This window comes from Spinacia oleracea, chromosome 4, assembly GCF_020520425.1.
Source record: "Spinacia oleracea cultivar Varoflay chromosome 4, BTI_SOV_V1, whole genome shotgun sequence".
In the NCBI taxonomy this organism is placed as follows: Eukaryota; Viridiplantae; Streptophyta; class Magnoliopsida; order Caryophyllales; family Amaranthaceae; genus Spinacia; species Spinacia oleracea.
This window is the reverse complement of record NC_079490.1, coordinates 52,664,094-52,736,182: the sequence shown is the minus strand read 5'-3', so window position 1 is coordinate 52,736,182 and position 72,089 is coordinate 52,664,094. Positions and strand designations below refer to the sequence as shown.

At 38.3% G+C, this 72,089-nt stretch overlaps 1 protein-coding gene across 4 annotated transcripts; it reads left to right on the top strand.

The window, feature by feature from the left end:
* Window positions 1-39,636: 39,636 nt before the first annotated feature.
* On the top strand, window positions 39,637-48,448 carry LOC110805688 (uncharacterized). Of its 4 annotated transcripts, none has more exons than XM_022011314.2 (5): window positions 39,637-39,806; window positions 47,507-47,578; window positions 47,672-47,748; window positions 47,837-48,094; window positions 48,204-48,448. In XM_022011314.2, the coding sequence occupies exons 2-5, from the start codon at window positions 47,507-47,509 to the stop codon at window positions 48,220-48,222; spliced, it is 426 nt and encodes a 141-aa protein (XP_021867006.2). In that variant the 5' UTR covers window positions 39,637-39,806; the 3' UTR covers window positions 48,223-48,448. The 4 variants fall into 4 exon arrangements, with proteins under 4 accessions (XP_021867006.2, XP_021867007.2, XP_021867005.2 ...); XM_022011315.2 differs by having other exon boundaries at window positions 39,639-39,806; window positions 47,468-47,578; window positions 48,210-48,448; XM_022011313.2 differs by having other exon boundaries at window positions 39,639-39,806; window positions 47,468-47,578.
* Window positions 48,449-72,089: the final 23,641 nt, after the last annotated feature.

Here is a 72,089-nt window from a genome sequence, read left to right as displayed (position 1 = left end):
CTCGCCACCATGAGTGCGGATCTGCAGAAAACGTTCATCAACTCAGATGCTTTCACAATCATCAGTGAGTTGAAGAACATGTTCCAAGATCTGGCTCGAGTCGAAAGATTCGAGACTCATAGGCAAATTCTTGAGACCAAACTTAAGAAAGGCGAGCCCGTAAGTCCACATGTTCTCAAAATGATTGGACTCATTGAGAATATGAGTCGGCTGGATCAGCAATTTTCTCAGGAAATGGCTATAGACACCATCCTCCATTCTCTTCATAGCGGGTATGATCAGTTCAAACTGAACTACAGTATGAATAGTCTGGACAAAACGCTCACTGAGCTTCACGGTATGCTAAAGACCGCTGAAAAGACGCTCAAAAGTGATAAGCAGGATGTGCTTATGGTGCGTGGGGGCAAGTTCAAGAAATCTGGAAAGAAGAGGAATGCTAAGAAAGGTGGCAACAAGGCCAGCCCAACTAAGCAAACTAGCGCCAAATCTGCAAAGAGGAAGGTCAGTCAACCCACTTCTGAATCCGAATGCTTCTACTGCAAGAAGAAGGGGCATTGGAAGAGAGATTGCTTGAAGCTAAAGGAAGATCAGAAGAACGGAACAGTCGTTCCATCTTCAGGTATTTTCGTTATAGACTGTATACTTGCTAATTCAACTTCTTGGGTATTAGATACAGGTTGTGGCTCACACTTATGTTCCAATCCACAGGGACTAAGAAGAAGTAGAAAGTTAAGCAAGGGTGAAGTCGACCTACGAGTGGGAAATGGAGCACGGATTGCTGCATTAGCTGTAGGAACTTACTATTTGTCGTTGCCCTCCGGGCTAGTTTTGGAACTGGAAGAATGTTTCCATGTTCCAAGTCTTACTAAAAACATCATTTCAGTTTCTTGCTTAGATGCTAAGGGATTTTCCTTTTTAATAAAAGACAATAGTTGTTCGTTTTATTTTAAAGATATGTTTTATGGATCTGCTAGATTAGTCAATGGACTTTATTTATTAGATCACGACAAACAAGTATATAACATAAATACCAAAAAGGCCAAAAAGAATGATTCAGATCTCACCTATCTGTGGCATTGTCGATTAGGCCATATAAACTTGAAACGCTTAGAAAGACTTCAAAAGGAAGGAATTCTAGAACCATTTGACTTAGAGGATTATGGTAAATGCGAATCATGTTTACTTGGCAAAATGACAAAGCAACCTTTCTCTAAAGTTGGAGAAAGAGCAAATGAACTATTGGGTTTAATCCATACAGATGTATGTGGACCAATGAGTACAAATGCTAGAGGTGGTTTCAGCTACTTTATCACTTTCACTGATGACTTCAGTAGGTATGGTTATGTCTACCTAATGAAGCATAAGTCTGAATCCTTTGACAAATTCAAGGAATTTCAGAGTGAAGTAGAGAATCAATTAGGCAAGAAGATTAAGGCACTGCGGTCTGATAGAGGCGGTGAATATCTGAGCTATGAATTTGATGACCATCTGAAAGAATGTGGAATTCTATCAGAGTTGACTCCTCCTGGAACACCACAATGGAACGGTGTGTCGGAACGGAGGAACAGAACCTTGCTAGACATGGTCAGGTCAATGATGGGTCAGGCCGAACTTCCATTAGAATTTTGGGGACATGCACTAAATACAGCTGCACTCACTATAAATAGAGCTCCGTCTAAAGCTGTCGAAAAGACTCCATACGAATTATGGTTTGGAAAGCCTCCAAATGTGTCTTTTCTTAAGATTTGGGGATGTGAAGTATACGTCAAACGATTAATTTCAGACAAACTTCATCCAAAATCTGACAAATGTATCCTTGTGGGCTATCCAAAGGAAACAAAGGGGTATTACTTCTACAATACATCTGAGAACAAAGTGTTTGTTGCTCGAGATGGTGTCTTTTTGGAGAAGGATCACATTTCCAAAATGACAAGTGAGAGAAAAGTAGACCTCGAAGAAATTCGAGTCGAACAACAAACTCTAGAGAATGCTCAAGATGACATTCAGGATGAAACTCAGAGATCTTTAGAAGAATCTGGTGAGAATCATGGTCAATCTAGAAATGTTACCCCGCGTAGATCGCAAAGATATAGATCTCAACCGGAAAGGTACTTAGGTATTTTGACGAACGAGAGCTATGACGTTCTATTACTTGAAAGTGATGAACCTGCGACTTACAAACAAGCTATGACGAGCCCTAGCTCCAAGCAATGGCAAGAAGCCATGCAATCTGAATTAGACTCCATGTCTGAAAACCAAGTATGGGATTTGGTCGATTTGCCATATGGCTACCAAGCCATTGGAAGCAAATGGGTTTTCAAACTGAAAAAGGACAAGGATGGGAAACTTGAAGTTTTCAAAGCTAGATTGGTTGCAAAAGGTTACAGGCAAGTCCACGGTGTGGATTACGATGAAACCTTTTCACCAGTTGCAATGCTAAAGTCTATTCGGATAATGTTAGCAATCGCTGCATATTACGATTACGAAATATGGCAGATGGATGTCAAAACTGCTTTCTTAAACGGCGTTTTAACAGAAACTGTGTTTATGACACAGCCTGAAGGTTTTGAGGATCCAAAGAATGCTAAAAAGGTATGCAAGCTAAAGAAGTCAATCTACGGATTGAAGCAGGCATCCAGGAGCTGGAATATACGTTTTGATGAAGCAGTCAGTGACTTTGGTTTCATCAAGAACGCAGACGAATCTTGTGTATACAAGAAGGTCAGTGGGAGCAAAATTGCTTTCCTAGTATTATATGTCGACGACATATTACTTATTGGAAATGACATTCCTATGTTGAACTCTGTCAAGATTTGGCTTGGGAAATGTTTTTCGATGAAGGATCTAGGAGAAGCACAGTACATATTGGGCATCAAGATTTACAGAGATAGATCTAAAAAGATGATTGGACTTAGTCAAAGCACTTATATCAATAAGGTTCTTGATAGGTTCAAGATGGCGGACTCCAAGCGAGGCTACCTACCCATGTCTCATGGAATGACTCTAAGCAAGACTCAGTGCCCAAAAACACTTGATGAGCGTAGACGAATGAATGGGATTCCATATGCATCATTGATTGGTTCAATAATGTATGCTATGATATGTACACGCCCGGATGTTGCGTACGCACTCAGTGCTACGAGCAGATACCAGTCAGACCCAGGAGAGGCGCATTGGACTGCTGCCAAGAACATTCTGAAGTACCTGAAAAGGCACAAAGATGACTTCCTGGTCTATGGTGGAGATGATGAATTAATTGTTAAAGGCTATACGGACGCAAGTTTCCAAACCGACAAAGATGATTTCAGATCACAGTCTGGGTTTGTCTTCTGCCTCAACGGAGGAGCAGTAAGCTGGAAAAGTGCTAAGCAAAGCACCATTGCGGATTCTACAACTGAAGCGGAGTACATTTCTGCACATGAAGCAGCAAAGGAAGCTATATGGCTAAGGAAGTTCATAGGTGAACTTGGTGTAGTCCCCTCCATTAAAGGACCAATAGCCCTGTATTGTGACAATAACGGAGCTATTGCACAGGCAAAGGATCCTAGACACCACCAGAGAGTCAAGCATGTACTTCGTAGATTTCACCTTCTACGAGAGTTCGTTGAAAGAAAAGAAGTCGAGATAAGCAAAATTGGAACTGATGACAACATATCAGATCCATTAACTAAACCTCTGCCGCAAGCGAAGCACAACTCGCACACTGCAGCTATGGGAATCAAGCATATTGGAGAATGGCTTTGATGTCTCTGTTTAATGTTTTAAAGTTTTAGAGTTTAAATCTTTGTAAAACATTATTGGTTAATCATTCACAATAAATGAAAAGAATTCATTTTTCCATTTAATTTGTGGTTTATTAAATGATGAGTCCCTTCAATTTGACGATATATTCAAGATAGACTGTCAGGACCAGTCCTGTGACTAAGAAATGTCTATCAAGTGAACTTGAATGTCAAAGGTTGAAAATGGTCCCTAGTCGGAGTTTTCTATAAAATTGGACGCATAGAAAACGTTAGACGATTAGAATGCAAGATGACTAGTAGTTCTGTTTCTTGAACTATGTGGACATGGCAATGTCATAATCATTTGCATAGATACTTACTTTGGGAAGACTAGTATCGGACAAGACCTATGAAACTTTACTGTAAGAGATGAAAATCTGTCATAAGTAAATTTCATTAAATTATTAGACACTAAATCCTCAATACCTGAGTGATTTGAGATTACTTGTTTGAGAACTGGTTGCTTTGACGTTGACCAACCGTCGCACCGTAAAAGGAGGCTATAAAGGCAACGCTCAGGTAATCACCTATCAAACGAAGTCTAATCTCAAGATCGCAAGATTGGGATTGTCCTCCCATAAATCGGGATGAGATGCTTAAAAGTTGTACAAGGCCACTCGGAGAGCTAGAAACTGTGAAATGCATGGCCGTGCTCGGATGAATCATAGGCTATGATTATCTGTTTATTTGATCAATTGAACTCTGAAACCGAGAAACACCTCTGGACATAATAAGGATGACAACTCTTACCTTATGTTCAAGAGCAAGCATCGAGCGACAAAGGAATTAGGAAATGCACACTTGTCCCTAAGGACAAGTGGGAGACTGAAGGAAATAATGCCCTTGGTCCAAGTATGCATTCTATGTTAAGTCTAATAAATGCGGTTCAGTATTAATTAACAAGTTAATAATTCAGTGAGATCAAGTGAGCTGAATGCCTAGCTAGAGGCCGCTTCAGTTCAAGTGGAATTAATGATATTAATCCACAGCTTACTCTTGACTGAACCCGTAGGGTCACACAAATAGTACGTAAACGGATCAAGTATTTTATCTATGGATATTCGGAATCGACGGATCTTGGTTTCAGTGGGAGCTGAGATCGTCACAGGCAAGAAATGAATACTCCGGAAACGATGATATTACCGGAAACGGAAATATGGATCGTATCGGAAATATAAATATTATCCAAGTCGTAGATGTTGCCGGAAACGGAAACATGGTACGTATCGGAAAATATTATCGGAAATGGAAATATTACCAGAATCGGAAATATTGCCGGAAACGGAAATATTGTCAGAATCGGAAATATTACCGGAATCGGAAAATAATTCCGGAAACGGAAATATTAAATATTTGTTCGAAACGGAAATTAATTCCGGAATCGGAAATGTTAAATATTGTTCGTATCGGAAATGAATTCCGGAATCGGAAATTTAATCGGAAGCGTATCGTACGAATAAGCATCGGACGAGGCCTGCCGGACGAGGGCCCAGCACGAAGCCAGGCCATCGCCCAGCAAGCCAAGCGCGCCGCACAAACAGCCACGCCAGGCCCAGCGCAAGGCCAGGCCCAGCAGGCCGTGGCAGCGCGCACAGCGCGCGCAGCGCGCGCGGGAGCTGCGTGGGCTTGCAGCTCGCGCAGGCCTCGCTGCGTGGGCTGCTGCTCGTGCGCACGCATGGGCGGCCCATCGTGGCTGCCGTGTGTGCGTGTGTAAGTGTTTGTGTTCGTGCACGTTTCCTAAAACGTGCAGAGTTCGGTTAATGATTAAATTCCTAATTCTATTTGATAAATTAATTAAATTAGAGTTCTTGTAGGATTCTAGGTTTAATTAATTTGTATCTGAATAGGATTCCAATTCCCTTTCCATAACCCTATAAATATGTGGCCTGGGTTCACAATTTATAACGAGTTTTCAAAGTATTCAAAGTGAGTTTTTGAGAGAAAAATTCAGCCACACATCTTGCTCAAAAGTGCCGAAAATTCTAGTACCTTAAGGGAGATTCTAGTTGGTCAATCTTAAGGCGGATCCGGACGTGCTGTGGACTATCTACGGAGGGACGACACTTGGAGTCCTAAAGACTTGTTCTTGCTCGGTTCGGGCGCAGCTAGGGAGGGCACGCAACAAAGAGTATGCATCTAAATTATGCTATATGATTATGTGTAAATAATATGTAATCCTGGGTTAATGGTTGTTTCCGTATGATTTATGTAATATCATATGTATCATAACCTAACATCAAGAACAAGAGTCGAGGTAATGGTTTCTTGGGTTATGGCAATGAGAGCATGGATGGGTTACATGAGCTGAATAGGGACCCCAGAGCGAAGGCGTCTAAGAACATAAGGATTGGAAAGGGTAGACATCGTAGAATTTTGGATTGGTTGACTCAATTCTTTTCCTTCGTTTATTTGGGTAGATTTCGCACTTTGGGAGGTACGGGCCAAGTATTTTATGGCTCGTTCTTTTCGCTCTCCCTTTTCTCTTTCTAGTTTTTCTTTTTGCTTGGGATTTCTCCCCAACATAAATCCTTCAAAATTTTTTATGTGGGCTAAAAGGTAGATGGTTGTGGTCTTTGAGTCACGAGGCGAGACTGAGTGAGCCTCGTTTGGTAGGCCTATAGTGGACCTTTAATTTTAGTATGCCTAGGGTGGACCTTTAGCTTTAGTAGGCCTAGGGTGGACCTTTAGCTTTAGTAGGCCTAGGGTGGACCTTTAAATTGTCTTACTTTGCAAGCGTAATTAGTCGTTTCTTAAAATGTGCAAATAGCGTAGATTCAAAATGTTATTTTTACCTTATTGAAATTTAACGAAAGGATTACATCGAAAATAATAATTTTTGTTTCTTTTCAGACTCCAGTTTCTGGGATTTAATGGGAAGTTATGATTTAGACTCGAACTTTCATTAATCTCTCTGATTATGACCCGTGTATGAATACAAGGAGGTGGCCTAGACTCAAAATAATGACATGGCGTAAGCCTATAATACTTGACCAAGCGACTCTCAGACTTAGGCTAATTGGACCATAACTTTCGTTGGTTGACACTTTAGATTTTAACCCTTGGGTGTTCATTTGTCATGCGCCATTTTGCTTAATGTTGGCAAGGTCGTTAATTGGGGAGATCGAATTTTTATTTTTGCAAGGCTAGAATCATTAGGGCGGCTTCTCTCTTAGTGTGTATTGCTTTTACCCCAATGGTAGCCTTATGGTATGCCGATTTGGGTATTTTCATGGTTGGTCATGTTGCATTCATGGAAAATCTTTTAGTCCGTACTTAGTAGTATTTCAAGGAGCGAGTGACTCGAGAGGACTATGATAGTCGTGACCCAATGTGATTATAAGCCTTGGGGCCATTAATTTCTCTTTGCCAATGGTATTAACACCTCAGGTTCACTTTGGGGGTTGTGCGACTATGGGGGAATGATTTCCAGAATGTGACCGTTTCCATTTTGCAAATACTATAATATATTATTTTTATTGGTGAGAGAGAGTATTGAGACCGTAGATTCTTAGCAAGGGATGACAATTACATATGGGTGCTTATTGATTTAAATGTTAGGAAGAGAGACTCAATATTGTTTAACCTTTTAACTTGCAGAACGACACCAAGCATTAGGACCGATTCTATGGATAAGACAACTAAGACTTAGGATTTAGATTGTACTTCGGCATAACCTAGTCTAGACTCGGATTTATTTATTTTTTACTTGAACATTTTTTTTTTGAAGACTTCATTCGAACATTATTTTTTGAATACTTTGCCCATGTGACATTCAAGGTCGTTTAATTAGCATGCTCAGTTTTGGTGCCGAGCATTATCGTCGTAGGAGGCCTAACAACGACACAAAGAGTTATTTATTTTTATTTTTTTTGTCGCTTTTAGAATCGAGTGCCTTTTCATACGCCCTTGCAGCAATTTTTACGGAAAGTTTTTTTTTTGCTACGTGTTTTTTTTTGCGCGGGCACCGAGGCTGCTGTGCCTGACCAAAAGGCCAGGCAGCAACTTCAGCGCCCAGCAGTGGGCGTGAGAAATTTCGGCGCCCAGCCAGGGGCGTTGAAAATGCGTCCCTGGCTGGTTCTCGTTTTTTGTTTGCGTATACTTTTGTTTTTGCGACATTAATTTTGCGTGCTTGCCTTATAACGTCCTTTACGCGTTGTGCAGCGTTTGTGGGACTCGTTACAGGCCATCCCGAATGTCGCCTTTTTTGTGGCGATCGTTCGGGTTTGCGGGACACGTATTTTGGTATAACTCTTTGGCCAATTAGTTTATGAATGTTTGGGCAATTTTTAAGATCGTTGGTTTTTCTAGGATAGTTTGTCACACACAATCACATATTTCGCTACACATAACTAACATTACATCATGAGGCAATAGTAATATGTCACGTAGTTTATGATAGGCTTCTATGGGTAGTTATTTGCGCGTGGCTTGGTACCGCTTCTATCGTAGATCCAACACATGCCCCGGTCGAGGTAGTGTCTTCAACAGACGAATTTCGCTCAAGAGGCCAACCCGCAAGTGCAAGCCAAGGGGGCATGCAGGCGAGAGGGACCTAATGAGCGAGCGATTGGGTTCGGGATAGGTGTACTACCTGCACAAGTACCGAGTGGGCAACATTCGCGGCGTATGCACCCCCCTATTGGCAAAAAAAGGTATCCTTAGTCCCAACTCCCGAGGGAGCCGAGATTCGTTATGCGGTTCTGCCAGTTCACATTAATATGCTGATTTTCAGGTCGTCCCAACTTGATGGGGAAATAAACGCGGGGTAGGATCGTTTCACCCTTCGGCTATTTTGATTACCTACAAGCACGAGTATTTCCTTCACTATCCCCAGTGGAGTCGCCACTGTGAGGGGGTCGAAAAAGCACGAGGCTAATGCGTGACCTCGTCCCTCGTGGGTGTGACGATTCTTTTATTCAATCAAGTGTAATTGGATTTCCTGTGAGTATACACCCATTTGACTAGTAATATAGGAGTCGCCATTCAGTTTTTAACGACAATGAGAAAAACTGACAAAACCCGGTTATCGTGACATAAAGGGAGTGCAATTATGTTTGACCACGACGGCCGTAGGTTCCCTTGTGATCCCTGGTGTGGGGATCTCTCAACATACACCCGCAAGGTAGAGATTGAGGGTTCGGGGGAGTGTAACTACCGAGAGGAGTACTTCGCTCGTCGATAACTCCAGAGGCAGGATATCCTTACTAGCTCAGCATAAATAATGGAAGGGACATGCGTTAACTATTAAACTAATCTGAGTTGATTTTAGCAATATGCAACATATAATACTAGATCGATCGCGATTATCTGATTTAGATTGCATTAAGGGACCTAGCATGATAATCCAATTTCCCAAAAATATTATATTTGTTAGGCGTGATAGAACAATCAGATTTAGTTAGTTTAACAGTTCATAAAAAGGGCGAGGAAAGCAATTAAATCATCGAGAAGGGGCACATTACGACGCACCCTTGAGAGGTGCGTCACGGTTCTCAGAAAACTAACCACTTTGACTTTGCTATTTCTCCTTTTTATTTAACGAATCTCAAATTATGGGACAGGATACGTTCTGTTCGATTTATGGATCGATTGCGACAGAACGCGTGAATAATTTCGCAGCGTGAGGCTTAGGCTAAGGGTTGGAGTCAATACTCAGAATATCAATTGTGTGTTGTGTGTCCTTTTCACGTCGAATTTAGGGCTGTATTTATAGGGAAGAGTTCGTGGAAAGATAGAATTGCAGAGTTCTAATCCATAAAGAATTAGGAAAAAACACGTACCCATGTATTTTCAGCGCCCAGGCCTGGGCGCCGAAGATTTCGGCGCCCAGAGCCAGGCGTTGAAAATAGGGTCTGGGCTGTTTTCTTAAGTCAGATTCGGATTCCTGAAATCCGTAGAGTTTGAGACTTAATCGAGTCTTTTAGTGCGTATTAACCTTGCGACGGGATGCGTCTGGGCCCGTCACGAACTCTAGGCTCGTTAGGATTTTAATTAATACGTAACTCTTATTTCCGAATCATATTAGGAATAGGATTCTCGAAGTTTTTTATCTCATTTAGGATTTATGTTGGAGTGCAACACCTAATTCTGACAGGTTCCTATCTTTTATGACTTGCCACTTTTAAAAGCTACCCTTTACGGCAGTTACTATTTTTAGCGGGTTTCCATAAATAGCAGGTTTCTATAAATAGCAGGTTTCGGGTGAATTGAAAAGGGAAATTGAGATTCGTTATTTTATAGGAGATGCGTTGTCAAGTGGAGATTTACGCTTTCATCATCGAACCTTTCCCTTTCGGGAATGGGGACAAAAGTAGGTGTCTACAGGGAGCGTCCTTCAAGATTCAAAAATAGACTAACTCCCAACACGAAAATTTGAGCAAAAGTGGGCAACAAGCCACTGTGAGCCACTGTCCTGGATGCAGGCAGCGGCGTTTGGCGCAGGTGGCTGCGCCTGGCGCCAGTGCTGGCATCCAGTACTTAAGCAGACTAGTGGCTTGCTGCTCGAAATCTGCTCTCATTTTCGAAAATTAAATTAGAAATTCCCCAGCAGAGTCGCCAGAATTGTAGGGGGATTTTTTTTGTTGTAAAGAGGCTTTTAATTGCTCTTTCCCTACAAGGGGCGGTTTTTAGAAACCTTTGTATTTTTGGATCTTGAAGGAGTCGCCACCAAACATTGTTTAGGGTCTCGTTTGGAAAGACCGCAAATGACTCTATTAGGATAAGGCTTTGAATCTTCGAAACGAATGGGTGAGATCCGGGCACGGGAAAGAGGTGCTTATTCCGCGAGCTTTAGAAATTATTCAAGTACGTGGCACGACATTTTCGAAAATACCCTAGTTTAGACTATGTGGGTTTGAATTTAGGACAAATAGAATTTCTACTTTGTATGGTGGTCACTTTGCTTTAAAGTTAATTTAAGGGAACCTAAGATCGGTTTGTCCAAGAAATTATCTTTGTTAAGCGTGATGTAACCTTGCATTTTGTTGTATTTAGCATGTGTGGTGATGAAAGCAATAAAGCAAATAAAGCAACATCACAATAGTAAATGAGTGCGGAATTAGTAAATACAAGACCCCCTAGAAATGGACTGGGGAGTAGGTCCACATTGCCTAGAAGGACTAGGCAAGTAAAATTGCATAATTGAAACGGAATTGAAATGCGTTATTGAAGTGCGGAATTGAAAGTACGGAATTGAAAGGTGCATAATTGAAATTGCAATATTCAAATTTGAACTTGGGACCATGAAATCCGAACGCCAAACGGCTACTTAAAAATAAGTGTGCTCGACACGAATTCAAAGCCAAAAATCTCAACTTGGGAGAAGTTGCTCATCCCAAAGTATCCTAGATTTTGCATATAAAACTTGAACTTGAGAGCTTGAAACTTGAAATATTGAACTTGAAATACTTGAACTTGAACTTCAAATATTGAACTTGAACTTCAAATATTGACATTAAGAGACTTGAATCTCAAAGATCGGGCCTTTTTAATGTTGAAAAGGTTAGATCTTTGATGTGCTCTTACTTTGAAAGGATCCTAGTTTAGGGAAGTAGTCATGAGCAACCCTAAACATTGTTATCTTGAAATTTGAAAACTTGAACGTGTATATTGAAAAAATGGAGTCTTGAATCTCAAAAGACTAAACCTTTAAAAGTTAGAAAGGCATCATCTTTGATTACTCCATACTTGAAAATGATTCTAGTTCAAAGAAGTGATTACAAACAACTTTGAACATCCTTGAATCTTGAAAGTTTGCATTTTTGTATTTTGAAAAGTTTGGATTTTGAAGAAATGTATGATTGTTGCAAGTGACATATTTAAGAGTAAAAATTCCAACTTACTAATCATTTTGAAATAGAAAATCAAGACAACATTGAATAGATTAAGGTTGGGATTCGGAATTACCTAGTTAGGTTTAGGCAAGCTTTCCGATTAGGACTCCCAATTGCTTAAAACTTGAAGATTGTATGGTGTTTTTTGAAGCATTTTGTATTGATTTTTGTATTGAATTTTGAGGTGCAATTTTTGTATTACGACGTTATGTATCGATTTTCGCCTCTCTAAACTGCTGAGAATTAGGGGTATTTATAGGGGGATTTGCTGCTAAACGCCAGCCATTGCCAGCGCAACACCCAGCTGGCAGCGCTGGGCGCTGGTGAAGTGGCAGGGATGCTGCCAAAACAAGGACGCGGGCTCCGTCCTTGCCTTGTCTTGTATTGATGTACCTTCATACTATTTGTACGAAATTTGGCGTGTAGTGTTTTCTTGGCGCTTAAGACTTGATTTTACGTCTAAAAACAAGCCGTTTCGTGTTTTTGAATTTCGGTTTTACGGGACGAGGCCCGGCTTGCTCGGTTTTGTGGGTCGGCGCCCGAATTTGACTTGCCTTATATGATTTTGAGTGGAAAAGGCCTTGTAAAACCAATGGGATAGCCCATTGGGTGAGATTATACTTGGATTTTGAAATTGGTTTTGGAATTTGTATTTTGTACCGAGTTCCGGAATGGGAACGGCCTCGGGGATTGGACTTTGGCTCTTGGATTTTGGACATTCTTTTAGCAATTGGAATTTTCGCAGGAGTTACTCCAACCAACTAACAAGGATAATGGTATCGTCATCATCCCAATGGGGAGACACAAATTAGGTGTCTACAGACAAGCTCGAACCAAAATCTGACAAATGTTTCTTCGTTGGGTATCCAAAAGAAACTAAGGGGTATTACTTCTACAACAAGTTAAAGAACAAGGTATTCGTTGCTCGTGACTGTGTCTTTTTGGAAAGAAATCACATTTCCAAAATGACAAGTGGGAGATTAATAGACCTCGAAGAGATTCGAGACGAACAACGAACCAAGAACTCTTTAGAAGCAGTTCAAGGTGAAGACCCTCCAAGGCCTTTAGAAGAGTCAGTGGGAGTAGTTCCTCAAGACGTTGTAGCCCCTCGTTGGTCACATAGAACTAATGTTCAGTCGGACAGATGGGCATGCGTCCTCTTGACTGAAAACTTAGAAGTTCTCATATTAGATAGTGATGAACCTATGACCTACAAGCAAGCTATGACGAGCCCTAGCTCCACTAAATGGTTAGAGGCCATGAAATCTGAGATAGACTCCATGTCTGAAAATCAAGTCTGGGATTTAGTAGATTTGTCGGATGGGTTTACACCTATAGGATGAAAATGGGTCTTCAAACTGAAGAAAGACAACGATGGAATTGTATACATATACAAGGCTAGATTGGTAGCAAATTTTACAGGCAAGTTCACGGTGTTGACTATGATGAAATCTTTTCTCCAGTTTCTATGTTTAAGTCTATTCAGATAATCCTTGCGATTTCCGTGTTTCATGATTATGAAATATGGCAAATGGATGTCAAAACTGCCTTCTTGAATGGTGTTCTTGAAGAGACTGTGTTTATGACGCAGCCGGAGGGTTTTGTCGATCAAAAAAATCAAGGAAAGGTATGCAAGCTTAAGAAATCCATTTATGGATTAAAGAAGGCATCAAGGAGCTGGAATATACGATTTGATGAAGCAGTCAATAAGTTTCGCTTCATCAAGAATCGGGACAAATATTGTGTATACAAGAAAGTCAGTGGGAGTAAAATTGCATTCCTAGTCTTGTATATAGACGACATACTACTCATTGGAAACGACATTCCTATGCTGGAGTCTGTAAAGACTTGGCTTGGAAAGTGTTTCTCAACGAAAGACTTAGGAGAGGCACGGTACATATTGGGCATCAAGATCTACAGGGATAGAACTAAGAGGATGATTGGACTAAGCTAGAGCGCTTACATTGACAAAGTGCTAGCTAGGTTCATTATGATGGGAGCCAAGAGAGGCCATCTACCCATGTCATATGGCACATATCTAATCAAGACTCAGTGTCCCAAGATAACTGATGAGCGTAGAAGGATGAGTGAAACTCCATACGCTTTAGCTATTGGATCAATCATGTATGCTATGATTTGTACAAGGCCGGATGTTTCGTTCGCACTCAGTGCAACGAGCAGGTACCAGCCAGGCCCAGGTGAGGCGCATTGAACTGCTGCCAAGAATATCCTAAAGTACCTGAAAAGGACAAAGGATAAATTTCTGGTCTATGGTGGTAATAATGAGTTGATTGCTAGAGGCTATACGGACGTATGCTTTCAAACCAACATAGATGATTTCACATCATAGTCAAGTTTTGTGTTCTGCCTCAATGGCAGAGCAGTAAGCTGGAAAAGTGCTAAGCAAAGCACTATTGTGGATTCTACAAATGAATCCGAGTACATTGCTGCCTCAGAAGTAGCAAAGGAAGCTGTTTGGATTCGGAAGTTCATCGAAGAACTTGGGGTTTTCCCCTCCATTAAAGGACCATCGGCCTTGTATTGAGACAATAGCGGAGCCATTGCATAGGCAAAGGAGCCTGGGAGCCACCAGAAGTCCAAGCACGTATTGCGGCGATTTCATATACTTCGAGAAATCGTTCAAAGGAAAAAAATCGAGATTTACAAGGTTGGTACTGACGACAACGTCGCGGATCCATTGACTAAACCGTTGCCACAAGCAAAGCACAACGCACATGTAGCAACCATGGGAATCAAGCATATTAGAGGATGGCTTTGATTTTCTAAGTTTTGTTTTAGAACATCTGTTAGATCTGTGTTTAAAACAATTGGTTTAACCATTTCATATTTATGAAATTTATTATTTCATATTCATTTAATTTTGGTTTAGTATTAAATGATAAGTCCATGTGATTCAAAACATTCAAATGGGATGTAAAGATGGATTCTTCGACAAAGAAACACCCATAAGTGAACTTGAATATTGAAGTCATAAAGGATCCCTAATCCAGGTCACTGAAAGGTGGACGACCAATGACTAATGAAGATTATATGAACTAGATTGACTGGATGTTAGAATCTTTTGCATAGATACTTATTGGATCTTGTATCGGATTGACCATGAAAACACTTTAAGAGATTAAAGTCATGTCATAAGTAGTTCTCATTAATGGTGATTAGAACCATTCCTCAGAACATGAGTGATTATGTCTGCTCGTTTGAGAATTAGTTCGCTTTGATACTAGCTAAACGTCGCACCGTAAAAGGAGGCTATAAAAGCAGTTATTGGGCGTACTATTAATCAAAGTGAGTGTTCAAACACTAGTGGAAAAAATACCTGTTGAGGGGGGCATTTTGGGCTTATTGAGGCGAACAAAGCCCGCTTCGACAGACGTGGCTTCAACAGCTCACATAACTGTTGAGGCGGGCTTTGTTCGCCTCAACAGGCCAAAAACTAAAGCGAAAAATAAGGACCTGTTGTGGGGGGCTTTACAAAAGCCCGCCTCAACAGACACCTTTGTTGAGGCTCACTTCTTAAATGCCCCCCTCAACAGACCTGTATTTTTGCGCCAATACCTGTACATTGGCGCCATAAATTCATATGTTGTAGAGGTGTACATTAAATGCCCCCTTCAACAACAATTTTTTTTTTCCAAATTATTTTAAAATATAAAATAGGTGGCAATAACCAAATCTATATATATACACCATTGAGCATTGAAACCTGTACACGCACCAATCAATACCAGAATAGCAAGGTATGAATCTGCTTATTTTTTATTAATAAATCATTAAATTAACTTCATTTATATTAACCCAATAGAGAAAAGCGTATAGTACGTCCGTAAAGTTTACAATTTTTAAACACCTAGCTAGCTAGTCCAACAAATTAAAACTAATATTAACAAATAAAGACAAAAGGCTAGAGAGCTAGTCTAACAAATTTCTCTAATCCGACCACTTAACTCCCTTTAGATCATGCATTACAAAACCTTAATTAATTAAGGCCGTGTTGACGTACTTTCTAATTCCAATCGACTCGATCCCTGCAAGATGGAAGGAAAATATATGAGCTATAGAGTACCAAGTTCACACTCACGATATTATCTTTACATTCCATTGAAGCATAAAAAGATATAGTTGCAGACTACAAAGATAATTAAGTTTTTAAAAATATGACCAATAACGACTCAATGAGCCTTAAATGTGCATAAATAGATTCGAATGAGTTTTAGAAAGTTAAAACTATGTATATTAGTCATGTAATAAGAATCAAATGAGTCTTTAGGTTCTTTAGTTCAAAGTTGGGAGCGGAAATGTCATTTTAGCTCTAAATATGACCTATAACGACCCAATGAGCCTTATATGTGCATACGTAGATTGGAATGAGTTTTAGAAAGTTAAAACTATGCATATTAATCATGTAATAAGAATCAAATGAGTCCTTAGGTTCTTTAGTTCAAAGTTGGGAGCGGAAATGTCATTTTAGCTCTAAACATGACCTATAACAACCTAATGAGCCTAAATGTGCATAAATAGATTCGAATGAGTTTTAGAAAGTTAAAACTATGCATATTAATCATGTTATAAGAATCAAATGAGTCCTTAGGTTCTGTAGTTCAAAGTTGAGAGCGAAAATGTCATTTTAGCTCTAAATATGACCTATAACGACCTAATGAGCCTTAAATGTGCATAAATAGATTTGAATGAGATTTAGAAAGTTAAAACTATATATAATAGTCATGTAATAAGATTCAAATGAGTCCTTAGGTTCTTTAGTTCAAAGTTGGGAGCGGAAATGTCATTTTAGCTCTAAACATTACCTATAACGACCTAATGAGCCTTAAATGTGCAAAAATAGATTCGAATGAGTTTTAGAAAGTTAAAACTATGCATATTAGTCATGTAATAAGATTCAAATGAGTCCTTAGGTTCTTTAGTTCAAAGTTGGGAGCGGAAATGTCATTTTAGCTCTAAACATGACCTATAACAACCTAATGAGCCTAAATGTGCATAAATAGATTCGAATGAGTTTTAGAAAGTTAAAACTATGCATATTAATCATGTTATAAGAATCAAATGAGTCCTTAGGTTCTTTAGTTCAAAGTTGGGAGCGAAAATGTCATTTTAGCTCTAAATATGACCTATAACGACCTAATGAGCCTTAAATGTGCATAAATAGATTCGAATGAGTTTTAGAAAGTTAAAACTATGTATATTAGTCATGTAATAAGATTCAAATGAGTCCTTAGGTTCTTTAGTTCAAAGTTGGGAGCGGAAATGTCATTTTAGCTCTAAACATTACCTATAACGACCTAATGAGCCTTAAATGTGCAAAAATAGATTCGAATGAGTTTTAGAAAGTTAAAACTATGCATATTAGTCATGTAATAAGATTCAAATGAGTCCTTAGGTTCTTTAGTTCAAAGTTGGGAGCGGAAATGTCATTTTAGCTCTAAACATGACCTATAACGACCCAATGAGCCTTAAATGTGCATACGTAGATTGGAATGAGTTTTAGAAAGTTAAAACTATATATATTAGTCATGTAATAAGATTCAAATGAGTCCTTAGGTTCTTTGGTTCAAAGTTGGGAGCGGAAATGTCATTTTAGCTCTAAACATGACCTATAACGACCTAATGAGCCTTAAATGTGCATAAATAGATTCGAATGAGTTTTAGAAAGTTAAAACTATGCATATTAGTCATGTAATAAGATTCAAATGAGTCCTTAGGTTCTTTAGTTCAAAGTTGGGAGCGGAAATGTCATTTTAGCTCTAAACATGACCTATAACGACCTAATGAGCCTTAAATGTGCATAAATAGATTCGAATGAGTTTTAGAAAGTTAAAACTATATATATTAGTCATGTAATAAGATTCAAATGAGTCCTTAGGTTCTTTAGTTCAAAGTTGGGAGCGGAAATGTCATTTTAGCTCTAAACATGACCTATAACGACCTAATGAGCCTTAAATGTGCATAAATTGATTCGAATGAGTTTTAGAAAGTTAAAACTATGCATATTAGTCATGTAATAAGATTCAAATGAGTCCTTAGGTTCTTTAGTTCAAAGTTGGGAGCGGAAATGTCATTTTAGCTCTAAACATGACCTATAACGACCCAATGAGCCTTAAATGTGCATAAATAGATTCGAATGAGTTTTAGAAAGTTAAAACTATGCATTTTAATCATGTAATAAGAATCAAATGAGTCCTTAGGTTCTTTAGTTTAAAGTTGGGAGCGGAAATGTCATTTTAGCTCTAAACATGACCTATAACGACCTAATGAGCCTTAAATGTGCATAAATAGATTCGAATCATCATACCATTGTTTGTTGAGCTTAAATGTGATCCTAGTTTCACCCATGCTGAATCCAAGCCAATCATTCAAGTGCTCACAGATTTCATAGGTGTAGAAACCAGATGAACCGCGCAACATTATAAACCTGAAAACAATTTAATCATTTATCATGAATCAGTTGGGATTTGGGAAACATCAGACATCAGTGTTGCAGCATACTACCTCTAGTTGTCTTAAATCAGAAAACATCAGACATCAACCTCTAGTTTTAGTTGTCAGAAATCAGAAAACAACAGACATCAACCTCTAGTTTTAGTGTGTGTGTGTGTGTGTGTGTGTGTGTGTGTGTGTGTGTGTGTGTGTGTGTGTGTGTGTGTATGTTGGTTTACACCACTGCAGTGCTGATCAAGCTATCAGCACCAGCAATTCAGCCAAGCAAGATCACAACATCAACTTCACTGAACCCTTGCTCAGTTCCAGCTCAGTTTCTAGAACCAAGCTCAACTGATTTCCCTTGAAATCAGGAGGTGTACAAAAAATACGATTGGTTTCAATACATCACTCTAGCTTGTATAAATACACTAAACACTGTAATTCAGATTAACATTCAATAATACAAAGATCATTTTCTTCAAATTCTCTCAGTTTTTCTCTCAACTGAATTCACCCTAGAGGGAGAATTCTGACATTATAATAAAGAAAGATGCCATCTTGAAGCCTGTTCAATAAAACTCAGAGCAATCACGAGACCTCAGCAAAACTCATATTTGAGCCTAGGCAGGAAGGAGATCAAACAGTTATGGCAAACAGTATTCTGGAATCGAACCAAATCACATACGAGTAAATATCCTGCAGTGTCAAATATACAACCTGGAGAAAAATGTACAAAATGTGCTGCAAAATGACACTGTTGTCACAACTTAAAAAACCCTATTCGCTGTTCAGGGTCACCCCACCCCTAGGAAGAAATGGCATAGTGTTTGCAACCCATATATTTGATTTGATACAATTAAGGTATCAATTCATAGTGTTTGCAACCCATTCAACCAATACCAAAACACCAGAATTTTATCACAAAATCACATGAATGAATATTCTTCTAATCTCAAATATATTAACTAATACTACATATACCTCTTAACTCTAAATAAGTTTCAAAAAAAATTAACTAATACACACAGAAAAAATATAATGCATATATATGTATATCACTATATATAATTATGTTAGTGTATGTGCAGATGTGCTCATTTGTTCAGTTGCTGCTTCTTTTCTTTCTTTAGTAACTTCAAGACCAAATCATTAGTTGGTGAACAACTCAGGAAAGCAAACTATATGCAGATGATGCGTGACTAGGGGAAAACGAAAATTAAGCATGTGACTAGCACACATGCTTACACTGAATTAAGAAATTACAAAATTAAAAAAACAGAATTAAGCAAATTAGACCATGGTGTGGATGGCAGAAGATGAAATGAATGGATGGATGGATCAGTAGGAAGGGCAGATGAAATTAGTAGGGAGCTTGCAATCACAATAGTTGACAAGAGCTGTAAGATCAAGTTTAACGTTGAGGTGGACAAGTCCTAACAAGACTACAACATTCTGCCTTTTTAGGAAAACCAATTCGAAGGTGAACTAGATCTAGCACATCTGCACACACATTCTTAAGGGTATCTAAGGGGCAAACGAACCCCGCAATCCAAGTGCCGAGCAAAAAAAAGAAGCAAAGCAGAAATAATAACATACAGAGCAGCAACAGAAGCAAACAGAGGAGAAACACACAGATGGAAGTGAAATTCTAAAGACCACCAGATTATTCACAGCAGCATATTAATATTCACAGCAGCAGCAAGACCACCAGATTAGTATTCAAAGCAATAAATAAGCAACAGATAAGTAGATCACAGCAGCAGCAGCAAGACCAGCATATTAGTATTCAGTAGCAAGACCAGTAGATCAGTATTCACAGCAGTATTCAAATGCAGCAGTAGCAAGACCAGCAGATTAGTATTCAAAGCAATAAATTAGCAAATCCAGCAGACTTGTAATTATGGAAAAATTAAAGAACTTTACCAAATCCATGAAGATATAAACGCTTCCATCTTTGTGTCTAAACAACCTAAGTAAATAAATACTCGGTTGTAAAAAACTTAGCCCATTGCTCACGAACCACATCTATTTCCTCATCGGTATAAGGCGCATTTCTTAGAGTGTAAGCCTGAAATAAGTAACATGATAAGTAATGCTACTTGTAAATTAAGAATTCTACTACGTAAAAGTACTAGTATTGTAGTTCAACTAACATATGGTAAAAGAACGAACATTATCTAACCGCTCATCAGAGTTATGGTGTAACGTGACTATTTCATGCATGAACTTCATAACGTAATAGCCACACTCGCGGGCGCCGACTTGTTGAGCACACTGATTTGGAGACAAATCATAAATTATATATCCAAGTAGTTACCCAAAAAAAAAAAGTAAAGCTAATTAGTAAGCATGATATACCTTTACATGGAAGCCTTTCAACCCCTGCGTAGTCGCTCTATTCGGACAAATCCCATCATTAAACTTGTACACTTGGTATGCCCTGGAAGTTGAGTAAAACTTCATGAATCTGATTCGGCACGAAAAGAAATAACTTAAAAAGAAATGAAAGTAACTTACAAACACAAGATTCCCCATGCACTATTTTCTCGGTTGGAACCTATCGCGGAGTCGAAAATATATGCACAACCTCTACGTAGGTCTAACACGTACAAAATCCAATGATTTCTGCATTATATATAAATGTTATTGCAACCTTACGCATGGAAATAACAATAACATAGCTATTTACCAAATATCGATCAATCTCTAACACTTACTCTTGATGGTATGGGATCAAAAACCACTTGGTAATGTTAGGATCACCCTTCTTCTCCTTTTCAATTTCAGCATTGAAAACTACTTTCAAATACATTGATGCAGCCTGAGGGTTGGCCTTGATTCTAGAGCATGACATTGCCTCAGGATAAACAAACCCAATCTGAGAGTTGTCAAATGCAAAGGTGTGCTCGTGGAATAAACACCTACAAAGTAAATGTATAATGCAAAAATTTCAAAAACTATTATAGTTGACCTATCTTTGATAGGATATGGTGTTGTTGTGTAACAAGGCCTCTCGGAGAGTAAGATATTGTGAAAATGCATGGCCGTGCTCAGAATGGTTAAGGCTTAACCTTCTGTCAAAAGTTTAACAGTTGAGCTCAGTAATCCGAGAAACACTTCTGGACCTAATAAGGATGCCTTGGATCTTACCTTATGTTCAGCAAGTAACACTAAGCGACAAAGGAATGTGAATGCACACTTGTCTGAATGACAAGTGGGAGACTGAAGGAAATATTTCCTTCACCCAAGGTGCATTTAGTCTAATACCAAGGTTCAGATTAATTGCGAACAATTAATTTAGTAAGATCAAGTGATCGGAACAGCTAGCTGGAGCAATGCTTCCGATCAGTGAGTTCTAATCTATATTAGGCTCACGGCTTAATCTTGACTGAACCTATAAGGTCACACCAATGACATGTAACAGATCACCGGATTAAATGAATAGCGGAGCCATTGCCAGGAAAAGGAGCCTAGGAGCCAACAGAAGTCCAAGCACGTACTACGGCGATTTCACATACTTCGAGAAATCGTTGAAAGAATTGAAATCGAGATTTGCAAGGTTGGAACTGACGACAATGTCGCGGATCCATTGACTAAATTGTTGCCACAAGTGAAGCACAACGCACATGTAGCAACCATAGGAATCAATCATGTTGGAGAATGGCTTTGATTTTCTATGTTTTGTTTTAGAACATATGTTAGATCTGTGTTTAAAATAATTGGTTTAACCATTTCATATTTATGAAATTTTTTATTTCATATTCATTTAATTTTGGTTTAGAATTAAATGAAAAGTCCAAGTGATTCAAAACATTCAAATGAGATACTATGTCAAGATAGATTCTTCGGCAAAGAAACACCCATAAGTGAACTTGAATATTGAAGTCACAAAGAATCCCTAATCCAGGTCATTGAAAGGTGGACGACCAATGACTAATGAAGATTAGATTGCAAGTAGATTTGTAGTTCGTTTTCTTGAACTAGATTGACTAGATGTCAAAATATTTTGCATAGATAATTATTGGATCTTGTATCGGATTGACCATGAGAACACTTTAAGAGATTAAACCATGTCATAAGAAGTTCTCATTAATGGTGATTAGAACCATTGCTCAGAACATGAGTAATTATGATTGCTCGTTTAAAGATTAGTTCGCTCTAAATCTAGCTAAACGTCGCACCGTAAAAGGAGGCTATAAAAGTAGTTATTGGGCGTACTATGAATCAAAGTGAGTGTTCATGTATTGCAAGAGTGGATTGTCCTCCTATCTTTGATAGGATATGGTGTTGTTGTGTAACAAGGCCTCTTGGAGAGTTATATATTGTGAAAATGCATGGTCGTGCTCAGAATGGTAAGGCTTAACCTTCTGTAAAAGTTTAACAGTTGAACTCAGTAATCCGAGAAACACTTCTGGACCTAATAAGGATTGCTTAGATCTTACCTTATGTTCAGCAAGTAACACTAAGCGACAAAGGAATGTGAATGCACACTTGTCTGAATGACAAGTGGGAGGCTAAAGGAAATTTTTCCTTCACCCAAGATGCATTAGTCTAATACCAATGTTCAGATTAATTACGAACAATTAATTCAGTGACATCAAGTGATCGGAACATCTAGCTGGAGCAATGCTTTTGATCAGTGAGTTCTAATCTATTTTAGACTCACGGCTTAATCTTGACTGAACCTATAAGGTCACACCATTGGCATGTAACAGATCATCGAATTAAATGAATCGGAATTCATTTAATAGCTTTTCGGGAATTAGTACGGAAAAATATAAATATACGATATGACGTTGGATCGGAATTGTATATCGTATCGCGAATATTTATAAGCTAGGCGATCGTATCGTACGACGGTGATTCGTCAAGTACTATACGATAAACAATAGCCGTAAGGCATTGGTCGTGGATACGAGCAAGACGAGGATGCCGGCCCATCGAGCCAAGCGCGCAAGGCCCAACGAGCCAGCAGCTCGCCAGAAGCGAGAGCAAGCTCGCAAGGCTACGACTGGGCGTGCACGGACAGCAGCGCTGGCAGCAAGCAAGCAGCGAGGCCCACGGCTGCATTGCCTTGTGTGCGCTGCTTCGTTGGTTTGTGCGTGCAGCTGGCCGGTCGAGGCCTTGTGCCTTGGCCGGTCATGTTATAACCTTAGGGTTATAACACACCACCTCTCCTAATTTTTTTCCAATACAACATAACTAATTCTACGTACTTCAGTTTTAACCTAAACATAGAAAAACCCTAACTCTCTCTTTGCCTTCGTTCAAACTGTTCTTCCCTAAAAGCTAAAATATGTTGAGTGACGTCTAAGCTACGAATCTCAAGACAGATCTGAACGTGTCGGTGAACCAAGTAGAGGAACGACATTTGGAGTTCTTGTTCGTGTTCGTGATTCGTTGAACTAGGGAAAACACGCTATGAATGTAAGTTTGCTTAATCTGTACTTTATACTGAAGGAAATAATGCCCTTGGTCCAAGTATGCATTTAATGTTAAGTCTAATAAATGCGGTTCAGTATTAATTAAAAAGTTAATAATTCAGTGAGATCAAGTGAGCTGAATGCCTAGCTAGAGGCCGCTTCAGTTCAAGTGGAATTAATGATATTAATCCACAGCTTACTCTTGACTGAACCCGTAGGGTCACACAAATAGTACGTAAACGGATCAAGTATTTAATGGCATTAAATACTCCATCTATGGATATTCGGAATCGACGGATCTTGGTTTCAGTGGGAGCTGAGATCGTCATAAGCAAGAAATAAATACTCCGGAAACGATGATATTGCCGGAAATGGAAATATGGATCGTATCGGAAATATAAATATTATCCAAGTCATAGATGTTGCCGGAAACGGAAACATGGTACGTATCGGAAAATATTATTGGAAATGGAAATATTGCCGGAATCGGAAATATTGCCGGAAACGGAAATATTGTCAGAATTGGAAATATTATCGAAATCGGAAAATAATTCCGGAAACGGAAATATTAAATATTTGTTCGAAACGGAAATTAATTCCGAAATCGGAAATATTAAATATTGTTCGTATCGGAAATAAATTCCGGAATCGAGAATTTAATCGGAAGCGTATTGTACGAATTAGCATCGGACGCGGCCTGCCAGACGAAGGCCCAGCACGAAGCCAGGCCATCGCCCAGCAAGCAAACACACAACAAACACACGCCAAGCTCGACCAGGCCCAGCGCAAGGCCAGGCCCAGCCAAGCCTTGGCGCGCGCGCATAATGGGCTGCAGGGCTGTGCGACGTGCGTGGGCCGCGAGGCTTGCGCGTGGGCGTGCGGCTCGTCCGTGCGTGAGTGTTTGTGAATCCTAAAGCTATCGGGATTCTACATATGATTAAATCCTAAACCTAAAAGGATAAATTAATTGATTTAGAGTTCTACTAGGATTCTAAGTTAATTAATTCGTATCCTAGTAGGATTACAAGACCTTTTCCATAACTCTATAAATAGGTGCCTAGGGTCACATATTTAGATCGAGAATTGAAGTATTCAAAGGTAAGATTTTCAAGAAAAATCAGTCACTCTCTTGCCCCATAATAGCCGAATTTCATCCTACCTTAAGGGCGATTCTAGTTGGTCAAGCTTAAGGCGGATCCGGACGTGCTGTGGACTATCTACGGAGGGACGACACTTGGAGTCCTAAAGACTTGTTCTTGTTCGGTTCGGGCGCAGCTAGGGAGGGCACGCTACAAAGTGTATGCATCTGAATTGTGCTAAATGATTATGTGTAAATAATATGTTTTCTGGCATTAAGGTTTTCCGCATGATTTATGTTTTGGCATATGTATCATAACCTAACAGTGGTATCAGAGCCTCTTATTATTTTCATAATCTAAATTGCATGAACATGGTGAAATTTTACAAATTTACAAGGAATTAAAGGGGTGATTAGTTTTCGTAATTAATTGCAAATTGCGTTTATTTAATTATATGTACGCAGTTTTTATAAGCTAGCATTCATTTGTTTATTTAAAATAGGATCAGCTATAATTAAATATGAAACTATCTTAGACATTAGATAGGCTTTTGGATATAATGTCTAGACTTGCCTTTTACAAATTAATTAAGAGTATTAATTTTTCGGCAGAATATTCGTTACTCAACCAAATCGAGTGATTTTTTGTGTCAATTTCGCATGTAAAAGGCATTCTAAGCCTAACTATGACTTTTCGGTTATTTAAGTTTTTCGAACGCAAAAGTTTGTAAATTTAAGATGTTAAATTGAATATTTGTGATTCTTGTTGATAAGCGTGTTTTCCGTCGTTGATAGAAAACCACCTATGCAAACAATATTTATAAAACCACTTCAACTACCGGCAAGCGGCAAGCAAAGGGATCGTCCCAAAGAAACGGTGAATTATTGAGTTGGAAATCAATCTAGTTCGAACAAAGGTTTGTTTTGAATTGTCACTTTTTAAGAGTCTAAAAACAAATAAAGAACTATGTAAAATTGAATCAAGAAAGGGAAACGTTAGGGAGTCGGGGATAGCCTAGGGAAACCGGGGGAAATCAATTCAACTATTTAGCAATGGTGATCATGCAACAAAATGGTGATTAGGCAAACGGCATCTAAAGACGAACCCGCCACCTCTCGGATAGGGAACGCTAAGCGTCTAATCCACGGAAGAGCTTTCGCCTAATCCTAGACTAAAATAACTAGCATATAATAGGTACCGCCATTTGATCAACACAAGATAGGTCCACAATGTCTTGCCAAACCTATCCTATGGTTCCACGGAAATCTAATCGAATAGCATTTGCAACTACCACTCAACTAGCATGGATTTCCTATCATCAAATCTTATTTAATCACGTGAATCAACCAACAATCAATAATCTATTTCCCCTAATTCATCCCCTAGTTTCTCCCCTTTCCCTAACCTAAAACTACTCACTAATCATCCTAACAATCAAGCTATCCATTAGTTCAAAACTAGCTATCATGAAATTAAAGGAGAAGAAGTAGAGAATAGGAAACTCAATTGCACAATCAAATCAAAAACTGAAAATCAAAGTAACAAGCAAAATTGAAATCAAGAACTCAAGGTATTGAGGAATTGCAAAACAATTATCAACTAGCAAGTGAAAGAATTAAAGAACTAAGAATTCAATTGCATAAAGAAGAGAAGAGTTGAAGAAAATTACTGAATTGATGCTTGGAATTAAAGAGTTTCTCTCTCTAGATTGAAGAACAAAATCACAAAACCTCTAGAATTCAAAGTGTAAAAATATGAAATGTAAAATATGAAAGCGTACAATGAAAATAATAAAAAAATCCTATTTATACTAAACCCCAAAAATAAGAGTTTTAAACTCGAAAACTGAATCCCGCGCAGCCGTGCGATCGGGCAGACCCAGGTGCGATCGCATCGGTGCGATCGTGCTGTGCATCAATGCGAACGGGCCCTGCGACGATTCTTCTCCTTCGTGCCGTGCGAACGTGCCCAACAACCGTGCGATCGCACGGCTGTAACTTGGCTAAATCTCAGAAAATCCTTGTGTGCTCGCACAGGAATTTAGTGCGAGCCCACCGAAATTCCGTGCGAGCGGGCTCCTCTGCGGTGCGATCGCACGAAATCACTCATAGTTTCTGCATCGATTTTCCAGATTTGTGCGAACACACGAATTTGAGGCACGAGCGCACACACTGCCTTGACTTTTGGAGCCAACTCTGTAGACTCGTGCGAGCGCACAAAATGTCCGTGCGATCGCACGGCACCTGCTCGAGCAAATCTCAGCTGTTTTTCCATCATTTTCAACATTATCACCTGAAAATCACAAAGATGGAAAAGGGGAATAAAAGAACAGCAAAACTATATAAAACTAACAAAAAAAGCATAATAAAACTCTATAAAATCCTAGCCTACAGCGACATAAATGCCGCTCATCACTTGTTGATAAATCTTGAGTTTTTTATTGACCTACAGTATATGTTTAACAATTATGAATGCCTAGAGTTGTTAATTATACAACCTAATTTGTAATTATGATTAATTTGTTGAAATTCGAATAATTTAGAATTGATTTGTTTTTCATAATTAATTAATAATTTAATTACGTATCCATGATTAAAATCCACCATAAAAATTGTTAATTTGTGTTAAATTTTAAATTTTTATGACCTAGATATGAATCCATGTTAATCGGAAATTAATTGATTAATAAATTTTTGATTTTTCGCCCTAAAATTAAGAAATTAATATGATTTATTAATTTATCATTAATTTTAAATTAAAAATTTTAAATTTTTATGAAAACGCTCATAAATGTTGCACGCACAAAGCAAAGGAAGCTACGTGTTACCCTTAAGGGGTGTTGTATAGTGCGGGCACGCGACGACGAGCAAGGGAGCTCGTCGCCCGTGCGGTACGGATGCAGCGAGCAGCATAGCATGGCGCGCGCGCGAAGCAAAGGTGCTGGCTGTGTGTGCTATGCGATGGGCGTGGGCGTGGGCGAGGGGCAGGGCAAGCAAGCAGTCGCGTGTGGGCAGCAAGCGAGCTGCGCCACAGCGCGCACTGCCTCGCGCCAGCGAGCGCTGGCTCGCGTGCAGCGAGCGATGCCTTGCGAGGGAAAACAGCAGCATACGCGACACAGCACAGAGGCTGCGCGCAGCATGGCCAGCGATGGTTGCGTGTGCGTGTGGCCTGTGGCTGCGTGTTGCGTGGAGCTATGCGTGCCTTGTGCAGCGACCAGTCGTGCACACGATGGGACTTGGGCGGAAGCTCAAGTGCTCGTCGTGTTACGATTGAATCGTTTTGAATTTTAATTTGAGATTTTCAGTTCGGAAATAATTTTAATTAATTTTAAAATTAATAATTTAAATTGTTTTCTCGGATTTTAATTTTGAATATTATAATTATTATAAATTTTTATTTATACTAATTATTTTACTAAAATTAAACCTTGAATTAATTTAAATTCATTTAATTCAACTGAAAAATAAATTAAATAAATGGATTTAATTATAATTTTATATGAGCTTTAAATTTTAATTAAAATTGTATGTTTCCGGTTAGACTAGAAATACATTTTTATGTTTAAAATTAGTAAAGCATATAAAGTTATTGGTTTAAGTGGGAGCAATTTTAGTCATAAACTCTTGATTAGGTCTACGAACCCTTTAAGGTTAAACAACTTGATTAGAATTAATAAGGACTGAATAATTGGTAAATTATTGGTGCCCTTGATTAATTGCTGCAAATATTTATGTGATGCATAACGTGTTTTACTAACCAACTATGTGGGCGATTCATGATAATGAATGGGTGAATGGTATATATTGTATATGTACTGTTTTGCAGTTTATGAAGTGACTAGTATGGCCCAAATAGGATAGAAAATATGGTCTGCGTACCATTAATTTGAATGTAATTGGTCTAATGCACCAAATTTGCTTTTTCAATTCAAATATGGTCTGCGTACCATCAAATAGTTGTAATTAGTTTAATTATAGTTGATCCTATTTGAAGAAAATGGCGCCTCCCACGGTGAAATTCAAAGACGAAGTTTCCAATCCATTTTCAAGACGGACTTTGAAGTTAAAGCTTCAAGATGAAGTCGGGCCATACTAGATCACATTTATCTTATGCATGCTTTAAGTTATTTATTGCTTTTAAATGTGTCTTAATTATGCATGAGATTATGGCTTGATTATGTTGCATGATTAAGGATTTTAGTTCACTTAAAATCTAACCAACATAGTAAGAGCCTTAAGTTCCAAACTTTAAAAATTGAGTCAAAAGGTGTCATGCCAAAATAACACTTACTTGGATAACCTTTACATCAATCTAGTAATAGTTTTGCGCTCAGCGAGGTGTTACTTATTGATCCTAAAGGGGTAAGGTACACAAATTATTGTGAGTACATGTTAGTTTTGGTGAAACTCAACGATATAAGTAAGGAGTCATTTTATGTCGTGGCAAAATTGATAGGTTTACCTAATAAGTTCTTAGACGTACCTATCAACCAAGAGTAGTTTCTAGACTATTAGCAAAAGGCTTTTGCTTACCTAAAATATTTTAGAATTGAGTCTAAATACATAATGTGCTTAATTCTTCAATGATTTTAGGGTCTTGGAATCATTTTATTCACACCTGCCGGAACAATAAATTCGAATAAAATGCCAATGACTTGTTTAAATTGCATGATTGCTTTAATTTTCAAGTTATTATTCATGATAAATGTTTAGACTTTGCATGCTTCAATGTATGTTTTAATTATTGTTTATAATTAAATATCTTGCACTGCAGTAAATCCTTTTAGAAAGGTAATAGTAAATTTCCTCGATTGGTAGTGAATCCAAGAACGATTCATGGAAATGAGAGAAAATGAGCGATTTAAAATGTACGTTTCTTTTAGCGACTTTTATGGTTGTTTTCGAGTATCAAAGTCGAATGGCGAACCGATTGGGGCTTGTGAATTCAAAATACAATGTAGTTTTGAGATCATAAAAGCATTGAGTTTAAACGCTCATCTTTACCAATGGTTAACAACCTAAAATCTTTTTCCATTTAATTCTCGAATGAGTCTAGTCCCTAGACATTCGAATAGATCGATGCTTAGAGAACTTTAGAAGCTTCTGGTAAGATTATCTAGTTGAAACAGAATATTCAACATAAATGGTAAGAGCTTTGTTGGAGTGACATTGGACATGTCCAAACAAAGTATAAAAGTCAACACTAGAGAATTCAATTCTTAAGGCTATTAGAAAGGGTACAAGAAATAGGAAAACAAAGGAACAAATGAAAGGAGTTTACAATTCCGTTTCTACCTATAAGTTTATGTTTAAAGAAAAGTGACCTAGCAATCAAACTTCCTTGGTATCATATACCGCTTGAGGTTCTTACTTCGGTAATAACTCAAACAATGGAAGCTAGGCTACACTAATGACCTGCAAGTGGGAAATGAAGCATGGCAATGCTACATTAGTTGTAGGGTCATCTAGTTTGTTTTAAGTCCTTTCAAAGGCTGGAACTTAATGGCTATTTTGTTCCATAACCAGCATACCTAAATTTATGTTTTTAAACACAGAAAGACTCACATTCAAGAAAAACAAAAACAATGTTTGTTTGTTTATTTGAATGAAATGGTCATTTACAGGTTGAGTCAATATGCTTGATTAAAACAAATAACTCTTTAACAATAAGAGCTTTACTAGGTTCAAATCAATCTCTTGATTTGAGTTCCACAAACCTTTAGCATTGTTGCTTAGACCATATCAACAAGTTAACATTCAAAAGCTCTATTTTGATGGACTTTTGAAAGTTGGTTGATTTCTAAATCAATTCAAGACAAGCTAGTCTTACTTGTTGAAAGTAACAAAAGATATGAACTATTGTTAGAACACCTAGACAATAGAGTTCAAAGCTAAAGAAAGGTTTTATGACTTTATTATTTCATACAGATTTGAGTGAATATAGGTTTATTTACTCAATGTGATATAAGTTTGAATCTGTTTGGCTAGTTCAACGATTCAGAAGTATAAATCCCCCTTGGCAAGAAATCATAAAGATCTAGGTTAGATCATGTTGATGATTACTTAAGTCAAGAATGATCATCAATGATTGTGTGTAGTAAAATTCACAATCTAGCTACATAAGATATGGCATATCTAAGTTGGAATGATCGAAGTCGACTAGTACTTGATTCGATCAATGATGGATCATAAAGACTTTTCCTATAATTTCTAAAACAAAATGCTCAACTACCACCAAACTAAACCAAAATTCGTCAAAGCTATTGAAAAGTAATTTCAGAATATTTTTTCATAATATATCTAATGAGTTCCTAAACTCATTGGGAGCTTAGTGTTTGTTATTCAACAAACTAAGGCCCAAGTATAGATATATGTTTCATTGTGATTTATTCAAATGAGACACAAGGGTATTGTTTCTACCAAAAATTTTTGAGAACATAATGTTTGTTTGCTCGAAATAATTTCCTTTTGGAGATTCGTTTCCAAAATGACAAGTGGGAGAACATAGACCTCGAAAGTCTTCGAGGCGAACAACAAACATAAACGGACATTCCAGAGGCTTTTCGAAGTGCTTCAGAAAATCCGAACTTATTCTTTAAGGACTTTAGAAGTGGCTTTAAAGAATAGACATCTCTTAGAAGACTTTACAAGTGCTTCAAGGAGAACAGAATATTCAAAGGACTTTCAAGTGGCTATTGATATTCTATTGTTTGATGTTCTATACCCAAGTAGGCATAGAGTTTAAGTCACTGAAACTATGAGATTCTTCTATTAGATAGTGAAGAAACATGGAGTTCAGGTCACTGAAGCTATGCGATTCTTCTATTAGATAGTGAAGAAACCTACAACTTGCAGTCAAACTATTATCATGTAGATTAATGAGTTTGTGACCTGTAAGAAAGCTATAACGAAACCCAGATTCCCTAAAATGGTTAGAGGCCATATATAGACTCAATGTTTTGATGACAAAATTGAAATTGATTTGCAAGAATAGTTTCGTACCTATTGGTTGCAAGTTGGTTTTAAGGATAAAAACCATCAAACATGGAATTGTGTTCACACACAAAGCTAGATTAGTTGCTAAAGGTTACAAGCAAATTGACGGCGTGGCTTGTGTTGAAACCTCATGCATAATCGTAATGCTTAAGTCTATAATTCAAGCAATGATTGCATATTGGTACATATGGCAATTGGATGACAAAAACGAATTCCTCAATCAAATGTTGGAAGAAACTATGTACATAGCATGTCATAGGATTTGTGGATCCAAATAATGCTTGAAATGAATGCTAGCTTATGAAATCTAAGTACAGATTAATTAAGCAAGCAATTGGGAATTGGAATTGTATTTTAGTGAAGCTAATAAGTATTTTAGTTTCATAAAATGTACATGATTCTTATAGATATATAAGAAGTTTAGTGGGAGTACATAAAACTTAATTGGTCCTATGTGTATCACACACATATCTCTCTATTGTGAAATAACATTCAAATGCTAATGACTTAGATTTGAAATTATTCATCAATGATGGACCAAGGCGAAACTTAGTACATACTGGGTATTAAGATCTATTTACAAAGATCTTATAATATTGTTTTAGATTAAGTAATGGCATTTACTAAATCAAACACGAAAGACTCCATTGGAGATATTCGACCCATGTGAATAAATCTAAGTAATGAATGTTTGAACTATGTATAAGCATTTACTAAGTTAAACATCAAAGGATCTAAGTGAGATTCTTAACCTATATTATATGTCAAAGAATTTAGCTGGATTTAGTATCTACTGAAACTAGATGAGCTAAAGTTACATGAATAGAATTCAATTGGGAATTATTCTGCAAAAGAATTTATCATGTATGATATAATATGAGGATCGCCAAAAACGTATCGTATGGCTTTAGGCATAACGAACATATAACAATCTCTTTTGATCTAAGTGAAGATCAACTAGATTGAGATCAAGAAAAACTTATGGTACTTGAAAAAGTACATAGGATTAGTTCTTTATTCAAGGAAATAAAGATATGCTAAATATTGATGCTACACGCGTAAACACTGGCAAAGGATCAAGCAAGATTCCTTTGGAGTTAACCATTAACAAGGACGAGCTATAGAGCATCGTGTTTTGAAATGGCAACATGGATTGGAGACCATGAGTTGTTGCGTGGGAAATTAAATATTAATTTCTATGTTCTGAGATACAGATGGAAAGTCTTCCACATATCTATGGACTGCTTGGATAAGTAAATCCAAACAAAGCATCACTAGCAACCTATACAGTTGAAGTAAAAGTACTTATTGCTTAAGAAGCAGTAAAACAGGGATGTTTACATTAAGAGTTCTTCATTGAACTTGGGTGAGTCACATGTGTGCTGACTTGATGGTTCTTCATTGCGAAATGTGTAGAACCACTATTGTAGCAAGAGAGACTAGATCACAAAATAAACATACTCAAAAGATCTTATCATCTATCTCGAAGAACATTCGATGAAAAGGATATTAAGATTGGCAAAGCATGATAACTAAACCTATGCAACAAGTGAGAAGCAACACTCACGTTGTAGCACTGGAAATCAAGCATAGCTTTGAATTCCATGAACTGTTTTAAAGATGGGTTTGAGGCCCATGGTTGTAAAACAATGGGGTTGAACATTTATCATATATGAAATGTATTTTCATATTCCATTTAATCTTGGTTTAGTATTAAATGATGAGTCCCTTCAATTTGACAATATATTCAAGATAGAGTGTCAGGACCAGTCCTGTGACTAAGAAATGTCTATCAAGTGAACTTGAATGTCAAAAGTTGAAAATGGTCCCTGGTCGGAGTTTTCTATAAAGATTGACGCATAGAAAACGTTAGACGACTAGAATGCAAAATGACTAGTAGTTCTGTTTCTTGAACTATGTGGACATGGCAGTGTCATAATCATTTGCATAGATACTTACTTTGGGAAGACTAGTATCGGACAGACCTATGAAACTTTACTGTAAGAGATGAAAATCTGTCATAAGTAAATTTCATTAAAATTATTAGACACTAAATCCTCAATACCTGAGTGATTTGAGATTACTTGTTTGAGAATTGCTTACTTTGACGTTGACCAACCGTCGCACCGTAAAAGGAGGCTATAAAGGCAACGCTCAGGTAATCACCTATCAAACGAAGTCTAATCTCAAGATCGCAAGATTGGGATTGTCCTCCCATAAATCGGGATGAGATGCTTAAAAGTTGTACAAGGCCACTCGGAGAGCTAGAAACTGTAAAATGCATGGCCGTGCTCGGATGAATCATAGGCTATGATTATCTGTTTATTTGATCAGTTGAACTCTGAAACCGAGAAACACCTCTGGACGTAATAAGGATGACAACTCTTACCTTATGTTCAACAGCAAGCATCGAGCGACAAAGGAATTAGGAAATGCACACTTGTCCCTAAGGACAAGTGGGAGACTGAAGGAAATAATGCCCTTGGTCCAAGTATGCATTTAATGTTAAGTCTAATAAATGCGATTCAGTATTAATTAACAAGTTAATAATTCAGTGAGATCAAGTGAGCTGAATGCCTAGCTAGAGGCCGCTTCAATTCAAGTGGAATTAATGATATTAATCCACAACTTACTCTTGACTGAACCCGTAGGGTCACACAAATAGTACGTAAACGAATCAAGTATTTAATGGCATTAAATACTCCATCTATGGATATTCGGAATCGACGGATCTTGGTTTCAGTGGGAGCTGAGATTGTCATAAGCAAGAAATGAATACTCCAGAAACGATGATATTGCCGGAAACGGAAATATGGATCGTATCGGAAATATAAATATTATCCAAGTCGTAGATTTTGCCGGAAACGGATACATGGTACGTATCGGAAAATATTATTGGAAATGGAAATATTGTCGGAATCGGAAATATTGCCGGAAACGGAAATATTGTCAGAATTGGAAATATTATCGAAATCGGAAAATAATTCCGGAAACGGAAATATTAAATATTTTTTCGAAACGGAAATTAATTCCGAAATCCGAAATCGGAAATATTAAATATTGTTCGTATCGGAAATAAATTCCGGAATCGAGAATTTAATCGGAAGCGTATCGTACGAATTAGCATCGGACGAGGCCTGCCAGACGAAAGCCCAGCACGAAGTCGGGCCATCGCCCAGCAAGCAAACACGCAACAAACACACGCCAAGCTCGACCAGGCCCAACGAAAGGCCAGGCCAAGCCAAGCCTTGGCGCGCGCGCATAATGGGCTGCGGGGCTGTGCGCCGTGCGTGGGCCGCGACGCTTGCGCATGGGCGTGCGGCTCGTGCGTGCGTGAGTGTTTGTGAATCCTAAAGCTATCGGGATTCTACATATGATTAAATCCTAAACCTAAAAGGATAAATTAATTGATTTAGAGTTCTACTAGGATTCTAAGTTAATTAATTCGTATCCTAGTAGGATTACAAGACCTTTTCCATAACTCTATAAATAGGTGCCTATGGTCACATATTTAGATCGAGAATTGAAGTATTCAAAGGTAAGAATTTTCAAGAAAAACCAGTCACTCTCTTGCCCCATAATAGCCGAATTTCATACTACCTTAAGGGCGATTCTAGTTGATCAAGCTTAAGGCGGATCCGGACGTGCTGTGGACTATCTACGGAGGGATGACACTTGGAGTCCTAAAGACTTGTTCTTGTTCGGTTCGGGCGCAGCTAGGGAGGGCACACTACAAAGTGTATGCATCTGAATTATGCTAAATGATTATGTGTAAATAATATGTTTCCTGGCATTAAGGTTTTCCGCATGATTTATGTTTTGTCATATGTATCATAACCTAACATATACATGCTTCCTCGCTTTGGGGATTATTCCGCTGCGTTAATATGTATTTAACTGTATCCCCCTACAAAAAGTATATTAAACATTTAAATTATTTGGGATACTTGTTTAGCTTCATTAGTTGAGAGATGGAGGGAAAATAACCATTATAGTTAAAATATGTCATATAACGAACAAACGAGCCTTAAATGTGTATAACTTGACCAAAGTAGATGAGAATGAGGCTTAGCAACCTAGTACTAAGCATATTGAACATGTAAAAGTTTTAGAATACCTATTTAACTTCATTAGTAGAGATTTGGGAGCGAAAACAACCAACACCTGTTATTTTCTACTTTCCTAGCTGTTTTTAGATCATCCAACTAAAGATAACTTATTTTATGATATATATTTTTTTTTAAGGTTTGCACGTCACTAAGTGGAGATCCTTTCACCGATGAGCAAATTGATGAAATACGAGACAAATGGGCATCATACTTCACCGAACATTGTGTGTAAATAATTAACTCTTCATCGATCTCTTTTTGTGGATGTTTCCTGCTATTGAAATCATATATAATTGCCTTATTATATTTTTGGTGCAAATTTTTAACGTACGAAGTGTAAAAGACATAGTTATGATCGACTTGAAACTATTTAGGTGGGTTATTTTTGTAAACATATGATGGTAGTATTATATGTAAAAATTAAAGTTTCTTGGAAGTTAATGGTGGTTGATGATACGTTTGGACATTGTATAAATGTGGCGTCAGTACAAGTTCTACATTTTTGGGCTTCTTGAATATAGAACATAAATTATTTATAAAAAATGTTTACACATTATTCGCGGCGTTTAAACTCCAGCAATTTTACAATGTTTGAGGCGTTTAGGTATAAAACGCCGCCTAAGAATACTATTAATTTGAGGCGTTTTTCTACTTATACGTGGTAAATGAATTATTCATTATATGCGTTTTTTAACGCCGCAAATCCATCATATTCATTTGCTGCCACTCTATTTTCTGCTACGCAAAAAACGCCGCTAATGAATATAAAAGTGACGCCTCAAATGAATTTTTTTCTACTAGTGATTTTGGTTGTGGTGGTTCATCCCAACAAATGGACCACAAATCATATCATATATATTTGTACGATATTTTGTATCGTGTACCAATACATCACCAAATGCATCATAGTCAATCCTCATCCTATTATCCTGGAAGAAAAACGATACAAGATGACCCTCGTCGTCAAGATCAAAATCATAGTTAAAGTCTACTTCATTGTCTTTTATCTCCTTAAAAAACTTAATAAGTTGTCTTGTGTCACAACCCTCAAGTCTTATTTTCTTCTGTCCAGATAAAGCAACATAAGCATCATCTGCAAGAAAATCAAGATTAGCCTCACCAGAGTCACCACCGACCTCATTTCTCATTACTCGTACCGCAAGCGCGATTGGAATAACAGGATTTGTAAAATTACTAAGCATAGCAAGTTGGTCTTATTTAACCTTTCTATGAGACCTTATTAAATGCCTCTTCGAAACAGGAACTCTACTATGATTGTGCTCCATATTATGCTTTACAAGGATATACAGACCAATTTCTTTATCAACATCAAATTGAACATGAGCTTTGCATCCACTACGAAAATCTCTCTTTAAATATGTCTTGGGTTAAATTCATTTTTTTCTTCTTGAAGCCTTCATAAGAACACACGAAAAACTTCTGCTAACTGTAACATTATCAACCCTCTTTTTGGTTTTCCCTTTCCGAGTACCAAAACCATGTTTAAACTAATAATCATTATACAAAATATAAGCTTCTTCAACAAACTTCACTTTCCTTAACAGCAAATCAGAACTTTCAGCATCAATAAAACCTGATTACATATTCAGATCAATAACTAGTGTGTACCCCGGGCGATGCCCCGATTACAATTTTGGATAATATAAGAAATTTTTACGCATTGTTTACATGTGCTGCGTATGTGGTTTAGACCTTTTTTAATAACTATTCGTAGATCGTGTATTTTATTTGGATGTGATGTATTGTATGTAGTACGTATCAATTTTCAGTAATAGTGTTCTTCCCTTTTTGGGTTGTTAAATTAGTATTTGTAAATCATGTCCAATGTCTAATAAATGTTTTGTGTATATGTTGTGATCCACATATGATAATACAATTGTTGACTAATTAATGAAAAAACGTGTTATATTATATGTAGAAAATTGACAAATTAAAAATGCAGTCATTATTCAAAACCATTTTTAATAATGGTAACCAAATTAAATTTTCTTGCAATCACTATGTGGTGAAATTAGAAAATTAATAACATAAACCATGTGAAGAAATAGTGTAAATACACGTACACTAATCCTATCCCACTAAAATATATTTGAATAGAGTTAAAAGACATAAATAATAGTATAGCTAAGATGGTAATTTTCTACTATATTTCTTGTTGGTTCCATGTTCGAACCCTAACAAAAACATTTTGTGTATCAATATAGAAAAGGCACATCCTCCATGTCATTGTTGATGTGGCGCCTTGTCATGTTTAGATAAGGTGACACATGGCAGCGTGACATAATTTTCCTTGGAGATTTAATAATAGTATAGATTGTTCAATCTTAATATGCGTAATGTTCAACGTGCACAAATAAAATGTTATTTCAGCAAATCTTAAACCCGATTAGGTTAAACCCTAAAATCTAAACCTTGTCACAATGTTCAACGCGCACAAATAAAATGTTCTTTTCCTTTCTACACAAGGAAAATCTATCACAACATGTCCTTTACAACCATACAACATGTTCTATGAATAGTACGTATTCTATGTTCTATGAATGGTATTCTATATCATATAATACCAACATTGAAAATATGTAGATTAATATCATACATAATTAATAAGCATCATAATGAAAAGAATATCATCTTCAACCTCATAAAATACACATCATCATAAATTAAAACAAAACAATAATCGGAAGTTCGTATTAACCTTTGCCTTCAACAACATATTCGTCAACTGGAGTTCCATCATCTTCAGTAAATTCAAAAAAATGGTGAAATCGACAATCCGTATCATCAAGAAATTCTGAATTCGCCGTTAACGTTAAACCAATTTTTTTTTAATTCAAACTGCAAATGCAAATTCAATGTTCTCTTTACACTCTCACACTCTATTTTGAAGCCAATTATAATAATTATCTACCTAAAAATCAATAATCTGTTCAAGTTTGTAAAATAAATCCTATGATTTTTTTTTAATTGAGATAATCAATCCTAGAATTTAGGATAGATAATCCTATACTCATAACCGTAATTGCCTCTTTTTTTTTTTTTACTTCTACCAAAATATTAAAAAACAAAATCTATCCAACTAAGTACATGGAAAATCTAGGTAAACGGCAAATTTTAATATATATTTTTTAACTTAATTAAAATATGAATAATGCTTAAAACTATGTCATTTTACATGGGATGCACAATATTCATTGTACACCCGGGTGTATAAACCAATTATTGGACTGAAGTAGTTTGAGTCTTCGAGACTAGGGTGTTTTTCATTGTATTCTTTGTTCTCATATTTTCACGCCGTAATTTCAGTCATTGTAATTCATCCTAACAAGGATATTTCAGGTTGTCCACCTTATTTTCTTTCCTTATTATAAAAAGGATTTTTTGTGATTTACCACCTACAAAAAATCCAAATTTGTGTTTTACCACCTAAAAATCTCAAACTTTTATTTTACCACCTAAAAAAAGTTAAAAATATTTGTTTTACCACCTTTTAATAGTAAAGTTAACGGAATCGTTATGGAACCTACTTCAACGGCTAGTATAGCATATCCCTTATAAAAATTCACAATGTTTTAAGCATGTTGTATAATATAAGTTTGTAATTTGATTAATTTGGAGATTTGAAGTAAAAAATGGGTGGTGAGAATTTAAGAATTGTAAATAAGAAGTTGAAAAATTGAATGAGAAAGAGTAAAAAAAAATAATCACATAATTTGGGTAAAGAGAATCTTAATTTGTGGGCTCCACGAACGTTGTCGTTAACTTTGACATTAACTTTTTTTTTGATGGAACTATGGCATTAACTTGCCGTTAAAAGGTGGTAAAATGAATTTTTATTTATCTTTTTAGGTGGTAAAATAAAAGTTTTTAGGTGGTAAAACACAAATTCGGATTTTTTTTAGGTGGTAAAACATAAACTTTCCTTAAACAAAAAACAAAAAACCTACTTCTCTCCTCTCCACTCTCAATTTTATGTGATTTCTAGGTAAAATTTCGCTGTTTTCCTCTTCAATTCCATCCAGTTTTTCATGGCTATTCAACTTCAAGTCGAATAGTGCTCTCAAGGAGAGGTAGGAACTTTCTCACGAGGACGAATCTCCCAAGGACAACTGGTATACTCACCTATCTCCCTCTCTTTCACACGCCTTTAATTGGGTACATCTTTTTTCAACATTTATGGCTGTTTGCACTTCAATTTGCTTTAATTTCCCATCTTTTTCGAGCTTCAGTAGACTGGTTGTGTTTAATTTGGATGCGTTTATTTGTATGACCTGGGGCTGTGCTCAGTCTTGTGAATTTTTTAGTGTAAATAAAAGTCTGGGTAGAATGTTGATAGTATTTGGTTTTAACTTTGCGTTTTACTCTTAATTGTTCAGTTTAGTGCAGTCAGTATATGTGTGACTTTTTCTCTTAGTTGTTCATAAATTGTCAGGTTACTAGACGGGGTTTTGAATCCGGAGGCTAGCTGCTATGCTTGGTGATATTGCAAAAGCAAGAATATAATCAATTTGATGCTTATGATTTATTAAGGGGCTTTATGTATGGAATGAGATCATGTTTTGGAACTGTGATCAATAAGTGCTCTATGTACTCAGGTTCTAACTGAAGTACATTCATAGGCGTCTGTGGTAATATGTGGTAGTATGTGGTCTGATGCCTAGTTTCTAACTAAAGTATACCCATAAGTTCTTCCCTTCCCTTGATGGGTAGAAAGTCTTGTGCTTCAAATTGGTGCAGGTGCACTATTGTGTGTGTGATAGTAGTCGGGGGCTGAGAAATTAGAGATAGAAAATGCTTCAGAACTTGCTCGCGATGCATTTCATTTATAGGGAAAATTCTGCTTCCTTTAAACAAGAACTATTGCATGAGCTGGAGGTTTTTGTGCTGCAGGGTCTGTATAAGAATCTGTTAGGCAGGCTTCCTCTCAGGACGAAACTCCTCAGGTTCTTCCCAAGTAATGGGATCTCTCTGGATTGCCCAAACATTAACAAAAACAAGAGCCTAGCAGAAATGTCATAACCATTTATCTTTAAATCTTGAGTTGATTCTCGAGGCACCAGTAATAGAACTGATGGATGCAGCTGTAGAGCTTCCTTGATCACTGCTTTCAAGTACTTCATATTGTCCAAACCAATCCTCACTTATATGTTCATTGTCTCTAGCAATTCCTCTTACCTCTCTTTGAAGTTGTTCTATTACTCAAGGATTTCTCATGAGTTCTGTCATTGCCCATTCTAGCAGACTAGCACTCCTGCTGCAAACGCATCCTACATGAAACGGTTCAACATTGAGAGTTCATTGATAAATCCATAATTAGCTGTTTCTTTTTTTGGATAAGGGTGAAATTCTAAAATTTATGATCGAAACAAAATACGAATATTTACCAGTATCAAAGCTTTGATGCTATTTCCTTTTAGAGAAAAACCAGTTGAATTTTCCTTCTGAACTTGAAGTAAAACGTCTACAAAATCCTTAGCTACATTCTCATTCTCATTATTATTTTCTGTTCGCTTAAGTCGATCTGAATGCTCTCTAAGTATTCCTTCCAGTAGAAAATCAAACCTTTTTGCAACTTTTTCCAATCTTTTATCCATACCATTGAATCTATTCACCCAAGCCAACTAGGGAATGAAATCCCCAACATTAAATACCCCAAGTAACTCCACAAACTCCTTTAGGACCTCCTTAAAATCAATGTCACTTTGCTGATTTTCGGTGTATTTTCTTCCAAATGCCACCCTGCGTACCACATTATTTGTCAATACGACAAACATTTTGCTGAAACTTCTGCATCAACAGAGTTGTTTCGTCATTTCTTATATCTCTAAAAGATCGAACTCTTCTATTGCTCAAAAGTTGAAGCACACATATACTCTTCATCTGTGTCCAATATTCTCCATAAGGGCACACAGCAACATCCCTGCTATTGTAAAGTAGCTTATCATTTATGCTGAACTTGGGCCAGTTGGAGAATACAGAATCATGAGTTTAAACTCATGATTTCTCTGTGCTATCTTTCCCGATGAGACTATAAGTGTAGGTCTGTTTGGCAAATTGATTTTTCTCCAAGGACGCTGTTTTTTTTAAACTTTCTAATTTTGGTTACATCATAAATGATGGGTCGTTCTACATTGGAGTAGAGTCTCTTTTCGGGATTAATGTAAAGTCAAACACTAATCAACTGATGGGAAGCATTAATAATTTCCTCTAAACACTTATCAAGTACATGATGGAAATACTTTACCCCGTTCCCTCGAAAATAAAACGTTGCCCCTAATTTCCAGTAAAATTATTCTCATTATTATCAGTTTATCACAATTTACCTTAATTCAACAAACAAACCAAAATATATTTTCTCAAACAACATGCACTTATTTATTTATTTAAGAAGAATAATACAGAGTATGAGAAAAAAGAGAAAATCAGAAAAGGTACATGCAATCTGGGCATTTAATCACACTAAATAATCATAAAAAGAGAGAAAACATAGACTTACTAAAACTCCGCAAACCTGATTATTCGGACCATAGAAATCACAGCAAAAATGAATACAACAACAACAACAACAACAACAAAGCCTTAGTCCCAAAATGATTTGGGATCTGCTAAGATGAATCGTCATAGGAGATGGTTTATGTGACCAATCAAACAAGAAAGGAACGGGAAGTTAAAAGAATAAACAAGGAAGAGGGGGAAAGTGAAAGTAATTAGATTCAAAACTGAAGATGTATAAGTCAAATAACGTCATCAACGTATATTCTCTCCCTCCACTTTGTCCTATCCAACGCCATATTTTCCTCAATAACAGAGTAGGCTCATATCGTGCTCAATCACATTCCTCCAAGTTTTCTTAGGTCTTTCCCTACCCCTTGCAATCCTATCACTTTGCCACCCTTCTAGCCTCCTAACCGGGACATCACTTGATCTTCTTCTTACATGTCCAAACCATTTTAAACGATTTCCCGTCATCTTAAACTGAATCGGTGCAACCCCTACTTTCTTCCTAATAGTCTCATTCCTCAATTGATCCTTTCTTGTATGACCACACATCCAACGTAACATGCGCATCTCCCACATTCATCTTATGCATAGCGAAAATGAATAAGAAAGATAAATTTAATTATTTGATATGAATATCAAAAATATAAAATTGAGGATGGAGAAGGAATTGACTTACGCATTAGCTCAAAGAAATTTCCGGAGGTATCTTTATCTGCCTTTGTTAAAGGAGTAGGAAAAATAAGGGCTTTAATTTCTATAAAGAACACGTGTAGTATGATAGTCGAACAGCCACGGAACAAGTGTGTTGCAAACAAACACGGATACACATGACTACATGAGTAGCACCTCACTTGTAATTATAATCCACAATAAGGGTATAATTGGAATTAAATTACGCAAAACATTTTCATATGTTCGCCTTTTTTATGTAAGAGAGATTTCCCAACTTTAAAAAAAAAAAAAAAACAAAAAATTTTCATTATTAAAAAACCTTTTGAGAAAAGTTATCAAAAATGACAATTGCTCACTCTCACTCCATTTATGCCCCTGCCTGAGCCACCATGATATTGCCCATCATCCTATCTTAAATTTTTTAAAAGCATGGAATTAAACATACAGAGTGTACTGTAATGATGATTTGATGAAGTTATACAAAAATCACTTTAAAAGCAAAACAAAAATCGTGCATCGCACTTGTTTAAGACTAGCTTTTCTTATAGGACTAGGACTTTTTGTCTCTTGGTCTTTCATTTGGAATTGACTTTGTCTTTTTCATTTGGAGAAGATGGGTGAAGATTGATGAGAAGAAAGAAAAAGGAGGTAAAGAGGAAAAGTGGTTTCCCTTACTTTTAAATGGAAAAAGTTTTTTCAAAAGTTATGAAAAATTGTTTTTCATACCTTGCCAAAACAAACAACATAAAATGATTGAAAAGAGAAAATTTGTTTTCCATGAAAACGTTTTACACCAAACCAAACACTCCCTAAATGGTATGTACCCCTGAGCCAGGAAAATATGATCCTTCAGGCATAAAAGGGTTTCAACATTTATATATGCATTGCTCCATTCGTTATTCACCATAACTCTATCCAATTCAGAATGGACTCTATCCTCACCTTGTTGCTTAGTGGTCCAAGTATAGAATCTCCCCGTGCACTTCATATCGTCCAGCCTGCAAAACTCTACACACAACCTGAATGGTGCTATTTCCACATTCCTAACAATACTACCACCCACCCTTTCATTGGCACTAAGAACAATATTAAAATCACCAGGCAAAACCCAAGGACTTCTCTGAATATCATACAACCCAATCCTCCATAACCTTTCCCTGCCTGTCGATCATTGAAGGCATAGATAAAGGTATGCCAGAATTCCTTCCCAGTACAAACTGGCTTAAGCTTACAGTGTATCATTGTTCGGTGCATTGGACAATCGAAACATTATACACTGTAGGTTGCTAAACCACTATAATTCTACCTCCCTTGTGTTGAGCAGCGTTTGAAATAATGCACCACCTGTGGCATGGATTCAATTTCAGATACAAAGCTCCAGGGAAGAAGCTTTGATCTTAGTTTCCAGGAGGCCTAACAACTTAACATTTTCAGAACGAGAAAGTGCTTAACCTCATTCTGTTTGCTTATATTTTTAAGCCCCCTGATGTTCCAACTGCCGATATTATCCATATTGGCTGGAGGGAGTCACCCTCTCACATTCTTACCATTTTACCCAAGATCATTTAGTTGTTCCTCTTGTTCCGCTGCTTTATCATGTGCATCAGTTCCTTCCATATTCTTAAATACCATCCCCAGTAAGAACTATAGCTGGGCTTTTGACCATTTTGTTTTCCACCTGTTCCTCTTTTAACAAGTTGAAAACCATCTGCATCAGTCTGTTGAGTGTTCCGATTAGGCTTAGGAATCGAAGCTTCTTGTTCTGTTGGTTTCTGAACATCTTTAGCTACCCACATCTTCTTTTCCCTCTTGATACACCGAGTTACAGTATGTCCAATACCCTTACATGCCTCACATCTTATTGGTTTCCATTCATATATCACTTCCTGAGTTCCTGGCACATTGTTACTCCTTTTTGTTATCTCAACTGCTATTCCACTATAGCTGCAGCGAACAACTTCTCACGTTTTGTTGTTGCTTGATCAGTCTTTGTGCGTGTGCCAATTAGGCCAGCCAACTTGAATAATCCTCTTCTCTCCCCAGTATCTAAGCTTTAGTTTAGGAAGTTGGATCCAAATAGGTACAGATTTCACCTCTCCTTTAACCAGATTCATATCAGGATTCCAATCTTTCATAATAAATGTTTTCTTTTCAAAGAATAGAACCCCCCTGTCAACACCTTGTTCTTACTCTCCATGGTTGTAAACCTCACCATATGTGTGCCATTACCCAGCTAAGCAACCTTATCCATACCCCATTTCCCCCAAAATTCTGCGCACATATCCGTTAATTACATGTTGCGGAGGGTTTCCCCCCATTACGCACGTATCCTTCAATTACATGTTGTGGAATTTGTGGATGGTTTCCCCCCAAAATAAAACAAAGAATGGATGAATTCCAGAATTCAATCTCTTCCTATATATTGTCAAAATCAATTTTGACTAGTGGAACAGTATTAATATCGTTTCCATCATTATTCCCTACAGTAAGATCAACAAAATTGTTATATGCACAGAATTCATTCTAATTTCAGAATTATGCTCAGAATTAATTCTAATTGCAGAAAGGATTTTCTCGGGTTACCTTCAACTTCCTCCATCCATGGAGTCTTCTGCCCGGAATTTCGATTCAGAACATCAATCCAGTTCGAGAATTGTTCTTTCTCCTTCGGATGTTCTTTTGGGTCAGTTCTTGGCACTCTTGAATCGGATTCCCATATTCATCTTCACTTGATAAATCTGGGACTGAAACAACCAACGTTGTTGTACCCAAAATTTCCACGATTGATCGACTTTTGACACTTTGCAAAGACTTCACAGATACATTGGCCTTCTCCTGGTCACCTTTCGAAGATTTCTTCTTCCCCATCAAGATTTCTGGCTATGGCTACGGGCTTATGCACCAAGAGAAAGTTTTGCGGGAGAGAGATAAAAAACCAGGGTTTATCTTTTTATAATTTTTACTAGTTTGTTCTTGCTAGTTGCTACTATTATTTTTGGTTTGTCGTTGACTTGCTTTGTAATTCTCTTTGTTTGGCAGGTGTATCTATGTGATATGTGATTGTTTTGTTGCTTTATGTATAGTTGTTTGAGACATTGAATTTGATTAATTAATGTCAAATGTAGAATTCTTACTATGTATTTGCCACTAATCATCAACTTGGTCAAGGTTGAACACTTAACATAAATCATAAGTTCATACTCCCACCGTCTCGTTTTACTTGCTCCAGTTGACCAATTTTTGTGAGAGTTTTTTTGGTCAAGTGGGGCAAATAAAATGAGACGGAGGGAGTAGCTACACATTAGAAAGCTGTTTTATGTAAAATTGGTATGCCGTTTTTGCAAGCTTATGTCATGTATGATGTATGGGCAATTCCTTTTAAGGAATCAAAAGCTAGGTAGAGTCTGGTTTACGATAATTATGTGTCTGGATATATTGTTTTATTGATGGGTTCTTTCAGATTGTTATAGTTAGAAAAACATCAAGCTCAGGTTTTGGGTTTCTTCCTTCTAATTATTTTTGCCTTGTTGCTTAGCTGTTCCACATTATAGTGCACCGGAGTACTACATTGTGCAGTGGCAAAATTATATTTTATGGACTATTTGATAGCTAAAGATTGAGTTTGTAATGTGCTTTATCAAATTGTATTGTTAGAAAAGTGTTAAGTTTGGGGTCAGCAACTGGAATTTATTTCCTTCTTTTACTAAGTTACCTTGTTGCTGTGTTGTCTCAATTTGTTGTGCACGAAGTTTGAAAAATGTACAGTGCATTGACGTTAAAATATTTTGTTAATCTACTCCGTAGTCAATAGTTGAGGTAGAGTTTTTACGGCTCTTGAATTGCAGATTTGAGCAATTTATTAAATTGGAGATAAAGGTGTCTTATTTATTTTTATTTTACTTCCAATTCTGTGATCCAATTTTGAGGATCTCTCACAATCTGATTATCTCAATAAGATTTGATCATGCTGAAATTGGTTGAACTACACGGAACACCATATAAGTTTTTACTAGGTCTTAACAAATTCTAATGAACCATTTATAATTTCATTAGCTTTGGTTTTAAAGTTTTGAAGTGAAAATATTCCTTCTGCTTTCATACTTTATCAATTCTTTTAGTATCAGTATAGTTCCATTGTTGTGAGTGAACCTTGCATATACAATGGACTATCTCGCTCAGCTCCCAAGGGATCTACATGGAGTTACCCATCTAGGTTAAAGTTGCTTTGGGAAGTTTTGAAGGAAGGTCTGGGGTAGCCACTAGTCCACTACCATACACTAGTACATTTTATTTGTTTATTGCGAAGTTAAAAAGGGGCTAGTCTGTATGTGTGTATAAGAGAGAGTGAGAAAGACCGGTGCGAGAGAGGTTGGGGTGGGCAGGGAGTTGATATACAAGAATAGTAAGGCATAGAAGATGTGGATTGCATACAATTAATTGTGAAAAAAGACATGTTTTTATTTTGATATGTAAACTGTGTGTTGCACTATTTGGTAATTGGTTACAATGATTACCTTAAGACACTATGGTGTTAATTCCTGAGTCCTTGGTGTTTTGTTAGCTGAAATTATCCCTGTTTGATTTGTTATCGTTATTGTAGTCTATTTCAAGTGAAGAATTTTGAGTTGTATTACCGTAGATGATGAGTACAAAGGAGGAGCCACCACCATCGCTGCCAAAATTGATGACACTTACTAAGGGTTTAAAATTGGTAAGCATTTTGACTGATTTCTGTAAACCGTGTGCGTCATAGAAAGACAGGTTTGACATTGTCTAATATTGTCACTGCTCTGCTTATGTGTAGGCTGAAGAGTGGGTTAAGAATATGCCTGGAGATGTGGAGGAAGCAGTGGAAATTGAAATGGAATGTAGACCTTCTAGGTTGGTGCTTTTCCCCCATATCTTAGATTATTGCCTATTGAAGAGGAAGCTTATTAGAGTTAGGTTTTGTGTGTTTTTACCTTTTTAGGCTTGGTCTTGGGGCAAAAGTTCCACGAAGATCCCGAGTTGGGCCTTTAACTGATCCTGTAGAAAGAAGATTGCATAAGAAATTTGGTCTAGGCAGAAAGAAAGCGTCTGGTGATGAGGATTCCAATCCACCTCCAAAGAATGAAATAGATAATGATGATGACGACGACGAAGAAAATATAGATAGCAGAACTAATTCTTTTTCCAAGAAGAGAGCTGCTGCTCTCTCCAGAATACCGCAAGCAAAGAAGAAATTCAAGTAATTACTCATACTACTTATCTTTCTCGTTTGTCCTTTAATCATTTTGATGTATTAATTATTCCGATGATAATTGATAAATTATTGATTTAATGCCAACTCTCTGGAGATCTAGTATGACTCTCTGAAGTATTAACGCCCCAACCTCAGAAATGTTCCCCAAGGGATCTTATGCCAATTCCAGTTTCAGGTGCCTTTCTTGCCGTTATTTCCTTCCCGAATTGTGTCATTTTATCTCAAGTCCCTGTATAGCACATGTGAAGCTGATGTTTAAAATTCTGGCTATCCCTATTGTTTCAACTTGGACTATAACTTTCAAACATACCCCGGTATGATTTTTTTATTTGGTTTCAAGCTCAATGTTAGAGAACTTATAAACATAGCCTAAAGCGGTATCATATGGCTTCTGCCATCTTAAGTACAAGTGTGGAGGTCAACTAGTTGGTTGATGAATTCTTGAAGGGGTGGCACACAAGACCTGGGATTGAATCTCGTCTACATCATTTTTCGCCTTGCCCTTAATAGCTCTCTACACACACAAAATTACAAAATCTAAACGAGCCATTCTAATTGATTTAAGTTGTAGAGTACTACATCCACTTCTTGCAAATTCATCCTATTTCGTCTCGTCTTGTATTTCTTACTTGTTAAAATCATAATATGTAGCTGATGATTTAATCTAAATCACATGATTACAATAGATGTGACTAAATTTAAGTTCAAGATACAATATAAATCATGTGACTTTTAAATCATAAAATCAAAAATTGAAAACTGAAATTAAACAAACCCTAAGGCCTCGTTCGGTATCACTGTCAGTTTCCAGTTTTTGGTTTTTTGGTTTTGTAACTCATATAATTTATATTGAATTATCAACTAAAAATAGTCATACCTATTGTAATCATGTTAATTTGGAAAACTGACAACAAAAAACTGAAAACTACTTTTTAATTTTAATATTTTGGTTTTTAGTTTTGTAAAAAACAGAAAACTGGAAACAAAAAATGATACCGAACAAGCCAGATTATCACCGATGTTTCTACAACGCTTTCCACCATTTTCCGTAAGGGATTTGCTTGACGCGAATACGAAGTTGGAGTTTTGAGTTCTAGGCATCATCATACAAGTAGATCAAGAGTGAAAATCTTTTGTACCATTTTGAAATAATCCTTGATTCTTTAACAATGTTTTACGAGCCTCGTGAGAGTTTTGTCAACACTATCTATACTATATATTAAAAAGCGTTGTGAAAAATGTCTATGTGCCATGTAGTACTCTTCCCTTTACGCCACACCATCCACTCACCAATTGTTATGTCATGGGCAATAAAAAATAACTACAATGAGGTTCGAACACAAGACCTCCAGCATAGATGATAACTCTTATTACCATCTTAACCAACCACTAATTGTTGTTTATCGATCTCTTCACATTAATTTATAAATAAATGTTAACGTGAAGTGTAAAACAACTAAATTTTTATGTAATATTTTATTTTCTATGGACTATTTTGATGATAAAAAATTAATAATCAAAGCATTACGACAACCATGAAGAAACATGATGTCGTAAGTCTCATAAGCATCAACTATAAAAACATCCTACATTGCTGCATACATATCTAATTTGGTGTTTATTAATTTGAAACACTTAGTTCCACTAGAAAATAAGTTATACAAATTGTAAGATGATCTAATTGAAAAATTATTTGGCATGATAAATGACGTAGTGTATCTATGTAGTTGACGAACTTAATGGATGTTTTTCACTTTGTGAAATACATGTATTTTGGTCAAATATTGAGCTCAAGAAAAATCTAAAACTGTAACTATTCAATGTTACAACCGGGGCTACACACTAGTTTTACGAAATATCCCCGAGTTTTGACATAATTCACCAAATGTCCATCAACTTTTAGAAATTACTAAATGTCCCTCACAAATGACTCAATACCGAATGTGCTCTTACGATTCCGAAAATAATTTCCTTTTCCGACAATATTTCCGATTTCGGTAATATTTCCGTTTCCGGCAATATTTTCGATTCCGGCAATATTTCTATTTCCGATAATATTTTCCGATGCGAGCCATGTTTCCGTTTCCGGCAACATCTACGACTTAGATAATATTTATATTTCCGTCATGAACCATATTTCCGTTTCCGCCAATATCATCATTTCCGGAGTATTCTTTATTTTATCTTTTGGCGATTTCAGCTCCCACTGGAACTGAGATCCGTCGTTTCCGAATGTTCATAAATGGAGTACTTAATGAATAATATATTCACTTAAATACTTGATCTGTTCACGTACTATTTGTGTGACCCTATGGTTTCAGTCAATAGTAAGTTGTGGATTAATATTATTAATTCTACTAGAACTGAAGCGGCCTCTAGCTAGGCATTCAGTTCACTTGATCTCACTGAATTTATTAACTTGTTAATTAATACTGAACCGCATTTATTAGACTTAGAATTAAATGCATACTTGGACCAAGGGCATTATTTCCTTCAGTCCCAACTGGGGCGGGTGCGATGCGGAATTCGCAAATTTGTACCCACCTGCATCTCTACCTCGTGTAGCCCCGCCCCCGTTCCTCCCTTTGCACGCGTGGCTCACAACAAGCCAACAACGACAACAACAACAAGCCACTGCCGCTGCTACGCTCGTTCTTCATATCCTTTGGTTTCCGTGTCCGTGCACCATCGTACCTTTTCTGTTCCTTTTTTCGTCAGCCGTTGTCACACCCTGGATCACCGGCTCTCCCCTTTTCTCCTCTCCTCTAATTATTATTGTTATGATTTTTATTATTTGATAAATTATTTTGGAATGATGGTTATCGATAATTAAAGTTATGATTTTTATGATTGAATGTTAGTAATTCAAAGTATTGAATGGATTATAAATTTCAGATTTGTTTTAAGTATTAACACATAGATTTTTATGAATATTAATAGTTTAATTATATTCCATGATTAGGGTTTTAATTAAAAACTATATGATGGATTGATTAGCATGATTAGATGTTAATTTTACTTATGATAATCAATTATAATTTTCAGATTATTTATGAACATCAAATTGTCAATTTTTAATAGGTTTATGCATGAAATTAATTAGTTTTCTTGCTAGGGTTTCAAGGAATTAATTAGAATTATTATTTACGTTAAAAACTATTAAATTATAATTGATTAAAGCGATTTAAAATTTAAAGATGTTGGAAATTTAATGAACATGGTGATTAATTAAGAATTATTGTTTTATGATAGGAGGAAGTTTTTAGTTGATTGGGATTGACTCACAAGGTGACCCCATTAACTAAGTACACAAAGTACGTACAAGTTTAGGGCAACCCAATATTCATGTGAATACATGTTGTGTATGTGATTGTTGTGATTCATGAGTACTTAGATTGTGGTTCATGTTTGATTGTATAGCAAACATGTTAGTATGGTTTATGTTTGTTGAATTTAAATAGTAATCATGTTATCCAAGTATGGTTTATGTATGTATTGTTTATATGAATGCAAGAAAGTTTATTTATGTTTTGTACGCAAGGTCAAGCATGTTAAGGGAGTTTATGTAGGTTAAGAACGTAAGGTCTAGCTACCATTTAAGGAGCCTAAGTTTATTTGTTCCTAGTGCACAACCCTCATGTTAACTTGGTAAGGCCCGGCCCTAGGGGGTAAGCGAGGGGTGCGACCGCCTAGGGCCTAGAGCTGTCAAAAACTGACCCGACCTGAACCGACCTATATTTTTAAGGATCCGGACCTGACCCGATACCCGAAATTTTGTTAAAATAGGAAACCTGTAACCCGACCGTATCCAACCCGTTAAAACCGACGACCGATTTCGACCCGTTAATGCATGACTCCGACCCGAAGATACCCGACCGAAATATAACCGATAACAGAGCCGAGTCAGCTTACCCGACTGAAGAATGACCCGAACCGATTCAACACCCGACCCGATGTCAACCCGAAACCGATTATAAGCCGATGAAACCTGTTATGGACTCAATTTGTGACAACCCGTTACCTGAATATAAGCGACCTGTTGACAACCCGATTTGTCATTGACCTAACTAAATAATAACTTAAATCAAGTTAATATTATTTTTTATAATTACCTAATCTAGAACAAGTGAAAAGCGTTAAACCAAATTTAACAAAATTTATAAAAGTTAATTATAAGGTTAAAACTTGACTAATCCTGATAGCTATCGTATCCGGTCTTAACCCGTGTCCGATAGTGAACCGACCTGAATTTTAACCTACCTGGTAAGTATCCGATCCGAACTTGACCCGACTAGTTAAGACCCGAACCCGTAATTGTACCCGACTAGAAAAAGACCCGACCCAAACCCGAACCGAACCCGACCTATACCGAAATGGAAAAATAACCCGACATGACCCGATAAATTTTCAACCTAACCGAACCCGACCTGCACCCGGTGATAAAATGACCCGACACGACCCGACCAGAGCATGACCCGAGACCCGAGATGACCAGACCCAGACCCGACTCGAGTAACCGTTTTGACAGCTCTACTAGGGCCCAAGGCGAAAAGGGGCCCAAAATAATAGTTTGTCCTGTAAATTAGTACCAGTAATAAACAACACACTAAATACACATGTTATTTCCTTGACTTATTGGTAGAAAGTAGTTGATAGCTTTGATACCTTACCATAGGTCTAGTGTTCGACTCCTTCACCGTCTTTATTATTGTGTTTTTTCGTTCCCTCGTTGTTTTTCTTGTTGACTTCTATCTACCTTTATTTGTTCAACTCTTTTTTTTATTTTTTATTTTTTTTAACTTTGTCAATATTTTTGTGTTTGTTACTTGTACTGTAATTTTTTAATTTTAATTTATTTTTTAGCGATTGATTTTCTCATTTATAATACTTTGTACATATAGTGTCTCAATTATTTAAACCCTTTATTTGTATTAACTCTGTCCTTTAATCCTTTACAAGATAATTAAGTTTTACGTTGAGTATATGTACGTAGTATTTGACTTTTAGTACTCAGTTCTAATTGATGTAACTATATGTGGGCGAAAAAAATGCTTATTTGATGGACTATGGGTCTATAAGTTTTAACATAGATATCAAATTTTAATGATGACAAAATTAACTAATACATTTATATGCTCAAAATGAACCTTTATTTAAAAAAATAATTTTTTAATGCATATTAATTATCTTGTAATTAAGTAGGTATTTATTTTATTGAAATATCCAAGAGATCGACTAAAGCAGGATTTTGAATTCTAGGATCCTGCAAAGGAGATATAATAATTTTTTATTGATTTGAATTCAACAATATAATAATGCATTTAACAAAAAGAAATTATGATATTGTTTCAGTAAAAGACGTATCATTTCGGAAGGGGCTCTGATCTCTTATTTTGCCTAGGGCCCTCAAAATGTCAGGACCTGGGCTAAACTTGGTCATGATGGGACTCACATGCTAATCGTTGAGAAGGTGGAAAAGGATTAGGATTTTGTGTCTTTCATGACACAACCCTCATGTTAACTTGTGATGACGGAATTTACATGCTAATAATCATGTTGAGAAGGAACAAGGTAGTAATTAATTGAAAGTTCTGCTCTTTGATCACAAGTCCTAGAGGATTCTAAAAGAAGTAATGTTTACTTGGTGTTTTTTGTATTTAATTGTGTCTTGAGTCGATCTTTGAATAAAATATTAAATAGCGTAAAGTGAAAGAGGATAAACTTCAAAACTCTTGAAACGTAACCTTGAGTATGAACAATTAGGGGGGGGGGGGATTACTCAGTCGCAGTGCCGTTTACTTCTAACGGTGATACTAGATGTTGTATTACTATTGTATACGCAGGGAATTCCGTCACCTTTTGTGTGGATTAGGGTTACTATTTTATTTAGTATTTGGAGGGATCCCAACACTAGTCCACTTGGACTTAGGAGGAAGAAAACGCATTCGTTGCTTATTCAAATCTTAATAGTAATAAAGTCAAGAGTGGTGTCAAAAGTCGAGTCTTGCCTTTATGATTGATTGCTTATGATTTGTCTTTTGCATGTGGATTCAGTTATTTATCTTTAGAGTGAAACATGTTAGTTATGGACTTTGCTTTAGCTTGTAGTACTCAGCTTTTCTGATTACGCGCTTTCATGTCTTTTGGTCATGGCTTTTGCCATAATGACCGTATGATGATCCATCAATTGCACTTGCGTTGTTGGGAAGTAGCATTTCTAAGTAGGACTTCTAGAGGACTTGTAAATGAAATTATCATTCAGGATGGAATGATGTGAGTGATTAATTATAATTGTATCGTTTTAAACTCTGTTTTTGGTAATGACTCGTTCGGTATCACTGTCAGTTCCCAGTTTTTGGTTATAAAAGTCATATGATTTATATTGAATCATGAACTAAAAATTGTCATACTTACAGTAATCATGTTGATTTTGAAAATTGACAACAAAAAACTAAAAGTTCTTTTTTGTGGTTTTCATATTTTAATTTTTAGTTATGTAAAAAACAGAAAATTGGAAACAAAAAACCATAGTGAACGGGTTTGTTTTAAGTTGGATTTTGGTTTGGGCCTATATGGTCTCAAGCTGTATTAGTTAAGACCATTAATTATTTCTATTATGTTTTAAAGTTAGTTAATTTTCATTACGTAATTCTGGTACTAACCTAGCTTAACCGTTAACATAGTAGGGGTAGCTTTCTAGTAATCTTTTACTTAAATAAGAAAATGATTTTATAATAACAAGAACTTATTATGGTGTTACAGTAAATATAGTTAAAACATTATTAGTAAATCACGTTAAATTTCTTTATATACCTTCTCTATATTTTTTCTTGTTTCGTTATAACACAAAGTTCAAACAAACTCGTATGTCATAGACAAATTTGGAGTAGGCAATATGATTCTATTCAAAGACGTTGACAGCGTAGATGCACCTAAATATTTACATGGCTGGTGAAATGATTCCCCAACCACTAGTGTGAGTTGTATTATTAAATTAATAACCAAAGTTAAGTACTTTATTAGTAAGATTAGTTTAAATTAAGCTTTTTTTGTTTTTTTAATCTTGTGGTCCACATTTTCTTAATGCAAGTTTAATGGATTCCTTTTCAACCAAGCTTTTCAATCATGACACACAAAGGATAGGAAGTATAGTTGCATGAAAGTTAAACCTTATTTGTTCTTTAGTCATTAGCATAAGGCATAATTTCACTTTTTTTTAATTTATATCTACCTCGGCCCAGCGGGCCCCCGAGCCCCGACCAACTTCAATGTTAGGATTCTAATTTAGACTTGCCTTTGATACTTAGGTAATGCAAATTAGTGGTTTTTTAACACCGACACGTGAATCCACGTGAAGAGGGTCCCCCTAGTTTTCATTTAAACTTTGGTTAAGAACCACTCCCTCCTCCGTTCCTAAAAATTCTTGTGTTTGTTAAATTGGTGTTTCTTTTTGTTTTTCTCATTCAGTCATTTGACCTATTCAAATTTTTAACCCAAAATATCCTCTATTTAAACTTATAATACAACTTTATCCCTTCTTTATTTCCTAATCTAATCTAACCTACCCTACATATTCTTATTTTATAATTTCTCCACGCATTTAGGGGCCGTTCGGTATCACTATCAGTTTCCACAACAACTTTTTGATCTTAGTCGAGCATTTGAAGATGCGTTGAGTCAATTTAATAGAACGATGGACTATGACATTCTGAGTAACCCTAGTGAGGTCGTGGGCCGCGCGCAGCTGTTGCTGTGTCGTTGCTTTGGCCCGCGCGCACACACGCGCAGCTTGTTCGGCCATGGGCCAGCCCTGCCGTGTTGTTGTCTTGCTTGCGTGTCGAGTGCCCATGGGCCTTGAGTGCCTCGTGCACTCGGCTCGTGGGTCGCTCTTCGTATTCGCGACTTAATATCGTTCGGATATTATTTATCGTTTCGTATACGACGAATCACCGTCATACGATACGATTTATTCGTTTCACCTAGCTTATGAATATTCGCGATACTATATACGATTCCGATGCAAGGTCGTATCGTATAATACGTTTTCCAAAACTAATTCCCAAAAAGCTATTAAATGAATTTCCGATTCATTTAATCCGGTGATCTGTTACGTGTCATTGGTGTGACCTTGTAGGTTCAGTCAAGAGTAAGTTGTGAGTTTAATATTCATTAGAACTCACTGATCGGAAGCATTGCTCCAGCTAGCTGTTCCGATCACTTGATCTCACTGAATTAATTATTCGCAATTAATCTGAACCTTGGTATTAGACTTAATGCACCTTGGGTGAAGGACATATTTCCTTCAGTCTCCCACTTGTCATTCAGACAAGTGTGCATTCACATTCCTTTGTCACTTAGTGTTACTTACTGAACATAAGGTAAGATCCAAGCCATCCTTATTAGGTCCAAAAGTGTTTCTCGGATTACAGAGCTCAACTGTTAAACTTTTGCAGAAGGTTAAGCCTTAACCATTTCTGAGCACGACCATGCATTTTACAGTATCTAACTCTCCGAGAGGCCTTGTTACACAACAACACCATATCCTATCAAAGATAGGACAATCCATTCTTGCAATCTATGAATACTCACTTTGATTCATAGTATGCCCAATAACTGCTTTTATAGCCTCCTTTTACGGTGCGACGTTTAGCTAGCATCAAAGCGAACTAATTCTCAAACGAGCAGACATAATCGCTCATGTTCTGAGGAACGGTTTCTAATCACCATTAATGAGAACTACCTATGACATGACTTTAATCTCTTAAAGTGTTCTCATGGTAAATCCGATACAAGATCCAATAAGTATCTATGCAAAAGATTCTGACATCCAGTCACTCTAGTTCAAGAAACAAAATTAAGTAATCTACTTGCAATCTAATCTTCATTAGTCATTGGTCGTCCACCTTTCAATGACTTGGATTAGGGATCCTTTGTGAGTTCAATATTCAAGTTCACTTATGGGTGTTTCTTTGTCGAAGAATCCATCTTGACATCCCATTTGAATGATTTGAATCACATGGACTTATCATTTAATAATAAACCAAAATTAAATGAATATGAAATAATAAATTTCATAAATATGAAATGGTTAAACCAATTGTTTTAAACATAGATCTAACAGATGTTCTAAAACAATACTTAGTGACGTGGCCTAAAACAAACGCCACCTAAGCTAAACCATAATGGCCCATTAAAGGACCTTCCAGAAAGCCTTTAGGCCCTCTTACTCTGAAGGGACCCATCTTCACTGATTACAAAAGCCCAACGCACTTAATAAAGCCTGTGAGACTCAACTCCAACCCCCAGTATTTACGCAAGACACGTGTCATGATCTCAAGAAACTGTCCAATTAAAGCAGGAGCAACTCCCAAAAAACCCTAACCCTATAAATAGGGCTCAGATCCCAAGGAAAAGGGGCAATCAATTCATTCCCACCAACCAAAACTATCATTGCTCTGCCTTCTTTCTACAAATTACTTCTCTCTCTAGCTTATACTTACTTAAGCATCGGAGGGAATATTCCTACGGGAATATTCTTGTTTTGCAGGTTGCCGGAAGTTCGTGCCAAGTCATACTTGATACCTCCGAGGAACGCGTGCCACGTCAGCACCGTAAAAGATCCCACAACATTTGGCGCCGTCTGTGGGGAGGTACAGTGTCATGGCCGAACTACACTCTGACAGAGAGTACACTGGTGAAGGAGAAGAGAGACGGCCCCTCGAAAGGAGCCAACGGCACATAGAAGAAGCCAATCGAATCACAAATGCAGGAAACACACCGCGACGGGTGCAGGAGGTTGAGGTGGTTATAGAAGAAGAACCAATGACCGAGGCGTCTCCGCCAGGCGGCCATCTAAGTCCCAGCGTCCGAGACGCCGTGCTAGATGAGAATCTAGATTTGCCAGTCTCGGTAGGCTCCTTACGCGAGATCTTAGCAGGATTCCAACAGCAAATGAATCAAACCTTTCGACAACAGATGAGCACTACATTGCAAGATGAAATTCGGAAAAATATGCTAATCTACAGCGCTGAGAGGACGACTCCGCAGAGACCCCTCAGCCTAGGCGTCAATCGGATAAGCAGAATGCCAGTCAGATCCAACGTATGGAGGGCTGGATAAGGTTCTCGTCCACAAGCAAGTAGGGGAGTCAGCCCTGTGCCTGAGCACTCGGGAAACGCCCGCGACCCCCCTACTTTCTTACCTTGAAGGGACTCGGTCATACGACCATCGTCTAGGGGAAGCCCACCAGCCGTCTTACGGCCTGCCTCAAGGCGTCAAGAACATTATGAAGCTGAATCTGAACTATCAGACACCGGGTCCACTCCTGTGATGGAAGATCCGCCATTTTACCCCACTACACGTGGACAGACCCAGATGACGCCCAACAGAGTAAGCATGCGCCCCCGCCTGCTATCCAACCGCCGTGAACCAACTTATCATATCCAGCAAGGGTTTAACAATCTGACGTTAAGGCACATGAGTACCCCCTTCTCTGATGAGATCATGAATGCCCCGAATGAACCCAAGGTAAAAACTCCTACAATTGAAGCCTATGACGGGACCACCGATCCGGATATGCACCTTGTCGCATACCGCCATCACATGTATGTTCAAGGAATCAATGAAGCCACTTGGTGCAAATACTTCCCAGCCACGCTCAAAGGAGTAGCGTCCAAATGGTTTGAACGGCTACCCCCAGGGTCAATTGCCTCTTTCAACGAACTACAAACTTTGTTCTCTACAAGGTTCATGGCACACAAGGAAGAAAGGAAAACAAGCATGCATTTGGGACGGATCCAACAGGGGAAAGACGAGTCCCTAAGAAGCTACGTGAAGCGTTTCAACCTAGAGGCCGGACAGATCCCAGACTTGCCCGATGGCGTCTCCTTTGATAATTTTATCAGAGGATTGAAGAAGGGATCCTTTAAGTTTGATCTGGTTAAAAAGAGTGTAAGAACTATGGCCGAAGTCCTGGACGAGGCCGAAGCATTTATCCATGCAACAGAAATATGCAGCGCGTCAAAGGAAGGAAGGATTGGAGAAACAACAGACTCCTCCGGAAAGAAAGATAAAGTGGACCGAAAAGCCCCACGAGTGAATGGCACATGGGCCCTCTCAAAAGAGCATGATACTAACTCTCCTGAGCACAAGAGAGAACGTCCGCAGGAAAGGGAATATTTTGAGTATAACACAGATCTCCTCACAATACTAAAAGACGTTGGGACAAGGTTTGACCTTGATCGACCTTTCCCCATGAAATCTCCTGCTGAGAGTCGAGATCCCAAATTATATTGCCAGTTCCATGAAGACATAGGACATGAAACTAAGAATTGTAGAAGCTTGAAAAGGGCTTTAGACGGCCTAGCCTCCAAAGGACATCTCAAGAACTACTTACAGAAGAATGCTCATGGCTTTGGAAAAAACCAATACAAAAAGAACAAGTCACATGCCTCACCTACCAAGGGACAGCACAACGACGGAGGGTTTGTAGCCGTCATATCTGGAGGACCGGCCGCTGGAGGACCCACCATGAGAGGACAGAAAGATTATGCTCGCCGCCTAGGACAAGTACTGCTGTCAGCAAAATCACCCATGGATCCATTCCCACGGATAGAGATATGTGAGTTAGATGGTGGACGGATAGCCACTCCGCATGATGATCCCCTTGTGGTCGAATTCAAGATATCTAACATGAGAGTCAAACGCATTCTAATAGACACGGGAAGCTCTTCCGACATTATGAGTCTAGAATGCCTCAATCGCCTAGCGCATGACCCCAAAACCATCGAAAGAATTCACTATCCCAACATTGGCTTCGGAGGGAGCATCATTCACCCTGTGGGCGTCATCACTCTGCCGGTTCGAATTGGGGATAGGAAAAATGGACGAAAGATGGAGGTGGACTTCCTAATTGTTAAAGACTTGACTGCATACAATGTCATCTTGGGACGACCCACCTTGAACAAGATTAAAGTTGTAGTCGTCACCCATCTGATGCTTTTGAAGTTTGTGTGCAATGATGGAGTGATAGGCACCATACATGGAGATCAACAACAGGCTAGGGACTGTTATCTGACGACCCTCAACCCGTCAGCATGGAAGCAAGATTCTGCCGAAGTCAGAGGCAAACGAAAGCATGAAGATGAACCTCAAGTCGCCAAGGAAACTAAACCCGTCCAAATAGAAACGGTCAAGATTGAAGAAAGTGGCTAAAAATAGAATATCATTAGGTTAACTATTGTACTCAAAGCCTACAAAACGGCCTAGCTATTGTACTCAGAGCCTACAAAACGGCCTAGCTATTGTACTAGAGCCCACAAAACGGCCTGTAAATGCCCGCCTAAGACGCAGTGAATTTAGCGTGCAATTTAGTAAATGAATATTTTCTTATCTGACGAATACAAGTCTCAGTTAAACCCTTCAAAACACACTAAGGGGTGAAGAAACTCACAAGAAAACAATCTCTAAATAGTGGCGTCAATATCTACTAAATAAACAATACCCAGTGCTAATAAACACAAAGGGTTCAGACATCCAACATGACGCCTTCTCCTTGGAAGGCGCCCAAAAAAAAAAGAGAGAAAGAAGACTCAACAAGAGCAAACATTCAGACATAAGACCTCCTCCTTGGAAGGTGTCTAAAAAGACTAATCGATTGACGGCCTAAGAAGTGGCCTAGATTAGCGCCTCAAATTAGGCTGATCACCTAAAACACTGAGGTTCCCGTCCATCAAATGGACCCAAAAATAATTCCCAAGAAATCAGTAACGAACTGAAATGGAATTAAAATAAAATAAGTGCACGAAGGCACAAAATGTTTATACATAGCGCCCATGGCGCAAACAAACCAAATCAAATAAATGCCAACCACATGAAAAGCTTCTCAAGGATGAGGGGCGATAGAACTCCCGTCCTGGACGTCTTGGCCTTCAAGGGAGTTCACTTCGTCCTCCTCCATGTCCTCCTCCCCGTCACTAACGAACTCAGGGGGATCTAAGCCTAGGCGTCTAGCCGTCGAAACGGCCATCTGGTAGGAGATACGGCGTTTGAACCAGGAAAAGTCTTTCCCATCCATAGACTGATCCCACGCCCTTTGGGCACTCTCCAAAATGGACTCTTTGCCCAATTTGAAAGAGCTCGCAGCCTCCTTGCGCACGGCTTCAATCTTCCCCTGCATGGCCTTGAGCTGACCCTCCAGGACGTTCACCTTGGATGAGAAATTGGTCACCCGCTCCGAGACGGAGGAGTACTCCTTTCTCAGCACGGCCAGCCTATCCTCATGCTCCAGCAATTTCTGTTTATAATTCTGGGCGTCCTCCTCAGCCTTCCTCAGAGCTTCCGTTTCGGACTTAATCTTCTTGTCCGTGTCCAAGTTGATCAATCTGGCCGTCTTCTCAGCATACTGCTCATGATTCTCAATCTGGTCCTTGTGCTTGAGCATCTCATTATGCATATCGAAGCGGTAGTTCCTACTCTCGGCACAGCGGATGAAGAGCCGCCGAAGACAAAATAGAGTTTAAAAAAAATAAAAATAAATAAATAAATAAATAATAATAATAAATAAAAGAGAACCAGGAATAAGTGTCTCACATCAAGAACGAGGGACTGAATGGGCCCAAAGAACCCCAAGTCAATCCCGGGGAGTGACCTCACATACTCCTCAGGAATGGCCGCATACACGTCCGAAAGGATCTTATCCTTCGCCTCTTAGCTAAAACCGTCAGAAGGGGGGATGCTCGCCGCCTCGGCACGCCGCATCCGTTTGAACATCTCAACTGAACCAAACGTCAAGTTATCAAACATCATGCAAATACCAACTTGACACAACAGATTAAAAGTATAGAAACGCTAACCAATTGGCGAAGCTGCAGGAGGAATGGAGGCATTATCAATAGAAGGAGCTTCAGCTTCCTTGCCTTTACCCTTGTCCTCCTTGGACGAGGTGGTGGCGTCAGCAGCCTCAGCCTGTTCAGCTGCTACTTCGTCAGCAGCTGCTCTGGCAGCGGAATCCCCTTCGGTGTCCACCTGGGGAGAGACTTCCTCATGCTCAGGTGGAGGAATGGACGCCTGGTTAAGGAGAACCTCTCCCCCAGCTAGGGGAGCAAACGGTTTTGATACCGATGGCTTTTCTGCAGCATCGGCCGTACCCATCTTCTTAAAGAAGGGCCGTTTTGACTTAGGAGCCACCGTCGAAGATGCAGGGCGCTTCTTCGTAGCTGACGAAGTGGGCTCCTTAAAAATGTAAGAAGTCAACGACCAAATCGAAATCATAAAAGAATACAGAGGCATAGTAAAAGCACAAAAAAAATACCTTGGCGACGTCACCAGAGGCACCCTCGTCGGACTTCTTGGAGGAGTCCTTTTTCTTGGCCTCCACGGCCTTGAGAATGTCCTCAGTGTATACCTCAGACAGCCAAGCGGGTACGTCCACTACGCCCTTGTCTTCGGAGGATAGACGATCCATGGCAGAATCTACAAAGCCAAGGGTTAGTAGATGAAAAAGAAAAGCGATGTTGAGTGAAAGTCTATGGAAAACTACCTCTACTCAAATAGGAACAAAGACCAACGGCCGAAAGAAAGACTATATTGGTGAACTGGCCTACATGGGGAAGCCAAGCATTAGGCACCCAGGCATGGCTCTTTGACGACAGCCGATACATCTCGGCCTGGAACAAGGGCTTTACTAGTCCCCATTACCTTGACGAAAGGCGAGGGAAGGCGTCATCTCTAGATAAATAGCGGGGCCGACGGTTCCACCTAGAAAGACGCCTTGAAAGAGAGAGGTCTTCCATTCGAACAATAGACCACTTCTTCCTCCACCAAACCCAACTAGAAGTCTTACCCACCACTGTCTTATATCCCCGACGGCTGTAAAGGGTGAACCATCCCTGGGGAGAACGAGAGGAAGGGGCAATAACTACAAGACGAAGGAAAGCAGGAAAGGAAGGGGTGATGCCGCTCAAAGCGCATTTTGCAATAAATCCAAAAACGTTTGCCCAAGAGTTAGGCGTCAATTGAGCAAGGCCAATATCATACCCCTACAAGACGTCCATCACAAAGGGATGCAAAGGAAATCTAAGACCCAATCTAAAGGCAGCAGTATAGACAGCTACCTCTCCCTGAGAGAGTTGGTCCACGGAATCATGGGGTCGAGGGCTCCTAAGACTAAAACCTGGGGGCAGAAGCAGAAAACGCTCAAAGTCACGTCCCTGATCCCTCAGATACCTCAGCCATTTCATGCTGGGAAAGATGTCAGAAGGAAACAAATTGACATCCTCCTTCCCCCGGACCATAGGAGGAAGGTTTTTTGCAAACTCCTCGTCCAAAGAGCTAGAGGAGTCATCTTCAAAATCCTCGCGTGGAACACGGGGACGGCAAGCCACATTCTTCCTTCTCCTAGGAGAATGTGCCGTTCTTATGGCCCCGTCTCATGTATTACAAGAGGAACGGACTCCACTCCTACCTCCTTGGGACGGGTTCGAAAAAGGAACCCTATTGTCCCCCTCTCGCGGTGCAGCCCATGCACGCACGTTGGCTGTTTGTCTAATTCGAGCCATGCCGTCCTGCATAAGGAACAGGACGTCTGACTTTAGCAAAAGAAAGAAAGAGATGGGCGTCATAACCCCCAGGACGCCTCCGCAGGACACTATAAACGATAAAAAAAAAGAGGGGGCCCATAAGCATGTAGAAAACAAAAGTTTTGATAGACAACATACCAGAAAATGATCAAGCTGATGAGAAGTCTTGACAAAATCTTCTAAATCCTCAAGAACACCAAACAAAGAATCCAAGAACACTCAAACGCAAGCACAAGCGGATCTATTGGCACAACGAAATTCGTTTTCTCTCTCTAGAAAAATTGCTCTGAGGTAACAAAAGAAAAATGAAAGAAGTTCTGAAGGTTTTAAAGAAAAAACGGAGCTCCGAAAAACCCTCACACGTGGCACGTTCCCAGGACAAGCAGCCTACCCCACATGGGCGAGGGACATTCTCCTTGAGGGGCAAATGATGTGGCCTAAAACAAACGCCACCTAAGCTAAACCATAATGGCCCATTAAAGGACCTTCCAGAAAGCCTTTAGGCCCTCTTACTCTGAAGGGACCCATCTTCACTGATTACAAAAGCCCAACGCACTTAATAAAGCCCGCGAGACTCAAGTCCAACCCCCAGTATTTACACAAGACACGTGTCATGATCTCAAGAAACTGTCCAATTAACGCAGGAGCAGCTTCCAAAAAACCCTAACCCTATAAATAGGGCTCAGATCCCAAGGAAAAGGAGCAATCAATTCATTCCCACCAACCAAAACTATCATTGCTCTGCCTTCTTTCTACAAATTACTTTTCTCTCTAGCTTATACTTACTTAAGCATCGGAGGGAATATTCCTACGGGAATATTCTTGTTTTGCAGGTTGCCGGAAGTTCGTGCCAGGTCATACTTGATACCTCCGAGGAACCGTGCCACGTCAGCACCGTAAAAGATCCCATAACACTTAGAAAATCAAAGCCATTCTCCAACATGCTTGATTCCCATGGTTGCTACATGTGCGTTGTGTTTCACTTGTGGCAACTGTTTAGTCAATGGATCCGCGACGTTGTTTTCAGTTCCAACCTTGCCAATCTCGATTTCTTTTCTTTCAACGATCTCTCGAAGTATATGAAATCGCCGCAGTACGTGCTTGGACTTCTGGTGGCTCTTAGGCTCCTTTTCCTGGGCAATGGCTCGGCTATTGTCGCAATACAAAGCCACTGGTCCTTTAATGGAGGGGACAACCCCAAGTTCTCCGATGAACTTCCGAATCCAAACAGCTTCCTTTTGTTGCTTCTGAGGCAGCAACATACTCGGCTTCAGTTGTAGAATCCGCAATAGTGCTTTGCTTAGCACTTTTCCAGCTTACTGCTCCGCCGTTGAGGCAGAACACAAACCCAGACTGTGATCTGAAATCATCTCTGTCGGTTCGAAAGCTTGCGTCCGTATAGCCCTTAACAATCAACTCATCTATACCACCATAAACCAGAAACTGATCCTTAGTCCTTTACAAGTACTGTAGGATATTCTTGGCAGCAGTCCAATGTGCCTCACCTGGTTCTGACTGGACCTGCTCGTTGCACTGAGTGCGAACGAAACATCCGGCGTTGTACAACTCATAGCATACATGATGGATCCAATAGCCGAAGCGTATGGAATTCCACTCATCTTTCTACGCTCATCAGATGTTTTGGGACACTGATTCTTGCTTAGATATGTGCCATGTGACATGGGTAGATGGCCTCTCTTGGCTTCCATCATATTGAACCTAGCTAGCACTTTGTCAATGTAAGTGCTTTGGCTTAGTCCAATCATCCTCTTAGATATATCCCTATAGATCTTGATGCCCAATATGTACTGTGCCTCTCCTAAGTCCTTCATTGAGAAACACTTTCCAAGCCAAGTCTTTACAGACTCCAATATAGGAATGTCGTTTCCAATAAGCAGTATGTCATCAACATACAAGAGTAGGAATGGAATTTTACTCCCACTGACTTTCTTGTATACACAAGATTCGTCCTGATTCTTGATGAAGCCAAACTTATTGACCGCTTCATCAAATCGTTTATTCCAACTCCTTGATGCCTGCTTTAGTCCGTAGATGGACTTCTTAAGCTTGCATACCTTTCCTTGGTTCTTTTGATCGACAAAACCCTCTGGCTGCGTCATAAACATAGTCTCTTCAAGAACACCATTCAAGAAGGCAGTTTTGACATCCATTTGTCATATTTCATAGTCATGAAAAGCAGCAATCGCAAGGATTATCCGAATAGACTTAAGCATCGCGACTGGAGAAAAGGTTTCATCGTAGTCAACGCCGTGAACTTGCCTGTAATCTTTTGCTACCAATCTAGCCTTGTATATGTATACAATTCCATCTTTGTCTTTCTTCAATTTGAAGACCCATTTGCATCCGATAGGTGTGAACCCATCCGGAAAATCAACCAAATCCCATACTTGATTTCAGACATGGAGTCTATTTCAGATTTCATGGCCTCTAACCATTTAGTGGAGCTTGGGCTCGTCATAGCTTGCTTGTAAGTCATAGGTTCATCACTATCCAATATGAGAACGTCTAAGTTTTCGGTCAAGAGGACGCTTGTCCATCTGTCCGGCTAAAAAATAGTTCTACTTGACTTACGAGGGGCAACAACGTTTTGAGGAACTGCTCCCACTGGCTCTTCTAAAGACCTTGGAGGTTCATCAACCTGAACTGCTTCTAAAGAGTTCTGAGTTCGTTGTTCGTCTCGAATCTCTTCGAGGTCTATTATTCTCCCACTTGTCAATGATTTCTTTCCAAAAAGACACCGTCACGAGCAACGAAAACCTTGTTGTCTGATTTGTTGTAGAAATAATATCCCTTTGTTTCTTTTGGATACCCAACGAAGAAACATTTTTCAAATTTTGGTTGTAGCTTGTCCGAAATTAATCGCTTGACATATGCTTCGCAACCCCAAATCTTCAAAAAAGACAACTTTGGAAGTTTCCCAGTCCATAATTCGTATGGAGTCTTTTCAACAGCTTTTGACGGAGCACGATTCAGTGTGAGTGCTGCAGTTTGCAACGCATGTCCCCAGAACTGTAAAGGAAGTTCGGCCTGACCCATCATTGACCTGACCATATCGAGTAAGGTCCTGTTTCTCCGTTCCGACACTCCATTCCATTGAGGTGTCCCCGGAGCAGTCAATTCAAAAAGAATACCGCATTCTTTTAGATGGTCATCAAACTCGTGGCTAAGATATTCACCTCCTCGATCCGATCTTAGAGCTTTGATTTTCTTGCCATGTTGATTCTCTACTTCATTTTGAAATTCTCGGAATTTCTCAAACGATTCAGACTTGTGTTTCATTAAGTAAATATAGCCATATCTACTGAAATCGTCCGTAAACGTTATGAAATAGCTGAACTCACCTCTAGCTTTCGTACTCATAGGCCCACATACGTCCGTATGTATTAGCCCTAGTAGTTCGCTTGCTCTTTCTCCCACCTTTGAGAAAGGTTGCTTTGTCATTTTGCCAAGTAAACAAGATCCGCATTGATCAATCTTCTCTAAGTCGAATGATTCTAGAATTCCTTTCCGTTGAAGTAATTCCATGCGCTTTGTGTTTATATGGCCTAATCGACAATGCCACAGAAATGTGAGATCCGAATCACCAGTTTTAGCCTTTTGGTATTTATGTTATAAATGTGTTTGCTCGTATCTAGCACATATAGATCGTTTTCTTGTTGTGCTGAACCATAAAACATTATATTCAAAGCAAAAGAACAACCATTGTCTTTAAATTGAACACTAAAACCTTTAGAATCCAAACTTGAAACGGAAATAATGTTTCTGGTGATACTAGGAACATAGTAACAGTTTTCTAGTTCCAGAACAGAACCACTAGGCAAAGAAATAAAATAAGATCCTACGGCTAATGCAGCAATCCGTGCTCCATTTCCCACGCGTAGATCCATCTCGCCTTTATCAAGCCTTCTACTTCTCCTTAGTCCCTACGAATTAGAACATAAGTGTGAGCCACAACCAGTATCTAATACCCAAGAAGTAGAATTAGCAAGATTACAATGTATAACATACATACCTGAAGGAGAAGCAACGTTTCTGTCCTTCTTCTCTTCCTTTAGTTTGGGGCAATCTCGCTTGTAATGACCAATCTCATTACAATTGAAGCATTGCGATGTAGATGGAGAACGATCCTTCTTCATCTTCTTCTTGGATGGCGCCACTTGCCTTCCTGAAGTAGATGGAGATGCACCCTTGCTTTGGATCTTCCCCGGAACCTTTTTCTTGATTTTCTTACTCTTTACTTTTAGCGATGCTTGCTTATCACTAAGAGTGTTTTCCCTTTTCTTAGAAAAATAGAGTAGTTTGAATTCTTATAACCAGGGTGAAGAGAATTCAAAAGTATTCCCGCAGCTGCAGAATCTGGGAATGGATCACCAAGTAACTCAAGCCGGTTGAGAAGCCCAACCATTTTCTTTGTATGAGTTCTGATTGGCGTCCGCTCTGTCATTTCAAGATCAATGACCCTTTCCCTTGCCTTTTGTCTTTCGACGTAAAAGCAACAACCCAGTGGAGCATTAAGCTTTAGATCCTTAAATGAATTTACCAATTCAAAAACATTTTGGTCGACATGTTGACCACCATGTTGGAATCTACCACGACATATATCCCTAAGATGCCTTAGGAGTGCCCATGGCTCGTATGCAACGAACCTTGCACTCCAATCCTTGGGGATAGAGCCAAGAATAAGATCCATCACTAGCGACATGTGGTTCGCCCACGCATAGTGCTTTTCTGGATTCATATCCTTTGAGTAATAGCTGGGGATGGGATGGTCAACTACATATTCAATGTTGTTCCACCTGAGGACTTGCCGAAGCTTCCTCTCCCAATCAAGAAAGTTTGATAGGTTCAATTTTACATCCAGAATTTCGGTTACTTTGAATGTGAAGGAAATAATGCCCTTGGTCCAAGTATGCATTCAATGTTAAGTCTAATAAATGCGGTTCAGTATTAATTAACAAGTTAATAATTCAGTGAGATCAAGTGAGCTGAATGCCTAGCTAGAGGCCGCTTCAGTTCAAGTGGAATTAATGATATTAATCCACAGCTTACTCTTGACTGAACCCGTAGGGTCACACAAATAGTACGTAAACGGATCAAGTATTTAATGGCATTAAATACTCCATCTATGGATATTCGGAATCGACGGATCTTGGTTTCAGTGGGAGATGAGATCGTCACAGGCAAGAAATGAATACTCCGGAAACGATGATATTGCCGGAAACGGAAATATGGATCGTATCGGAAATATAAATATTATCCAAGTCGTAGATGTTGCCGGAAACGGAAACATGGTACGTATCGGAAAATATTATCGGAAATGGAAATATTGCCGGAATCGGAAATATTGCCGGAAACGGAAATATTGTCAGAAACGGAAATATTATCGGAATCGGAAAATAATTCCGGAAACGGAAATATTAAATATTTGTTCGAAACGGAAATTAATTCCGGAATCGGAAATATTAAATATTGTTCGTATCGGAAATAAATTCCGGAATCGGGAATTTAATCGAAAGCGTATCGTACGAATTAGCATCGGACGAGGCTCGCTAGACGAAGGCCCAGCACAAAGCCAGGCCATCGCCCAGCAAGCCACACGCATCACCAACACACGCCAAAGCCTCGACCAGGCCCAGCGCAAGCCAGGCCCAGCCGAAGCCATGGGCGCGCGCGGACAGAAGCATGGGCCGAGCGCTGTGCGCTCAGCGTGGGCCGCAAGGCCTGCGCGGGTGTACGGTGCTCGTGCGATGCTCGTGTGCGAATCCTAAAGCTATCGGGATTCAATAAAAGATTAAATCCTAAACCTATTAGATAAAGTTTATTTAAATAGAGTCCTAGCAGGATTCTAATTAAATAAATAAGTATCCTAATAGGATTCCAATTCCTTTTCCATACCTCTATAAATAAGAGCCTAGGGTCATTGTTTATACATAAGTTTTCAAGTATTCAAAGCTAGGATTTTTAAGCAGAAAAATCAGCCATATCTCTTGCCCATTTAGCCGAAAATAAGTAGAACCTTAAGGGCGATTCTAGTTGGTCAATCTTAAGGCGGATCCGGACGTGCTGTGGACTATCTACGGAGGGACGACACTTGGAGTCCTAAAGACTTGTTCTTGTTCGGTTCGGGCGCAGCTAGGGAAGGCACGGAACAAAGAGTATGAGTCTAAACTATGCTAAATGATTATGTGTACATAATATGTTTTCCTGGCTTTATGGTTTTTCCGCATGATTTATGAATTGTCATATGTATCATAACCTAACAGTGGTATCACGAGCCTCTTATTATTTTCATAATCTAAATTGCATGAACATGGTTAAATATTACAAATTTGCAAGAATTAAAAGGGGTGATTAATTTTCGTAATTGTTAATTAATTGCAAATTGCGTTTATTTAATTATACGTACGCAGTTTTTCGGCAGTTTCTTCGTTACTCATCCAAATCGAGTGATTTTTGTGTCAATTCCGCATGTAAAAGGCATTCTAAAATTTTGACAAAAAGAGTATTTTTCGGCCGAACCCAGAATTCTCAAATTCGAAGCCTAACTATGACTTTTCGGAGGTTTTAGTTTTTCGAATGCAAAATTTCGTAAATTTAAGATGTTAAATTAAATATTTGCGATTCTTGTTGATAAATCTTGAATTTTTTATTGACCTACTGTATATGTTTAACAAGTTTGAATGCCTAGCCTTGTTAATTATACAATCTAATTTGTAATTATGATTAATTTGTTGAAAATTGGAATAATTTAGAATTAATTTGATTTTCATAATTAATTATAATTTAATTAGATACCTATGATTAAAAACCACCATAAAAATTGTAAATTTATGTTAAATTTTAAATTTTTATGACCTAGACTTGAATCCATGTTAATCGGAAATCAATTAAAAAATAAATATTCGATTTTTCGCCCTAAAATTATGAAATTAATATTATTTACTAATTTGTCATTAATTTTGAATATAAATTTTAAATTTTTATGCGATTCGCTCATATAACTTGCACGCACAAAGCAATGGACGCTACGTGTTACCCTTAAGGGGTGTTGTATAGTGCGGGCATGTGACGACGAGCAAGGGAGCTCGTCGCCCATGCGGTACGAATGCAATGAGCAAGGCCATGGTGCACGAGCACAAGGCAGTAGCCCTGCCTTGTGTCGTGGGCTGTGTGCGATGGGCGAATGGGCGAGGGCGAGGGCAAGGCACAAGCAGTCGCGTGTGTGCAGCAAGCGAGCTGCGCCACAACGCGCACTGCCTCGCGCGTGCCACGAGTGCTACGCCAAGCATCGATCGCTCGCGCGCAGCGAGCGCTATTGTGCGTGCGACGAGCGCTGCGCCCAGCGATGGCGTGCGAGCGCTATTGTGCGTGCGACGAGCGCTGCGCCCAGCAATGGCGTGCGAGTGCTTGTTGTGCGTGCGACGAGCGCTGCGCCCAGCGATGGCGTGCGGGTGCGTGTTGCGACGTGCGACGAGCGCTGCGCCCAGCGATGGGCTGCGGCAGCATGCTCGTGCGTCGAGCGCTGGCGCGCGCAGCGAGCACCATGCGTGATGCCTTGCGATGGTGAGCAGCAGCGATGCAAGGCAGCGCATGGGCTGCGCGCACATGGCCAGCGATGGCTGTGTGCGTGTGGCCCATGGGCGTGCGATGCGTGAGGTTGTTGCGTTGCGATTAGATCGTTTTGAAATTTTAATTCGAAATTTTCAGTTTACGTAATTTTAATTAATTTCAAAATTAATAATTTAAATTATTTTCTTGGATTTTAATTTTGAATATTGTAATTATAATAAATTTTATTTATTCTAATTATTTTACTAAAATTAAAATCATGAATTAATTTAAATACGACTGAAATTAAATTAAACTTTTTGGATTCAATTATAAATTTATATGAGCTTTAAATTTTAATTAAATTTGTATGTTTCCGGTTAGACTAGAAATACAATTTTATGTTTAAAATTAGTAAAGCATATGAATTTATTGGTTTAAGTGGGAGCCCTTTTTAGTCATAAACTCTTGATTAGGTCTACAAATCCTTAAGGTTAAAACAACTTGATTAGAATTAATAAGGACTGAATAATTTGTAGATTATTGGTGCCCTTGATTAATTAATGCAAATGTTTATGTGATGCATAATGTGTTTTACTAACCAGCTATGTGGGCCATTCATGTTAATGAATGGATGAATGGTATATATATTGTATATGTACTGTTTTGCAGGTTATGAAGTGACTAGTATGGCCCAAATAGGATAGAAAATATGGTCTGCGTACCATTAATTTGAATGTAATTGGTCTAAAGTAGCAAAGTTGTTTTTCAATTCAAATATGGTCTGCGTACCATCAAATAGTTGTAATTAGTTTTAATTATAGCTTATTCTA

Excerpts from the sequence above, each read along its gene's own strand:
- LOC110805688 (XM_022011314.2), top strand. The coding sequence starts at position 47,507 with ATGATGAGTACAAAGGAGGAGCCACCACCATCGCTGCCAAAATTGATG. Across the intron at positions 47,579-47,671 it reads TTACTAAGGGTTTAAAATTG|GCTGAAGAGTGGGTTAAGAA; the intron begins GTAAGCATTTTG and ends GCTTATGTGTAG. Across the intron at positions 47,749-47,836 it reads ATGGAATGTAGACCTTCTAG|GCTTGGTCTTGGGGCAAAAG; the intron begins GTTGGTGCTTTT and ends TTACCTTTTTAG.